This window comes from Trichosurus vulpecula, chromosome 2, assembly GCF_011100635.1.
Source record: "Trichosurus vulpecula isolate mTriVul1 chromosome 2, mTriVul1.pri, whole genome shotgun sequence".
In the NCBI taxonomy this organism is placed as follows: domain Eukaryota; kingdom Metazoa; phylum Chordata; class Mammalia; order Diprotodontia; family Phalangeridae; genus Trichosurus; species Trichosurus vulpecula.
In genome coordinates this window covers 429,585,710-429,657,798 of record NC_050574.1, presented here as the reverse complement: position 1 = coordinate 429,657,798, position 72,089 = coordinate 429,585,710, and positions in this window count along the sequence as shown.

Here is a 72,089-nt window from a genome sequence, read left to right as displayed (position 1 = left end):
ATCAATCTCCAGAATTCCCCTTCCCAGAGTTCCCAGCAGAGATTCTAAACATCTCTGCACAGCTGCGAACATTTGGTAAGTTTGTGTTATAAATACTCTGGAAATTTTCATTTCATCTCAACTGACCCACACACAGGTTCACCTGTTTCCTACCCCAGGACCCTGCTAGTATTGATGTTACATATTACCAACAAAAAATTGGCAAACTCAAACCTAAGTTGTGAACCCTACCTACTCCACTGAGGAAATGCCTTCCTCTTGATTCAGAAGTGACTAAAGAAGACAGAAAATGTTGACTGATGATTTCTAAATTCTTCCCAGAGAAAATAAAAGAAAAGAAAATATTAAGGCCTTTATTCTAGCAACTTCAAAGAAGCTTCAAAGAAAGAAGACAGCTGCAGAGGTCAGATTACACAGACCTTACTCTAAAGTTTTAAGTAGCTGATAGTGCATCTTGTGTCCAACTTGTCTAGAGTGAAATAGTGAATTAGGACAACAGTTCTCTAAAAGAATTTCCTGATCCCTTTCAGTTTCTCCTTGACACAAATATGAGTCTCCAATCAATGAAATCTGAGACTACCAATGGAAGGGAGAGAAAGGATGGGATGTTATTTTGATGGCTCACATTTAAATAGTTCTTAAGGTCTGCAAAGTGTTTTAGGTACAACAATCCTTTGTTTTTTTTATTACAAATAATCTTATCCCCATGTTACAGATGAGGAAATGGTAGATTTGTTAATATCACAAAGTTAGCAGGACTTAAACACAGTCCTTCTAATTCCAAGTCTAACATTGTTTCCATTTCACCAGAGCTAGTTAAAATTATGAAGTATATGGTCTTTGGTATTCATTTATCTTTTATGATTATCTGCCTCCCCAACTTGCGCTAGCAAACAATTAATGTCATATGATACTCTGACATCCTAAGATGTCAGATTCATTCTGTTTGTATAATACACTGGAGAAGGAGGAAAAGGAGATTCCAAAAGTAAGGGGAAAAAACACTGCCACTACCACCACCACCAACACCACCACCACCACCACCACCACTACCACCACCACCACCACCACTACCACCACCACCACCAACAACAACAACCGGTTGACGTGATTGCTGAGCAAATGTTAGTAACTTTTGGAGAACTGTTTTGAGACTGAAAAATGATGGATATCCTTATTTTCCAAAGAGTCAAGATAGAGGAGTCAGCCAACTACAGTTCTTTGACTTGACTTTGACATCAATTCTTTTTAAATTAGATTTTTATAGCTGTTGATTTTAAATCAGTTAGATTTATCCTTGTATCATCCTTCCCTCTCCCAGAGTGCCATCCATTAAAAGAAAAATTTGTGAAAGAAATGCAGAGGAATAAGAGTAAAGAATTCAATAAAACAAGTAAACATCAAAATATCTAACACTATATTATATGTTCCCTAGTTAGGTGTCAAGGCTTATCCAAAGGAATGGAGAATGAAATCTTATATCTCTTCTTTGATAAGATAGAAGCAGCTAGCACACCTGGATTCATGTTTTTCTTCTAACACATACTGGCATCAACTGTGAGCAAATTATTTAATGTCTTGTGGTTCTACAGAACTCTCTACAACTTTAAATTGCAGAGAAGGTGCCAACCTGAAATAGTAATGAGAGGTTTCCTTATCTGGGAATATGTAAATCACATTGCAAGTCCTCTTCCTGTCTATACATACATATACATATACATATACATATACATATACATATACATATACATATACATATACACATACACATACATATACATATACATATTCACATATGTATATATATACACAATATATATGTGAATGCATAGAATATGGACAGGGAGTGTTTGAGCTAGCCCCTAATTCATAAGGTGTGTTCCTCTATCAACAGCTACTCCAAATTGAGGGTATTTTATGGGTCTAAAGTCCCAAAAATGTAACTCACAAGCTTCCACAGATGTATTAACTTTCAATGGTTAGCCAGAAGACACAGTTAGCTTGACAGCAATAGCATTTACTGAAAAGTCATAATAATAAAGAAACAAAATATCTCCAGATTAAACCTAGTATTTCCTCTCATAAATACTCCCACTATCATTTGGGAGAATGGCTAACGTTTATTTCATAAAGTTGAAAGGCACACACATAAGGAAAATGTATGGTCAGGACTCATCCTGCAGGGGGACTGGGCACATATGGAGAAGGAACCCCCTTGTAAGGAGGGGTAACTTGCACTTCCAATGGTTCAAGACCCTTGTTGTCTTCTTGTCCTTGCTCATGAAAAATCTTGGCTGGGCAAGTTGCTCTTCTGGGCTTACTGGATCGGTTTTGTTTGGTGCATTATTTAGCTAGGCTCTCTCCATTGACTACACCAGGCTAACATTCAAATTTTTATACATAACGTTCACAATTTAGTCTCATTTTATATCCTACTCATGTTGCCATAATTTTGTTTCCTTTTAAAGTATTATTTCTATGTCTGAAGATCAACTGTGCCCCATTGTTTCCACCAGCCCCCACAAAGGATGACTAATCCAATATATATAATTGCTGTGCCTCTTAAAACATCCCTAGGGAGAATGTATGAGCTTTGCCAGTGACTGCCCACACTGATCATGAGGCCCAGAACAGGGAAACCATGGTGCCATGGTTTGTTTTATTGACTCCCTGTGCCTTAGAAGTATTTTTACTGTGTTTTTTTTCCATTGCATTACTATAGGCCAATGAGAGTCTGTGGCTAATAGTAACCAAAGAGCAAATGAACCACAAATTTCTGAGCAAAAAAAAAGTTTGTAGTTCTTATGAAAGGTTAGAAAGTACTTGCTTAGCTATGGTTAGATGATCTTGGTATAAATTAAAGTCAAAAAAATAAAGACGTGGAAGAAAAACAAAGCTTTAGATTTTGCTTTAGCCAGGTCTTACTGGGTAAACTTATTTGCAGGAAAGTGGAATAAAAAAGAACTAAGCTTAGTGTTTTGTAAACATTTTAGCTGCATCTTAATTCTACTTAATCTGAAACATAAAGGAAAATAGAGCATAGGGGACTTCTGACTACCCCCTCCCCTAGTCTGTCCTCCCTTCTATCATCCCCCCCCCCATTTCCTTTCCCCCTACTTTCCTGTAGGGTAAGATACCCAAGTGAGTGTGTATGTTACTCCCTCCTTAAGCCAAATCCAATGATAGTAAGGTTCACTCATTCCCTTTCACCTCCCCCCTCTTCTCTTCCATTATAACAGCTTTTTCTTGCCTCTTTTATGTGAGATAATGTATCCACTTCTATCTCTCTCTTTCTCCTTCTCCCAATATATTCCTCTCTCAACCCTTAACTTCATTTTTTTAGATATCATCACTTCATATTCAGCCCTTTGGGCATAGTTCAAATTGTTCTCCAGAATGGTTGGATCAGTTGACAACTCCATCAACAATGCATTAATGTTCCAATTTTCCCACATTTTCTCCAGCATTTATCATTTTCCTGTTTTGTCACGTTAGCCAATATTATAGGTGTGATGTGGTATCTCAGACTCATTTTGATTTGAATTTCTCTAGTCAATAGTGATTTAGAGTATTTTTTCTTATGAATATAGACATCTTTAATTTCTTTCTCTGAAAACTGCCTGTTCATATCATTTGGCCATTTATCAATTGGGGAATGATTTGTATTCTTATGAATTTGACTCAGTTCCCTGTATATTTTAGAAATGAGGCCTTTATCAGAGACACTAATTGTAAAAATTCTTTCCAAATTTTCTGCTTCCCTCCTAATCTTTGTTGCGTTGGCTTTGTTTGTACAAAACTTTTTAATTTGATGTATTCAAAATTATTCATTTTGCATTTAATAATGCTCTCTATCTCTTGTTTGGTTATAAATTCTTCCCTTCTCCATATATCTGACAGGTAAACTAGTCCTTGCTCCTCCAAATTGCTTAGAGTATCAGCCTTTATATCTAAATTATGAACCCATTTGACTTTATTTTGGTATACAGTGTAAGATATTGTTCTATGTCCAGTTTCTGCCATACTGTTTTCCAGTTTTCTAAGCAGATTTTGTGAAATAGTCAGATCTTGTCCCAGAAGCTGGAGTCTTTGGGTTTATCAAACAGTAGATGAATATAGTCATTGACTACTGTGTCTTGGTTACCGAGCCTATTCCACTGATTCACAAATGTATTCCTTAGCCACTACTAAGTACTTTTGATGACTGCTGCTTTATAATACGGTTTAAGATCTGGTATGGCTACTTTCTCATCCATTTTTTTACATTAGTTCCCTTGATATTCTGGACCTTTTGTTCTTCCAGATGAATTTTGTTATTACTTTTTTTCTAGCTCTATAAGATAATTTTTAGATAGTTTGATTGGTATGGCACTACAAATTAATATAATTTAGGTATAATTGTCATTTTCATTATGTTTTTCCATTTATTTAACTCTGACTTTATTTGTGTGAAAAGTGTTTTGTAATTGTATTCATATAGGTCCTGGGTTTGTCTTGGTATGTAAGCTCCCCAAAATTTTGTAGTGTCTACAGTAACTTTAAGTGCAATTTCTCTTTCTATCTCTTGCTGTTGGGCTTTGTTAGTAATATATAAGAATACCAAGGATTTATGTGGGTTTATTTAGATCCTGCAACCTTGCTAGTTATTTATTATTTCAAGTAGTTTTTACTTGATTCTCTAGAATTCTCTAAGTATATCATCATATCATCTGCAAAGGGTGATATCTTAGTTTCTTCTCTGAATATTCTAATTCCTTAATTTTTTTTCTTCTCTTATTACAAAAGCTAACATTTCCAGTACAATATTGAATAATAGGGGTGATAGTGGACATCGTCGTTTCACCCCGATCTTATTGGGAATGCACCTAGCTTATCCCCATTACATATAATGCTTGCTGATGGTTTCAGGTCGATGTTACTTATCATTTTAAGGAAGACTCACTTTATTCCTGTGCTTTATAGTGTTTTTAATAGGAATGGGTGTTGTATTTTTTCAAAAGCTTTTTCTGTATCTATTAAGATAATCATAGGGTTTCTGCTAGTATTGTTATTGATATGACCAATTATGCTGATAGTTTTTCTAATGTTGAACCAGGCTTATTCCTGGAATAAATCCTACCCGGTCCTAGCGTATTATTCTCATGATAAGCTGCTGCAATTGCTAATATTTTATCTAAAAATTTTACATCAATATTAATTAGGGAAATTGGGCAATAATTTTCTTTCTCTGTTTTGAATTTTCCTGGTTTAGGTATTATTACCATATTTGTGTCATAAAAAGAATTTGGTAAGACTCCTTCTTCCCTTGTTTTTCCAAATAGATTATAAAGTATGGGAAATAATTGTTCTTTAAATATATGATAGAATTCATATGTAAACCTATCTGGCCATGGAGATTTTTTCCTAGGGAGTTCATTGATGACTTGTTCAATTTCTTTATCTCAGATGGGGTTATTTAGGTATTTTACTTCCACTTCTGTTAATCTGGGCAGTCTATGTTTTCGTAAATATTCATACATTTCCCTAAGATTGTCAATTTTATGGGCTTCCAATTGTACAAAATAATTCCTAATAATTGTTTTAATTTCCTCTTCATTGGAGATGACATTCTCTTTTTCATTTTTGATAATGATAATTTGGTTTTCTTATTTATTTTTTTAATCAAATTGTAATGATATTACTTCGTTGTCTTTGTGCTTTTTGGTAGGATATAGTTGCCTTCCTTATCTTTTTAAATCAGATCTATATTTGCTTTTGCCTTGTCTGAGATAAACATTGCTACCTCACTTTTTTTTCACTTCAACTGAAGCATAATATGTTCTATTCCAGCCCTTTGCTTTTCCCTTGTATTTATCCCCCTGTTTAAAATGTGTTTCTTGCAAACAACATATTTTAGGATTATGGCTTTTAATCCATTCTGTTATTCACCTCCATTTTGGGGGGAGTTCATCCCTTTCACATTCACAGTTATGATTGTTATCTGTGTCTTTCTCTGCATCCTATTCCCCCATCCCCATTTGTGCTTTTATTTCTCCCTCCTCCCTTTTCCTCCTAGGAAAAAAAAATGCTTTTGACCATTGCCTCCCTCAATTTTTCCTTCCTATCAGCCTCCCTCCCTTATGTTACCCTTTTCCCTTACTACTTCTTCCCTCCCTTCTAACCACCTCCCCCCTTTTCTTTCCCATTTCCCCTCCTATTGCCTGTAGGGCAAGTTAGATTCTTATACTTAATAGTCCAAATCTAAGGAGAGTAAGGATCAAAGACTGTTCTTCTCCCTCCCTTCTTTCTCTCTACTATATTATGCTTTTGTGTCTCTTCATGTGATGTAATTTATGCTTTTTTCCTCTTTCTTACCTCTTCTCCCATTATAATCCCCTTTCACCCTTTAATTTGATTTTTTTTATCACAATATCAGTTAATTTAAACACACACCCTCTGACTATACATATCCCTTTTAATTATCATAATAAATATCCCATTCTCAGGATTAACAAGTATCACGCTTCCATATAGGGATGTAAACAATTTGCACTTATTGAATAATAAAGCTTTCTTTTTGTTTCATGTTTACCTTTTCATGCCTCTCTTGAGTTTTGTATTTGAAGATCTAATTTTTCACTGAGGTCTGGCTTTTTCATCTGGAACATCTGGAAGTCCCCTACTTCATTGAATCTCCATCTCCCTACCTGAAAGATTGTGCTCAGCTTCTTTGCCTTTTGGAAGATCATATTCATTTAATGTGGAAGCTGCAAGTCCTGTGTGATCCTGACTCTAGTTCCATGATATTTAAATTATTGTTTCTTTCTGGCTGCTTTCTGGAATTTGGCTACAATATTCCTTGGTGTTATCTATTTGGGATCTCTTTCAGGTGGATTATTTCAATGACTATTTTACCCTCTAGTTCTAGGACCTCAGGGCAGTTTTCCTTGATGATTTCTTGAAAGATACTGTCCAGGCTTTTTTTTTCATCATGGCTTTCCAGTAGACCAATAATTCTTAAATTATCTCTCCTGGATATATTTTCCAGGTCATTTGTTTTTCCAGTGAGATATTTTACATTTTCTCCTATTTTTTCATTCTTTAGCTTTTGTTTGATTGATTCTTGATGCCTCATAGATTCATTAGCTTCTACTTGCCCAATTCTAATTTTTAACAAATTATTTTCTTCAGTTATCTTGTGTATTTACTTTTTAAGGATTTGTACTCATCAATGAAGTTTTTCTTTTCCATTTTGTCCATTGTATTTTTGAAAGAATTAAAAGATTTTTCTTTTACTGCTCTAATTTTGCTTTTAAAATCCTCCTTGAGCTCTTCCAAGAATATTTTTTGGGCTGGAGACCAGTTCATATTCCCTTTTGAGGTTTCAGATGTGGGTATGGTATCAGTGCTGTCCTGATCTGGATTTGTATTTTGATCTTCCCTGTCCCCATAGTAAGACTCTATGTTCTTTGCTTTTCTAGTTTGCTTCTTCATTGTGATCGCCTTTTTCCTGGTTTTTAAAGTGGATCTCTGCTTCTGGGGCACAAAGGGCTCTGTCCCAAGTTTCTTGTGCTGGAAACTTTGCATGCTGTGGCCTCTCATTTTGTCAGCTAGAAGCTATTTAATGCTTCAGCTCACCTGGGGCTGAGCTGTAGCTGCCTTATGTGTGCCAAAGATCAATGCCTGGTAAAGTCTTTCTTTATTTCCCTGGGGTTACACTGAAGCTCACAGTGTGAGGTGGGGGGGAGGGGTGTTCTGGCTGCTGGAAGTCTCTTCTTCCCTTAGAGCTGAACTACAGCATGAACTATAGCATATAGCTTCAGTCATTATCTGCACTGATGTTTGCCAATTCCCTTGGCTGTTCAAAGGCATGCTCAGGGTCTTGGTGTTGGCACTTACCTGCTCCACCACCCTGGGGCTCAGGAACTCCTGCTGCTCTGTTGAGGTGGGGCTTGCTGGGCTGTCTCCCATCTTGCATTGGTCCCCTTCAGCCACCAGAAGAGGGGCCCATCTTAGCTTCCCAAGCTAAAATACTGTTGTACCCCTACTTCTGACTCCACTATTCCAGGATTTTCTGTGTGGCAATATTCTCTGGAGTTTTCAATTTCAACAAGGAGAGGGGATGAGAGCACTTCCAGTTTACACCATCATCATGACTCCTGGAAGTTCAAGTAGGTGTTTCAAACCATTAGTCTATGGGCTGATAGCCCCAGGAGTAGTTGCTGCTGCTCCCACAGGTCCTGTGCTTCTCTCACCCAGCTCCAACAGAGTTCTGATTAAGAGGTTTGGTAATCACCACCACTGGTTGTGATTCAGACAACCAGGCCTGCTCCTGCCCAGTTATGGTAGGGTGTAGCCCCACGTGCTCTGTACTCTCCCAGCCTGGTGCAACAGATACTTCCCATCAACCTTCCTGACTGTCCTGGGCTGGACTTCTGCCATACTCTGTCTCCTAGTGGATTCTACCACTCTCAAATTTGTTCAGATTCACTTTTTTAGGTATCTGAAAGAATTTGTGGAGAGCTCTTGGCTCTGCCTCCTAAAGGCAATTTTTAACATTCTTTTAAAAAATGAGTTCCAAGTTTTCTCCCTTTTCCCAACTTCCTCTTCCTTAACATATAGGTGGTATATGTACAATCATATAAAACATATTTCCATATTAGTCATGTTGGGAAAGAAACAGATCAAAAGAAAAATGCACTAAAAATAAAGAAAATCAAAAATAGTATGCTTTGATCGGCATTCAGATTCCATCAGTTCTTTCTGTGGATATAGATAGCATTTTTCATTACCAGTCCTTCAGACTTGTTTTGGATCATCATATTGCTTAGAATAGCTAAGTCATTCACAGTTGATCATCATAGCATATTGCTGTTACTGTGTGCAATGTTCTACTGGTTCTGTTCACTTTACTTTGTATCAGTTTGTATAAATTTTTCCGGGCTTTTCTGATACCTGACTGCTCATTAGTTCTTATAGTGCAATAATATTCCATTATAATCATACACCACAACTTGTTCAGCCATTCCCCAGTTGGTGTTCATCCTCTCAATTTCTTTTTTTTTTTTTTTGGTTTTTTGGCAGGGCAATTGGGGTTAAGTGACTTGCCCAAGGTCACACAGCTAGGACATGTGTCAAGTGTCTGAGGCTGGATTTGAACTCAGGTCCTCCTGACTCCAGGGCCAATGCTCTACTCACTGCACCACCTAGCTGCCCCTATCCTTTCAATTTCTAATTCTTTGCCACTACAAAATACCTAATATAAATATTTTTGTACAAATAGGTCCTTTCTTCCTGTCCCTCCTTTTGTCTCTTTGGGATACAGACCTATTAGTGGTATTGTTAGATCAAAACATATGCATAGTCGATTGCCCTTTGGGCATAGTTCCAAATTGCTGTCCAGAATGATTGGATCAATTCACAACTCTTCCAATACTACATTAGTATCTCAATTTTCCCACATCCCTTCCAACAGTTATCATTTTTGGAATCTATCTCATATAATTTCCTACTGCTCAATAAAATTTCTTTACATTGATGTATTTTTTTCATGACTTTGCTACGACAAAAAATGTTGCCATATTGTCTTTCTCTTTGTCTTTGCTTTCATTGTGCAATGGTTAGATCACTTCTTAGCTTTGCCAACAGTGAATTCATTGTTTGCCTTCCAACAGCACATACAACAATTGTAATTTTCTATTTTTAATAAAATTTTGCTATGATTTTTGAACTGCCTAAAGTTCTGATGTCCAAAATACATAGGAAGTAGATGCAAAAAAGATAACCATTACCTACCAGATAAAAGGTTAAAAAATATGAATAGGCCTTGAAGAAATTAGGCTTAGCTCAAAATCTTGAACTACATACCACAATAAACTAAAAAAAAAAGACACATGTGGGATAAGCAGTGAGCAGTGAGGGGGGAACAAACGTGCTCTCAGGGAACTCATAGTTTAATGATAGATAGTATGCAAACAACCATGTACAAATAGATGTATTAAAAGGTTAAATTTAGGAGTCTCAGAGGGAAGACACTAAGATTAGTGAAGACAAGGAATGGCTTCTTGCTAAAGTTCTTACTCCATATGTTATTTTGTCAAGAATTCTTCCCCTAACCATAGTTGTAAAATATATTTCCTTCCATTTTCCTCTAATTTGTTTATGTATTGATAATTTGTATCCAGGTTATGTGTCTATTTTTATCTTCTTTTGGTATCTAATGTAAGATTTTGAGCTAAGCCTACTTTCTCCAAGGCTGCTTTCCAAGTTCTTCAGCAGTTTTTGCTGAATAATATGTCCTTACTCTTTTAGTTTGTGCCCTTGGGTTTATTGAACATTATGCTAATGTGTTCTGTTGTTTCTGCAACTTGTGTACCTAATCTGTTTTATTGATCAATTTTGCTACCTTTAAACCAGTACTAATCTGGATTGATGATTACTGCTGTGTAATATTATTTGATATCTGGTACTGTCAGATCCCCTTCGTTCTTGCCTGTAAAAAATTCTCTTAATATTTTTGACCTTTCATTCCTCCAGATGAATTTTGTTATTTTGTCTATTCCTGTAAAGTAATCCCTTTTTGGCTTGACTGATATTGCAATGAGTCTAAAATTAATTCCACCACTATTATATTATTTTTATTATTTTGACATGCTCCTCCACCAGCAATTGATATCTCTCTAATTACTTTTCATCTTTTATTTCTGTAAGTAGTATTTTTGTAGTAGTAGCTGTATAACTCCTCTGTATATCTTGGTTATTAGATTCTTAGTTATTCTTTAGGAATTTTAAATGTAATTTCTTCTTCTATCCCTCTCTGCTAAATATTGTTAGTAACGCATAGAAAGACTGATGGTTTTGTACATATATTTTATATTCTGCTACTTTAACAGAATTTAGTTTTCCAATTAATTTTCACCTAATTTTTAGGGTGCTATAACTGTCATGTTATCTGGGGGTGGGAATCTAATCATTTCATTCAATTTCTTTTTTTTTTTTGTTTTATTGCTATATTTAACATTCCTGGAACCATATCATGCAATAATAGTGAAAATAGATACATTCGTTTGCAAGTGATCTTCTAAGAATTAACCAGTGTTTATTATCAATGATACTTGTTCTTAGGATTAGATAGACACTGTTTATTATGTAAATTTTTCCTGTGCTTTATGATATTTTAACATAAAATGATATATATATATATTTATTGTACATAGTATTTTTCTGCATTTACCAATATAATCTTATGATGTTTTATTTTTGTTATTATATTTCTGTTCAATTAGAAAAGAGTATTAGAATACAGTATGTAATGTAATATATATCTATTAGGTACTATTACAGTTATAGTTTCCTAATATTGAAATAATTCTGTATTCCATATATAGATGAAGATTGATGATGTGTACAAGCTTTTAAAACTATACTGTAACCTATTTGCTAATATTTTACTTGATGTTTTTGCATCAATATTCCTTAGATGTACTGGCCTATAGTTTTCTTTCTCTAAGTATCATGATCATATTTTTCTCAAAAGGATTTTAATAGGATGCCATTTTTATCTAGGTTTTTTGTTTTTGCCAATAAATTACATAAAATTAAAATTATCTGTTCTTTGACTACTTGATAGAATTAGTTGGCAAAGCCATTTGGTCCTAACTTTCTCTCTCTCTCTCTCTCTCTCTCTCTCTCTCTCTCTCTCTCTCTCTCTCTCTCCCTCTCTCTCTCCTAATTTTGTCTTCCTTCCATCCTTCTTTCATTTATCTGTTTTGGAGGAGTGTTTACTTATGGCTTGTTCAACATTTTTTTCTAAAATTCAATTAACTATTATTTTTCTTGTTTTGATAACCTGTGTATTTTTTTATATTTAACTATCATATTTGTTATTGTTTTATACTAATACCCTGAAGGAGCACACTCTTGGGATTTTCTCTATTTTCACTTGTTCCATTTGTCCGATTTTCCTCTCTATGTTCTCATTAAAGTGTCATTTCTACCTCTTCTTAAAGCATATAAAAGACTGTACTATTAGAGTTGAAGTATGGTGGTTTCCTTGTCCTTATTGGAGCATATAATTTGTTTTGATTTTTTGAAATCTTTCCCATTTTAAAATTTATAAATATTACATTTTCCTCTTTGAAAGCTCTTGGGATGACTTTGCTTAGTTGTATATCTTACCAAATAATTGATAAAAATATTGATTGCATGGTATCCAAAACAGATTATTAGGATACTGCATGAGAGAGCTCTTTCCAAATTTGCATTGAACTGTAGCTAATTTCTCTTTTGCCTAGTCCACAGTTTTTGGTTCCTCCTTGAGGTACCTCTTCCACCATTCCAAGAAATGTTTTTTTCTACATAACACTCAGAATGTAGGTAGACATTTGTTTATATCTTCCACCTCTCCTTAGGAATCTGTACTTTCTACAGGCTTAGATATTACATAGCATTGATGGGAACACAAAAATCATATTCTCTCTAAGTAACTATAAAACCTTGGCCTTTATGACTTTAATTTAAAGAGTCACCATCCTTTGTCTTCTTTTTGAAGGTCTTTTTTGCTAACCATTAGGACTATGTGTGGTGGGAAACTGTTCTTTTTTAATATAAAATGATGTAAATATGATGAAATCCATCTATCTCATTTAACCTTTTACTGAACTACAGGTGTCTTTCCCTTCCTTTCCAGGACATAATAAATCTCTCTCACAAATAAATGTCAAAGTTTAATTTCTTTAGCACTGAAAAGCAGATAACACCAGATTGGTAATGTGACAGGAAAGGAAAATGATAAATGTTCAGATGTGGGGAAATTGGAACACTAATGCATTGTTGGTAGAGTTGTGACCTGATCGAACCATTCTGGAGAACAATTTGGAACCATGCCCAAAGAGCATCCAAACTACGCATACATTTTGATCAGCAATACCACTACTAGGTCTGTAACCCCCCAAAATTATAAAAAGTGGAAAAGGACCCATTTGTCTAAAAATAAATATTTATAACAGCTATTTTTTGGTGGCAAAGAATTGGAAATTGAAGGGATGCCCATCAATTGGGGAATGGCTGAATAAATTGTGGTATATGAATGTATTGGAATACTATTGTGGTATAAGAAATAATGGGCAAGCAGATTTCAGAAAAGTCCTGAAAAGAGTTCCACGTACTGATACCGAATGAAGCAAACAATTGGGAGAACATTGTACACAGTAACTGCAACATTGTGTGATGATCAACTATGATAGAATTAGCTCTTCTTGGCAACCCAAGAGAATTCCAAAAGACTCAAAATGGAAAATACTATCCATATCCAGAGAAAGAACTATGGAGTCTGAATGCGGATATATACTATTTTCACTTTTTTTTCATTTCTTTCTCATGATTTACCATTTTGTTCTATTTCTTCTTTCACAACATGACTAATGTGGAAATACATTTAACATTATTGTACATGTATAACCAATAACAAGCAGCTATCTTGGGGAGAAAGGGAAGGCAGGGAGGGAAAAAATGGAATTCAAAATCTTTTAAAAGTGAATGTGGAAAACTATCTTTACATGCACTTAGAAAATATAAAATCCTATTAAATGGGAGAGAAAGCTGATAAGACATAAGCACACACAACACAAAGAAATGATATTCAATGATTTAATTAAATCTACTTACCTCTTTTACTTTTCTGCTGCTCTGCAAATGCATTCCCCTACATCCTAGAAAGCTAAGCTCCTCATTTTTGAACCCCAAACACTTACTTAACCAAATGTATTGCAAGTAATAGTTCCTAAATTCATGCTGAATTATTTATTTACAATAAGAAAAAATAGATTTTAGTGTACCTTTGCTGATTAATAGGTCAGACCCAATACTTTTAAGTATCCAGCTATTTGTGAAAAATGTTCCAATTGTTATTTACATAAATGATAGAAGACTAAGATTATTGGAGAGATGAAATGGACTTCATTTGAAGGATACAAGTACATCCTTCAGGTCATGAGGTAGACAGTATTAAATACAGCTTTTGTCTGGCTGGGGCTCTTTCTAAAGAGGAACAATTTGCATAACTGAGTTACCTTTGCATCTTCTTCACAGTTGAAAAGTATCCTTCTTCTAACCTGCCAACTGCATGACTATGTATTTAAAAGAACATTATTATTGGCTTTCCTTGTAAGGATGTTTACTAAATTTTAAAAAAGTTTAATCACAGTAGTAGCAATACCCATAATGACAATAATTATATAGCAGATTAAGGTTTGCAAATCACTTGTTTTGCAAATCATTTTTTAAAATTGTTCTCAGAAAATCGCGGTGAAGTGGTTGCTATTATTATCCCAATGTAATGATGAGGAACCTGAGGCAGTCAGAATTTCAATGTCTCACATTCTCCCAGGCACTGATAAGTGCCTGAGCTTGGATTTGATCTAAGATCTCTCTGACTCCAGGTCCACTGTGTCACCTATCTTCCTTAGTTATTAATATTAATCAGAACACTTGATTCACAAGTATACCATATAATTTTCCATTATGTGGTGTACTTGTGAATTGAGTGTTCTGGTTAATAAAACCCTGGAAAATAGGAAGTTATAGTTATGAAATCATTTTCAAGAAATTATGAGGAACTAAAATAATTCTATATCCTTATTGAACATAATGTAATCTTTTGAATAATATAGAAGTCACTTTTGGATCATATAGTGCCTCAGGGCCATAAGTATAAACATAATGTATCATCTTAAAGAATCTAGGCAGAATTAAGAGTTATGATAATGTTTCAGGTGATGGAATATCAGGTTAAAATTGTTTTACTGTATTAAGACTTTTAGTCTCAAGATTGCTCTTTTAGGTACATTTGATGCAATATACTTATCTCTAGAAATACAGAAATATATATCCCAAGAGGTATTAATTTATTCAAAGTCACACAAATTTAAGATTCAGGAGCAGAGTTCTGAATGGTTTCTAAGCCATTCATTGACTGAATTTTTTCTCCTTTCTGCTTCTGAATTAATCACTCAATGGAAACTGCTCTTTCCAATGTCCTCAACCTCACTACTCACATCCTTCTTGACTTCTGTGTAGCATTTGGTCCTATTGACCTCTTTGCATTTCCATACCATTCCATAATTTCCATAATTTTTCTTACTTAAAAAAGAATTCCTTGCTCTCCTTTACTAGATTATTATCCATATCCTACCCTCTACGTCACACTTTCAAGCTGTGGGTAATACCCCAAGATTCTGTCCCAGGACCTTTCTCAACTGACATCCTCTTTCATATGATGACAATATGGGTAAAGAGATGACCTATGGAAGAGGTATTGGAGGAAATAATAATGGATTCCATGGGATCAGTGATCATTTACACACACACACACACACACACACACACACACACACACACACACACAACTACTCATATCCATATATTCAGTCTTAGGTTCTTTCACCCTACTGAACATTTCCCACTGAATGGATATTATGAATTTGACAGATTCAAATCAGAATTTATTATCTTTTCCTCCCAGACTCATGTCTTTTCCTATTCCCCTATTTCTGTTGATAGCAATACCATCCTTCAGGTCATCCAGGTTTACAAACTTGGAATAATCCTTCATTTGCCACTCTCCTCAATTAACTGCTAAATGTAGTTGATTCTATCTCTATAACATGTCTTGCATATGTGCCCTTTCCTCCATTCACATGACTATTTGTCTAGTCCAGTCTCTCATCTTTCATTCGTACTATTTCAATAGCCTTCTAGTGTGTTTCTCTGCCTCAAATATCTCCCTTTTCTAACTTATACTCCACATCTTTATATATTGAATTTCTGAAGCCTGATTGAATTCTGATTATGCAACACCCCCTACCTAAGAAACTCAAGTAACCCCCTAATACATCAAAGTACTAATCCAAACTCCTGTATTTGACATTTAAAGCTCTTCACAACCTGTCTTATCATATATTTCTAGCCTTATTTTACATCACTTTCATTCACAATCTCTTTGTTTCAGCCAGTCCCTTGCCCCCAGTGCATCACATTTCCATCTGGGACTATTTGCTAAAACTGTCCTCCATTCACAGAATTCACTTCTTCATCACCTGAGCCTCTCAGAATACCCAGATACTTTTAGCTCAAGTGCTATTGACTACATAATGACTGTTCTGATTTTGCTCAACTATTAGTATTTCCTCAACTGGCATTTCCTCTTTAATTTACTTTGTGTGTGTTTTATTTGACTTTATGTGTAAGTTTTGCTTCCCTTTGTAATATGTAAATATTTGGAGAAAAAGAACTGTTTTATCTTTCTTTGGTATCCTCAGAATCCAACACAATCCCTGGCACTCTATAGATACTTTTAATAAGGGCTGATGGATTTAATTGATTGATTGATAACATCATGCCAACTCTTCATATATGCTGTGGATGAGTGACAAATGTATACCCACACTGTGTGTTTTAATTCAATTCTCCCCTTGGCCTTGAATATCCTTTCTTTACCTTAAATGGTGCCTTATTGTTAGTCCATCCATGCACCTACCTCATGGTAGGAGGTGTTATTGACATTCAGATTTCTACTCCAGAAGACAGGTTAAGTGAGGTTATTATTCATTGTTTTTATTACTCATTGTTTAAAGGTACTGCAAGCATAATGCTCATTCGGGTCTAATATTTCCTTAGAGAGAAGAAAGTTTTTCTTGTCTGATTTATTGTATACTCATGCTTGCATGAGTTTAGTTTTCTAACATCTATTTTTTTGACTTGCTTTTGAGTTAATAGCTTTCTTTGAAAGCCTTGCCATTGTAGATTCATAAATTTGCTTGTCAAAAGGGGAAGAGGTTTTTTTTCTTTTGTCTGACTTTTGCAAATATTTCTGCTCCACCTCACCATTAAATATCTGCTCTAAGAATATAGTAGCTCCTGTCCAGTTTGTTCTCTTGATATTAATTAGTAGCCAAGCTGAGCAGATAGTTGATTCTGAGATAACCTCTACTTTTTCATTTGATTTATTTTTAAAAAATTCCTGAACTTTAAGAAAAAACAATAAAATGGTCATTTCCAAATACATAGCAAACTGGATAAAGAGATAAGACCATCAAGTATGATAATTCATTGCTTGCTTTTCTTAAAAAATATATAGTGAATGTAAAATGTAGCTTTCAAAGCTGTCCTCCTTGTCTGCGATTATTTTAGGCCTTTGTTCTTCACTTGTATATATGTAAGAAAGTTCTTTAATGGTCCTTTTTTCTTCTTTTTTTGAGGGGAGTGTGTGTGAGCTCCCTTATCCCTACCCTGCTTCTCCTTCCCTCCCCAAGTGGGAAAAGAAAAGAAAAAAAACTTCATTTAAAATTTGTAAGTCAAATAGTTCTCATATAGGCTATGTTTGAAAATTACTTCAATTCCCTATGAAGAACTGAATAATATATGCTTTATGATCTGTCCTCTGGAATTATGGTTGGTTATGGAATTATTTAGAGTTCTTAAGTCTTTTAAATTCATTTTCTTAAAATTGTTATTGTTATAACTTGAATTCTTCTCATATCACATCAGTTTATGCAAGTTTTTCCCATTTTTCTCTAAAGCCATTCCTTCCATTATTTCTTATGGCAAAATAGTGTTCCTTTAAATTAATATATCCTGTTATAAATATTTTTGTATCCATGGGTCCTTTTTCCTCCATCTTGGATCTCTCTGGGACCTTATAGGTCTTATAGTGGCATTGTTGGATCAAAATTCATACACATATTTCAAAATAGCTTTTCAGTATACCTGAACCAATTGATCTCTCCCCCATTTTCTCTTTGCTAATCTAATGGGTATGAGGTGAAACCTTTGATTTGTTTTGCTTAAAATTTCTATAATTATTAATGACTCAGAGATTATTTTCATATGGTTGTGGATAAGTTAGAATTCTTCTTTTGAAAACCACTCTTTTGTACTGTATGATCATTTGAGATAACCACTGCTTCTAAATGTCACTCATCATCTATCATCCTTCAGTTAGTTATGTGAATCAGTCCATCACAGAGTTTTTCCTACTTCTGAAATCTTCCAGACAATAGCCACTTTCATCTGAGGTTTCTGAGAGTTTAAGACCAATCATGAGTCTGGAAAGGACTGCAAGTGCTTAGATGGTATGCTTTGAGCAATCAGTATCAAGGAAAGATTGCTTGTGAGCTCAGGCACACATCTGTCTAATAACTACTCTTAAATCATTGAGAACATTTGAATAGTAAGGAGTCTTACTAATAGGAACTGCCATCATTACATAAACAGGAAGAAGCAAGACTCCTATCCCATTGCTGCTGATATCATCCTAAGAAAATGGAAATGGATAATTGTGTCAATGTGGAGAAATCTGTTACAGGAAGAGGAGAAACAAATTTCCAAAGAGTGTTCCTCATTATGTCTAATTACAAGAACCTCAACTTTGGTATTTCTTCATTTAGGTTTGCTATATTATTTTGTTTCCTCATATTTTCATCATCAGTTCTTAGATTGGTATTTTGTGCTCCAACCAGTCTTCTCCAACAAAAGTGAACTATTTAAAGGACTCGTATTATAGAATTTTACTTTGGTCACAAAAAAATCAGAACATAAAGCCAGAAGAAGTCATCAAAGTCAAAGATCCTACATCAAAAGTCTCCAAGAAAAATATGAATTAGTCTCAGGACATGGGAGAGCTCAAAAAGGATTTGGAAAATCAAATAAAACAAGTAGAGGAAAAATTGAGAAGAGAAATGAGAGTGATGCAAAAAAATCATGAAAAACAAGTCAGTGACTTGCTAAAGGAGACCCCCAAAATACTGAAGAAAACAACACCTTAAAAATAGACTAACCCAAATGGCAAAAGAGGTCCAAAAAGTCAATGAGGAGAAGAATGTCTTAAAAGGCAGAATTAGCCAAATGGAAAAGGTGGCCCAAAATATCACCGAAGAAAATAATGTCTTAAAAATTAGAATGGAGCAAGTGGAAGCTACTGACTTTATGAGAAATCAAGAAATAAAACAAAACCAAAAGAATGAAAAAAATGGATGGCAATGTGAAATATCTCATTGGAAAAACCACCAACCTGGAGAATAGATCCAGGAGAGATAATTTAAGAATTATTAGATTACCTGAATACCATGGTGAATAAAAAGAGCCTAGACATCATCTCTCGAGGAAAACTGCCATGATATTCTAGAATCAGAGGGTAAAATAGAAGTTGAAAGAATCCACTTGAAAAAGATCCCCCCCAAAAAACTCATAGGAATATTGTTGGCAAAGTCCAGAGTTCCCAGGTCAAGGAGGAAATATTGCAAACAGCCAGAAAGAAACAATTCTAGTACTGTGGAAACAAAATCAGGATAACACAAGATCTAGCAGCTTCTACACTAAGGGATAAAAGGGCTTAGAATATGATATTCTGGAGGTCAAGGTAGCTGCGATTAAAACCAAAAATCATCTACCCTGTAAAACTGAGTATAATATTTCAGGGCAAAAAAAATGGATTTTCAGCGAAGTAGAGGACTTTCAGACATTCTTGATGAAAAGAACAGAGCTGAATAGATAATCCAACCTTCAAATACAAGAAGCATGAAAAGGTAAACAGGAAAGAGAAATCATAAGGGACTTACTAAAGTTGAACTGTTTACATTCTTACCTGGAAAGATGATATTTGTAACTCATGAGCCCTTTCTCGGTATTAGGGTAGTTGAAGGGAATATTCATATACATACATACACAGACACATGCACACACACACACACACACACACATATATATATGTATATATATATATATATATATATATATATATAGAGAGAGAGAGAGAGAGAGAGAGAGAGAGAGACAGAGAGACAGAGACAGAGAGACAGAGAGAGAGAGAGACAGAGAGAGAGAGAGAGTGAGAGAGAGAGAGAGAGAGAGAGAGAGAAAGAGAGAGAGAGAGACAGAGACAGAGAGAGAGAGCGCACAGGGTGAGTTCAATATGAAGGGATAATACCTAAAAATAAATTTAAATGGTGAGGGAGGAATATATTGGAAGGAGAAAGGAAGAGATAGAATGGGGTAAATTATCTCATAAAAGTGGCAAGAAAAAGCTGTGATAATGGAAGGGAAGAGTGGGTAGGTGCAAGGAAATGAATGAACTTTATTCTTATCATATTTGGCTTAAGGAAGGAATAATATAGACACTCAACTGGGTATCTCACCCTACAGGAAAGTAGAGAGGAAAGGAAATAAGAGGGGATATGATAGAAGGGAGGGCAGATTGGGGGAGGGAGTAGTCAAAAGTAAACGTTTTTGAAAAGGGACAGAGTCAAAGGAGAAAACTGAGTAAATGGGGATGGAATAGGATGGAGGGAAATATAGCTAGTCTTTAACAACGTGACTACTATAGAAGTGTTTTGCATAATGATACATGTATAACCTATATTGAATTGCTTGCTTTCTCAAAGAAGATGACTGGGGAGGGAAGAAAGGGGAGAATTTGGAACTCAAAGTTCTAAAAACAAATGTTTAAAAAGTGTTTTTACACGCAACTTGGAAATAAGATACACAAGCATTGAGGTATAGATATCTATCTGGTCCTACAAGAAAATAAGGGGAAAGGGGATGGCAGGGGGAATGGGGTGATAGAAGACAGGGCAGACTGGGGAAGGGGAAAATCAGAATATACAACACCTTGGGGTGGGGTGCATAGAGATGGGGAGAAAATCTGTAACTCAAAATCTTGTGAAAGCAAATTTTGAAATCTAAAATAAATTTTAAAAAATATCAAAAGTGAACTATTTGATCTGTCATTTCTACAATCTGTGCAATGTTGCCACTATCACTTTAGTAGGAACTTGAATAGAGTAGCCTGAATTAGTGCCCATCCTCTGTCTAATACCTGGCTTCTGTCTTAGGCTCCAGGTGATTCTCTCCAGATTCTTGGCTCAAAATAGAAATTTTCCTATTCTTTGCATAATCTTAATTTGGGGTTGGCACCATACTTTGGTGATGCATTAAGAGTCCCATTGCAAAGTTTATGTCATTTTCATCTTAAGACTCCTTACATACTCCTCCTAAAGTTGGTGCCTAGTTGCTGGGCTAGCCCTGACTCCTTTCGTAGTATTTGCTGTTAACCAGGCCTTAATTATGTACTCTATATTTAATTGGCACCATTTCTTCTCTCTGATTCTCTTTTAACAGGTCAGGGTTGAGATATATCTTAAGATTATTATAACTTTCAATGACTTGTAAACCCTTATTCAGAAAGCAGTGATTAACTGATTTTAATTTTTGTTTTTTTTCAATACTGCCTTCCTTGGAATGATGCCTCTCTCTATATGTGCTGGGAGGAGCCAAACAACTGAATGAGTTGGTAGAATTAGTTTCATTTTTACACAAGGTTATGTGTATAAGTTATATACACATAATCTGCACATATATTACATATATAATATCTAATACATAGAAATAGTTTTGTATGGTTTATAACCATTCCAACTTATAGTGCTCACAATGAGAAATGAGAGGAAATAAATAAATCACTGTGAATATAATTGTAACTCATGCATCACCAGCATCTGTCACAGAGGTTTATAGAGCAGAGAAAATCTAGGAAGAGTCTGACAAGAGCTTTACAACTAAGTTAACTTCTTTGCATTTTAGTGCAAAGATGGGGAGAGGGAAGAATAATGAAAACTCTTTGGGCAAATATTTCAGGATCAAAACATAAGTGTAGACACTTGTAGGCTAAAGAGAAACATCACAACTACATATTATGAATACTTTGAGAACTGGACAGTGCTGAATGTGGCAAGTATAGAATGAAAAACTTAAAAGAAATGAAATTTGCTGTCTTGATAATGACATTTCAGACCCATCAAAATTAGCTCTGTGTATGTAGTCAGATCATCAGCTGTCTAGAAAAAGGTAAGTTTTCAGATAGTATTATTTCACAAGACAGTGAAAAGTAGTTGAGAAGAAAAGGAGATTGAAATTAAATTGGCATGAAACCCAATTAAACTAGATTGTTCTAACAGCATTTTTGAGGAAACTGAAAGAGGGAAAATGAATAAACAGTAAAAGTCTCAGATAAAGTCTCTCCCTCCTACAAGAAGCCTTTCTCAGTCCTCTTTAATCCCTTTCCTCTGAAACTGTGCACATCCTACATAGTTGTTAACATGCATTCACTCCCATTAGATTGTGAGCTCCTCATGAGTAGGAATTGTCTTTTGTCTTTCTTTGTTTCTCTAGTACTTAGTATAATGTCTGGCACATAGAAGGCTATTATTAAATGCTGATTGACTTGATATGAGTTTATTTTTATGGTGATCCATATTCATTTGCAATGATAGTAAAGTCACCCTATTTGGACTCTACATGGCCTCATAAAATTTGCAGAGAAGTGGCGATGGCATGTAACAAGATGAAGTTGAAAAGACATTAAATGTATGCAGAAGAAATAGTTCTTGAATATGATGCAAATTTTAAAAACACTCAAATATTAACTTTCCATATATAACAAAGACAGGAAGGATAGAAAAGGATAGAAAGGTAGCAGGTGATCCTTATTTTTCCTTTAAAAAAAGACTACTAAGAATGACATTTATAATTACTAAGTTGTGCATCTTCCTACTTATCTCTGTAAACTCTACATACCTAAGTTATATGTTTATGTGAAGGTGCTTGTTTGATAATAAAGATAATAGATGATATTGATGTTTTTCAGTTGTGTCATACTCCTTGTGACCTCATGGACCGTGATACGCCAGGCCCTTCTATCCTCTACTATTTCACAAAATCTGTCCAAGTTCATGTTCATTGTTTCCATGATACTATATAGCCATTTCATCCTTTTTTTTTCATTTTGCCTTCAGTGTTTCCCAGTACCAAGCTCTTTTCTAGTGAGTTCTATCTTCTTATTCACACTTATTACAGCTTCAGCTTCAGTATTTGACCTTCCAGTGAATGGCCTGAATTAATTGACTGATTTGACTTCTTGCTATCCAAGGGACTTTTCCAGCACCACAATATGAAAGTTCTGATTCTATGGCACACAGCTTTCTTTATAATCCAACTCTTACAGACATACATTGCTACTGGAAAAACTGTGGATTTGAGTATACGGAGCTGCGAAAGAAAGCTGATGTCTCTGCTGTTTAGTATGCTGTCCAGATCTGCCATAGCTTTCATTCCAAAGAGCAAGTTTCTTTTAATTTCATGGCTGCAGTAGCCATCTGCAGTGATATAAATATGATGTATAATTATAAAAAATATATAATATAAAATCTGACACAGCTTTCATTTCTTCTGCCTCTATTTGCCAGGAAGTCATGGGACCAGTTGCTACAATCTGAGTTTTTTTGTTGTTAAGCTTCAAGGCAGCTTTTGCATTCTTCTCTTCCACCCTCATTAGGAGGTTTCTTCATTTGCTTCTGCCTTTAGTTCATTTTCTGGTATCAGATGGCCAAAAATTTATTTTCTCTTTATTGTATCTCTTACATATGTTCCTTTCTCTGTTCTAATAGTTCTGTGACTCTGGAACAAATGGTTATCTCTTTATACCTAAACTACTTCAAGACCTTTTGGTTGGTCTCTGTGCCACAAGTCTCTCTTCACTCCAGTCTACCCTCCACTCATCCATTCAAAGTGATCTTCCTAAAGCACAGGTCTAACCATGCCTTCTTGTCCCCAAGTCAATAAACTCTAGTGACTCACTATCACCTGCAGGATAAAATATAAAATCCTATATTTGGTGTTCAAACCCCTTCATAGTCAGTAACCTTCCCAGTTTTCTTACCTCTTAAACTCCACCCCTCCTTCTATGTTCTTTTGATCTAGTGACATATGCCATTTCACAATTCTACACATGTTCACTGGGTGTCTACCTCCTGGCATCTTAAAGTCTCAACTAAAATCTCACGCTCTAGAGGAAGTATTTCCCAATCCCTATACATTTTCTCACCTCCCCTTTGTTGATTATTTCCTATTTTTTCTTGTTTATAGCTTGTTTGTATGTAGTTGCTTATTTGTTATCTCTCCTACTAGGCCGTGAACTCCTTGAGGCTAGGAACTGACTTTTTTCTTTCTTTTCAGTGCCTGACATATTTTAGGCACTCAATAAATGTTTACTGAATGACTTTCACAGGCATTACACCATGTTTTTGTTTACAGATTTGAGAGCATAAGACACTGTTGTCTATTGATTCAAATTTATTCAACTCAATTGAACAGAATTTGTCTATGAAGGACTTCCTTCAAAAAAGGTCTCTCTCATTCATAAAGTATTATGCATGCCTTTATGATAGATGCAACTACAGATAAAAATTTTATTGATTGAGAGAATAGTATCATTAAGCCAGGTGTAAAACATGGATATATATGCCCTCATAAAGTTTTCATATATGTCATGTAAATTTTCTAGCTTAAAAACCAAACAAATGGACTTTGTATAGTATTTTTTTCCTAATAACATGTAAAGATAATTTTTAGCATTCTCTTTAAAAAAAATGAGTTATGAACTTTCTCCTTCCCTCCTTTAGCACCCCCTCTCTAAGAAAGTAAAAAAAAAAGATATAGGATATATACATATATATATAAACACATATACGTATGCATACATATATGTGTGTTTGATATATGCACATTCATGTAAAATTTGAGTTCCAAATTTTCTCTTTCCCTCCCATCCCACTTCCTAAAATGGTAAGCAATTCGACATTCTAGCCTCCCTTTTATGATGTTTTTTCTTCCCTTAGAATGTAAGCTTCTCGAATCCTATCTAGTTTGCTTTTCATACATATTCCTAGCACTTGACAAATTGTTAGGTACACAATAAGCACATAATAAATGTTCTGTCTATCTATCTATCTGTCTGTCTGTCTATCTATCTATCCATGTGCTATATCTAACTTAGATTTCACTGAAACTTAGTAGTGTTCTAAGGACTAATGTAATGAGTGATATAGTATATTCTGCAAATAAGAGGATTTGGAGTATGTTGCTCTCAGTCAGAAACCTTTTGTTAAAAATTCATTTGTATGAACTCTGAGATACCACCTTACATCTATCAGATTGACTAGTGTGACATAAAAGGAAAATGACAATTGTTGGAGAGAATGTTGGAAAATTAGGACACTAATGCACTATTGGTGGAGTTATGAACTGGTCCTAGAAAACAATTTGTAACTATGCCCCATGGACAGTCAAACTGTGCATACCTGTTGATCCAATGATACCATTACTAGGTCTGTAACCCAAACAAATAAAAAAAAAGTGGGGGAAAGAAGTTGTTTCTTAAAAAAAATTATAACAGCTCTTTTTTGTTGTCAAAGAATTGGAAAATTAGGAGATACCCATCAACTGAAGAACGGCTAAATAAATTGTGCTGTATAGATGTGAAGCAATACTATTGTCCTTTAATAAATGATGAGCAGGAAGACTTCAAGAAAACCTGGAAAGACTTACATGAACTGTTATAAAGTGAAGTGAGCAGAGCCAGGAGAATAACTGTACAAAGTAACAGGAATATTGTATAATGACAAGGTATGAACAACTTAGCTCTTCTCAGCAATATAATGATCCAAGACAATCCCAAAGGATTTATCATGAAAAATGTCATCCACCGCCAGAGAAAGAACTGATGGAGTTTCAATACAGATTGAAGCATACTATTTTTCACTTTATTTTTCCTTTGGTCAATTTCTTCTTTTAAAAAATGACTAAAAGGGAAATCTTTTACATGAGCAACCATGTCATCTGTGGTAAGTGGTAGAAAACTACAGTTTTATTGTTTTGTTTTTTGCAGGGGGGAAGGCAGGGCAATTGGGATTAAACGACTTGCCCAAAGTTACACAGCTAGTAAGTGTGTCAAGTGCCTGAGGCCGGTTTTGAACTCAAGGCATGCCTGACTCCAGGGCCAGTGCTCTATTCACTGTACCACTTAGCTGCCCCAAAGCTATAACTTTATACAAATTAATTGAAAACTCAACGGTCTCATAGCTAGTATGTTTTACATTCAAGACTTGAACAAAAATATTCCTACTTCAGTGAAATTCTCTGTCCACTAAAGATGATGATACACTGTCACCCAATGCAAAGAAATCAGTTGAATTTAATTTGGTGGATTGAGATATTTACATTGCTCCCAGTCTTTGTAAACTAGTGCTATTTGTATACAGAACAGAAATGCATTGAAAACTACAATTAGAAATTTGGATATAGGATCAAGAATGATGGAAATTACATTACTCTCCTACCTCTGAATTCTTAGTGTTCTATTGAAGCATTAATGTTCCATATTTTATGATTGATTGTTGTCCTTTGTTCTGGAAAAGGACCACAATGGGACCTCTGTGTTGGAGTCAAGGTACAATGTGTCCAACCATGCCTGATCAGACCAATATGAGCTCAGAAGGCTCTACTACAAGTCAGGCATAGTCCGCACAAACAATTGGAGTGTAATGTCTCTAAATTAGCACATCTTATTTTCTTTTGAGCTATTGCAATTCTGCTTCATTCATAGAGAACAGAGCCTTCTTTGATGTGGGTGTGCCATGTGGAGTAGTTCTTTGCCAATGTCTCCCATTTCACCTAATTGAATTCAAAGTTCTTCAGAGAGAGGATGAGAATGTCCTTTTGTTACTTCTTCTGACCTCCATGTGAGTGCTTGCCTTTTGTGAATTCTTCATAAAATAGTCTTAGGCAAATGTACGTTTGGTATTTAAACAATGTGGCCAGCCCATTGGAGTTGTGCTTTCTCCAGTAGAGTTTGAACGGTTGGCAGTTTACCTCAAGAAAGCTTTAGTACCTCATCTTGCCAGGTGACAATTCAAATGGAAGAGATTCAGTTTCCTGGCATGTCACTGGTATACTGTCCTGATTTTACAGACATACAACAATGAGGTCAACACAATAGCTCTGTAGACCTTTGATTAGGTGGGCAGTCTAATACCTCTTCTCTCCCACACATTTCCTTCTGAGCCTCCAAACACTGAACTAGATCTGGTAATGCAAGTGTCAATGTCATTATCTAGTGTACATCCCTGCCAAAGTAAGTGAACTTATTCATAGCATTCACAGTTTTTTAATTTGCTGTAACTACTGGCTCCACGTGTGGATGGTGTCAGACTGGCTGACAGAACTGTGTTTTCTTGGTGTTAACTGTTAGGCCAAAATTCCCATATACACCAGAGAGATGACCCATACTTCATTTCATCTCAGCCTCAGAGACTGCATTGAGTGCACAATCATCTACAAACAAAAAATTGTGCTCCCTCCGCTTTAGTCTTGGATTTTAGTCTTTTCAAGTTAAATAATTTACTGATGCCATTTTGGCCTCATTGAAGGCATCTGACAATGCTGCTGAAAACATCATACTGAAAAGCATGTGAACAAGCACACAGCCCTGTATCACTTCACTCGTGACTGTGAAAACTGAAGAGCATTGTCCATTATTCAGAACCTGTGCAAGCAGGCTGTCATGGAACTGGCATATAACACTGATAAATTTCTCCAGGCAACCAAATATTGCCATAATTTTCCACAAGCCCTCACAATTGTCAATAGTAAAGGCTTTGGTCAGATTAATGAATGCTGTGTACAGATCTCTGTTCTCCTCCTGGCATTTTTCCTGGAGTTATCAGGCAGCAAACACCTTATCAGCTTTTCCTCGACCATTTTGGAAGCCATACTGGCTCTCAGGTGGATGATATTCTTCCAAGTGAAGGATAAGCTTATAAAGCAGGACTCTGGCAAGAATTTTGACAGCGATGACTAAGAAAGAGACCCACCCCTACCCATGATTGTCACAATACAATCTATTTCTTTTACCTTTATGGAGATAGATAGTGAAGGCATCCTTGAATTCCTAGGGGATAAGATCCTTTTGTCATATAACCTGGAAAATTTCAGTCAGTTTATATAGGAGCAATGGACCCCCTGCTTTTTAAATCTCAGCTGGAATAGATTCAGCACCAGGTGCTTTGCCACACAAGGTGAGCCTAAGGGCATTCAAAAGCTTTCCTTCAGGTGAAAGTTCAGCTAGAGAGGGATTGACTTTAACCTAATGTATTTGGTCAGTGGCTTTCTCCATTATGTATCTCTTTTAAATCTCTGAAATTTTAGTATTCTACTGAATCATTATACATTTGAGATTTCTGATATTTTATAATATACCTAAAACAGTCATCAATGTGCCTTCTGTTCTCACTCAATCATCCTCATTTCCTATCCTTCAGAACCTTGAACTTTGTCCCATGTCTACTTTATCTGACAGGTGAGTTTTACACTTTTCTTCCCGGGGACCTGGCCTCCATGCCACTCCCTTGTCTCATCACTTTAAGTTATCAAATATTCCCCACCCCCTCCTACATTCAATAACTATGTATAACTCCACTTAACATGATATTTTTAAATAGATCTTTTTCTTATACTTTATTATTAACAGTACCCAAATTTCTCCCAGAATACTTGTTATTTACCCCTCCAAGAAAGCCATCTCATTTAACAAGGAATATTTTAAAGAAAAAAAGGTGAAAAAAGAAGAGGAAATAATCAATGTACTCTATGAATGCAAAGAAAAATTCTGAAAATAAAGTCAATGTTTCACTCCTAGGAATCCCAACCCCATTCAAATGTGTAGATGGGGTGGGTTTGTCTTCTCATTGATTTTCTTTTGGGTCATATTTTTAATTTGTATTTTGGTAATAGTAATTTTTCATTGCTTTCTGATGGGGGTTCTTTGCATGTACATTGCTGAAGCCATCATGCATGCTGTTTTGTTGGCTCTGATTGCTTCATTTAATTGGATGCTTCTCTATATTGATAATATTCATTGTTTCTTACAGTTCAGTGATGTTCCATTACATTCATTTACCAGTTGTTTACTCATTTCCCAGTTGGCAGTTATCTGTTTTGTTTCCAGTAATTCAATTCCACAAAAGTGCTATTTAGATATTTCTATGTATATACTACCTTCTTATCAACAATTTCTCTGGGGTATATTTCTAGTTGTACAATCTCTGATCCCAAGGAATGAGCATTTTAGTAGCTATGTACATAATCCCAAATTTATTTTTAAAATTTTTGTATTGATTCATACTTAAATCAATGATACCCTAGCGTATCAATTACCCCACAAATTCTCTACTGTAATTTGAATGTCTTTTTTTTATAACTTGTTTTTCTGAACATGAGATAATATGATAGAATTGATTTGATTTGCATTTCTCTTATTACTAGTGAATTGGAGCATTCTTTCCTAAGGTTGTTAAATGTTTGAAATTATTATTACTCTGACTTCTGGAGAATAGTTTATTCATATATGTGGAAAACTTATCTATAGGGAAATGACTTTTTCTATATGTTTGTGTATCTTCATACATATATACATACACAAGCACATATGTCCATATCCACATGCATACCTACATATATACACATACACACAAACATACACATGCACACATACAAATCCATATGTATTAGTTTTGTTTGTGTAGAAGCTTTATAGTTTTATGGAATCAAAATTGCTTACTTTATTTTTTGCAATTAATTACTGACAATGAAAGCTATCCAATAACTTAAGTTATTAGTTTGAGATGAGAGATAATAAGTTCCTCATTAAAGAGGTCTTCAAGGAATGACTGAATGACCACTAGCTGGTTGTGTTTGGTGGGGATTCCTTTTGGGGCAAAATGTTGAACATGATGGCAACTAAAGTCCCGTACAGCTCTGTGATTCCGTGGAACCCAGTTCTTCTGACTACAAGACCAGAATTCTTTGAACTTTTTGAATTTTGAATTATTTCACTCTTTTTACTGTGGCTAGAGTGGTTTTCTCCCTTTCTTTTCATAGGTCTAAATAGAGTATAGACTAGATGTGCTGTCTCACTCTGACATACCATGTTCTTGCTCTATCTAAATATGTCTGTTTTACTTTTTAAAGCTCCAGTCCTCCATTACATATGCTCGGTATCTTACTGGATATTTTCTCTTCTACTTTGCAATGCTTACAAGTTGCTTTCCTCACAATTTAAACTCTAGACATATGGATTTTGATGATCTATAAAACTGTGCAAATCTCAGCTGTGCTGCAAAAAAATCCATACAGAAAAAAAAAAAACACCAGACATACAAATGTCACCTGGATCTACTTACTTATCATAGTTGGGAAAACAGCATATATATTTGTTTTTACAACAGTATGAGTCTTTCTTGATTGCTAGGCATTTTAGAAATGTGTCACCTAAGCATTCAGGGAAATAGAAAATGAAATAAGGGATGTGTGTTATATGTAAATATGTCCGTATACACACATTTATTAAGTACTTGCTTTGTGCAGAGGATTATGCTATGAACTAGCTACAAAGATCAAAACAAAGCCATCCCTGTTCTTAAGGTGTTATATTCTACTGGGGAGACAGAACAGAAACACAGATGAACATTATATAAGATTATCTAAAGAAGGGAAGTATTGGTGACTGGAGAGAACAAGGCACAATTCACCCACAAAGGTGGCACCTGAGTCTATCCTTGAAGGAAGATCAGGATTCTATAAAGGAATAAAGAAGAGAATTGCATTCTACATACTGGGGAATGATTTAAACAGAGAGGTGAAAGATAGTATATGACATTGAGGGAGCAGAATTATATCCTAGGACCTTTCTGCCAAGAATGTTTACAATGTGGGTGTCATACTGAACTTTTTCCCTCCCACTCTCCATTCCTAATCACTGCCAAGCCTTCTCAGTTCTACTTACACAATGTGTTTTATATTTGTTCCCTCCCTAGTTCATTGTCATCAATGTTCCCTGCTAATCAGCTACCACCTATTGACTAGTAACTAACCCCTAAATCCCTGAGAAAAGCAGCAATCTCCTTTCCTCCAGCATCATGCTTCTTGCCCTAGTAGCCATCATTGAAAATGATTATCCTTTGGAACAGGAGATCAATAATCTCCATCACAACCAACAGTTGTTCTCTGACTGACACCAATGAATCAGACAACAAAGCCTACGTGAAGTAGAAAGGAACTCTGAGAAAGAGAAAGGGTTGTGCCAGATAGGTCAAATCACAGTAACCTTCACCTCAGGACTTGAAGAAGGTAGTCTGGGAACCTGGTCCCAAGACCCTAAGGGATATCTGTGCCCCGAAGACTATGGGTTTTGTTTCTAGCTTGATCCTTGTAGCTATACTTGGGGGAGCAACTTTTGTAGAGAAGGGACCTGCCATTCAGGAAACTACTAACACCAACTACTAAGCAACTGCCACTGACTGAAAAGTAAACCAAAACCCTGGGAATAGTAGTAAACTTTAGATTACCAACCTTCTTTCCCATCTGAACCCTCCACCCCCAGTCATTGTCCAACAAGCCGATGGATATGTCATCTAATAACTTCTTCTACAATTACTGTAGCATTCATTCACCTCAGCAGCAACAGCTACTGAAGACCTAAAAAAGAAAGTTTTGTATTGTCTTCCCTATTAGAATGTGAACTCTTTGAGACCAAAATTTGTTTTTCTTTTCTATGTGTATCACCAGGATGTAGCAAGAGAGCACAAGGTAAAAGTCCAAAGCATGAACAGAAAGACTTGGGTCATAGGAAGCTTTTGGTAATGCCCTTCCTCTCCTCTTCCCCTATGTACTCTATATTGTTCTTATATTATCCCATAAATGACAAGGATCCCATGAGTAAAAGGATCATATGGGACTGTATTCAGGCCACATATACCAACCAATGAAGAACTGAGGAAAACAGAGGTTAAGTGACTTGCCCAGGGCCATATAGGTAGTTAGTAAGTGTCTAAGATATAATTTGAACCTAGATTTTCCAATAATCAACCCATTATATTAGGCTACCTCTCTACCCTGGTTAATTCATCATATTAATAAGAGCCAACTGAGTATACTGGTTAACTGTCAATGGGAAACATATCCCACTTTTGGGGTCTCATGAGTGATAGTATTAGGAGGTCAAAACCATCACTCCTAGAATTTTGCTTTACTGGGATCCCAGGCAAGTGAAAGTGTTAGTTGGAAGAGTAGTGGGGAGAAGGGAGTATCAGTAGCAGCAAGAAAGTTAATAAGCATTTATTAAGTTCATACTATGTGCAGAAATCACTTTGCAAGACATTGAGAGAAGTAAGATTTTTTTTGAATACTACAGTTTCTGCCCTCAAGTAGCCTACATTCTACTTGGGACTTTTCACAAACAAGTATAATAAAAAATTAGAGTGTAATGGGAGCAAAGACTCTAAACAAAGGAAAACAGATTAGAAGATTCCACCACTTTTAGGTGGAAGGCTTAAAGGAAGAGTTGACACCTGACTTGAAGAAACAGAAGATTCTTAGGGTACAATAGAAGAGGTAGTACATTTCAGACGTGGGGGAGGGCCTGGACAAATGATTAAATGTAATAAAAAATATATCAGGTTAGGGAATAGTTAGTAGTCAAGTTTCATTGCAGTGAAGACTATTTGAAAGGGAATAATCCTGAATAGGGCCGAAAAAGCAAGCTAAAAGCAAGTTATGGATGGACAAATTTCAGACTAAGAAGTCTTCATTCTGTCGTTTAGGCAATAGGGAACCACTGAATATTTTTGAGCAAATGAGATTTCTGGTGAGATCTGTGCCTAAGACATATTCTACTGACAGCTATGTAAAGCAGAAATTGAAGAGGGGGGAAAGCAAAAGGTAGAGAAACTACTAAGTCAACAGGCATTTATAAAGCACTTACTCTGTGCTAAGTACTGTGGTAAGCAGTTAAACTAGTTAGAAAGCTATTAAATTAGTCCCAGTGAATGGAGATAAAATTCATCTCTCTGTTTTCTAGGACAAAGTTTAGTAGCTGAATTTAATTTTGGAACTGATTTGAAAGAGTCTAGGTTCACCACTAAAACTGGAAACATCCAGATAAGAGGTAGAGGCCACAGCTTCTAACTGTGACTAGAAGAGGTCACAGTACGGTCTCTTGGTAAGTTCCACATCTAAAGTCTTCAGGGGCATTGGAGCTATGTAATAGGCTGTTTTTAATTGCAGGCAGATGGTTCTAAATGAACTCTTAAGACTAACCATCAACAAATAAAAATTCATAAGAAGTCTGTGGCATTGAATTTAACCTAGCACATTTTTAATGTAATGAGTGAACTATGTTACCTGCTTTCTGGTTCACGGGACAAATTTCTTATGCATCTGCCCTTTGAATGTGTGATAATTAACATCTCAGATGACCTTGTCACTTTCCTATTTAATTAAATGATATTTTCTAGGAAGGCTATTTGTGCAGTATAACTCAAGATATTTCTTCTTCCAAAAACTGCTTGAATAAAAATTCTGGTGAAAGAAGATTGGATAGCATTATGAACTATTTATAGAATATAAAGAGATTTTATAACCTCCTCAAAGATTAAAATGCTATGGCTTCTGCTAAAACCTCTTTGCTTTCCCTTTGCCACCATTCATAAACAGAAATGCATAATGATTTTCATCAAACATAAATGGCAGGGAGAGATTTTTTATTTCCCACTTGAAAATGAAACACAAAGAGTGAGACAGTACTTGTGTTTGAGTCAGGGTCCATCCTTCCTTGAAATAATCACTGGCATTTTAGATCTACCATGGGTAATTGCTGCCCTCCCTCTCACCTCCTCCAAGATGTTGACTTTGGACTTGAACAGTCTGTCCCAGGGAGCCTGTTCTTGCTTACGGCATAAACATTTCATCTGCACAAGATAAAAGGTGTCATAGTTGACTTCCTATTTAAAAGCACATGACTGGTCCTTAATGTTTATACTCAAATAACCTCCAGAGTCATAACAGCTTATTTACAAAATGATGAAATAATTGCCATTAATCAATTAATCTTGCTTTTAATCAACTCTGAAATTAATGATAGAATCATTCAGTAGAGTTTATATCCCAGAGAAGAAACAGTTCAGCAATTAACTTCACATTTCACAGGACAAGGGATGATGTTCATTTTCCTTCTTAGAAATTAATCATCATCATAACTGAAGTATTACCAATTCTGTTTTAATTGAAAAACTCTGGATTACATTGAGCAGGTAAAAGGCATTAGGTCTATTCCTGGCTCTGAAATTTACTTCATGAATGACCTTGGGCAATTTACTTACATTTTCTGTACCTCACTTTACCAGTGGCAAAGGGAGTTACCAAGTGGTCAGGAATGGAACTAAAGGAATGTCTTCTGTGCAAAACCTTCCGATTTGTGGATTATTGAGTCTATTTTTTGCAGTGACAAAATAAAACTTTCTGCTTAATAGTAGAGAATTTTTTTAAGGCTATACACAACTATTTCAACCATGAACATGTTTGTTATGGCAATTAAGGTGGGATTTTTTTTACTCTTTTCTCTTTTGGAACATTGTTGCAATCAGGTGCCTTTGATCAGTCTGGCCTTTTGTTTCTTTGATTAAATTGGGAGTCTTTGATGACCTGCTTAAGAAACAAGAAAGCCTAGTTCACATAGTTTGAGTTGCATGGTTGTGACACCCTTTGACCCTGAACAGGGTCTATAAACTCAGAGGTTAGCATTTTACTTGTGGCTCTCCCTCACTGGAAGAGTGTCACGTGATTTGACCAGACTAGGCTCTGGACAGCCATTGTTAAGAGCTCCCCATCTTGAAAACCCAGTTGTTCATGCTTCCCTGGTAACCGTACTGAGATGTTGAAAAGAAAGCAAGAAGCCTGTCTACTGGTTTGTTGTTATTTGACCTCTTGATATTTTCTGTTTGTAATTTCTGTTTGTATTTGCTGTGAAGTTCAGGGTGCTGGCTTTTTCCCCTGAACTAAGTGGATGATATATGAATGTTTGATTAACGGGAGATTGTTAACCCCTTGTATTAGGAGGGCAGGGTTTATAATCTCAAAGAGGATTATATATATGTCTGAAAGGTTCAGAACCGCCAGATATAAGAAACTCTCAAAGTAGGAGGCAGAAGAATCAAAGCATATATTTAGGCTCCACAGTAACCAACCCATGAACCAGCATCCCCATTTTGACATATTGATTAAAAGCTTCCAGGCCCAATAAGTACACCTTACAAGAGTAACCAGGAGGCTACAGAGAAGCATGATGGTGTAAAGCAAAATCATGCTTCCCCCTCTATGGTAAAAAGATTACCCACTGGCCTCAAGTCCTTGTTCAGCTTCCTCCCATAGGTCAGCTCTGCTACCGGCAGCTCCTGCTTCAGCTTTGGCTGTGTCTGTAGCTGTAGCTGTGGCTGTAGCAGCCTCTGGCTCCAACGGAAGCTGTTTTTAACCATCCGGCTTCTGCGGGGGTGTAAGGTACGCGGGGAAAGCACAGGTTCTTTCAATCTGCTTAAGCAAGGTGAAGGGGTTGACCGGGAAAGCACAGGTTCTTTCAATCAGCTTAAGCAAGGGAAGCAAGGTGAAGGCGCTGACAAGCTTACTCCAATTCAACATACAAACAGTTAGTTCAGGGGAAAAAAGCCAAACTATTCAAGGGCACTTGTTGACTAAGTGCTAAGAAGCTCATTTTTGATTACTAACACACTCCACCCATTGTTCTAATCAGTCATGTGTCCTAGAACATACATTGTGATTCAATTACAAAGGAAACTAAAACATATCATTCGTAATAAAGCAAAACATATCATTTGGTGACATTCCAAAATATTGGTTTACGATTCAAATGTGATCCACCCCTAGGTCCCAGCAAGATAATCTCTTCAATCAATCATCCCCAAAATAATTATTAATAATTCAAATGTCCACCCCTAGATCCTTGTATCCATTACATAGGATCAATAATATCATAACAATAAAACAACATAGCAAGGATAACACAAAACAAGTACACAGAACACTATCATCATTCCCACCCCTTCGAACGATTGGGGCTCAAATCTTGGGCTAAGGGGTGAAGGTCTCATTTTCCATAGCTTCTTCTTGCTGACATTGGATGTAGAGGTGTCCCTGCCCCAAAAAATCTCATTCCAGAGGTCAGTTCTTTAACAAGCTGGCAAGAATCCCAAGAATGCTATGTGCTTAGGCAGTCACCGGAAAGTGTAGGGTGCTTAAGCCTAAAGGAAACAGAACTAGCAACAAGGTTAGCCAAAACAAAGAACCAAAAGAGTAGGCAAGTATGGGCTATTATCCTTCAAATAAAATCATCTCCAGTTTGGTTGAGATTTCAGTTATGCAAAGATCCAATATCAGAGCCAAACTCAGGTGGGAAATGTTTCTTTTCAAAAGGAACATAAAGAGGAAGCCAAGAGGATCCCACCCTAGATAGACACTAAGATTGTCCTCTCAGCCTTTTCCCAGATGTACAAGGAAAAACAATGGGAAAACTAAAGTAAGAGGACCCCATCCTAGGTAGAAACTAGGATTGTCCTCCCGGCCTTTCCCCAGATGTACAAGTTTTCATCCGTTAATCACACAAGGTCACCTTCCCTCTGAGTGGCTTGTGGGTTTGCAGGAGCAGTTCTTATTTCCCTATTTCTTCTGTTATCAAGTCCTTTATCTTGGTACATTCTGTACAATTCATTGGTTGGAATGCCATCTATCATTTCAAAACCTACCCCTGCTCTCAATAGAGCAGTAAACATTTCTTTTCTTGTTACTCTATTTTGGTGCCAAGTTTGATGGTTATTCACCGTTCTCTCTCGAGGAGATCTATCCCTTCCCCAGTCTCCTAAGACACGTAACTGTAAAATCTTATTTATCACTGTTGTAAGATGGCTCCTTACTCCTCCAAGTAACAAATTCAAAATTAGTTGTTTATAAGCAGGGGGAGCTGTCCTAATTATTAAATTCCTATGAGGCAGTCCCATTGGATCATTGTAATATTTGTCTGCAGTTCCTATCATGATAGCAGTCTTCATTACCTCCTCCTTTAGTCTCATGATACAATCTCTAAGTGAATACCAGGGTCTGTACTCAGTGGGCCACATAGAATCAGTAGCATATCTCTTATTGCATCCCACAGCGGCTAATGCCAACAGAGTAGTCCTGCTATCACCATCTCCTTGCTGATGATGTTCCCTAAAACCTTGTTGAACTAGAGGATCACTGCTGATACCTATGAATCTCATACAGTCTGTCCTATCTACTGATATTCCACTGGCCCCTTGATCACTGAGTCTTACCATCCAAGATATTAATGGTTCTCCTATTCTTTGGCTGAATCTACTCAAAATATCTGTGACCTCTTGCGGTGAGAAATCTTCCTGAATTTCCCTTGTAACTGAATCTTCACCTCGGGTTTCTGTCTTCCTCCTTTGTATGGGTCGAGCCCTTGTCCGATCATTTAACCATCTCCCATTCTCTGTGTGAGGGACGTCCTGAACCCTAGTAGTGTTTTGTGCCTCAGCCCCTAATGTTGTCTCATTTTCCCCCCACTCACTTCCCCTGCCACCATGGCAAGGACAAAGCAGGCAGTCAGGCTCTTTCTGGGCTGGGTTGGAATGCACTCTTGGCTTATTTGGTCTCCTGTTGCTCCTAGCCACATTAATAGAAAAGTTCTCATTTGAGTCAATTTGTTCTCCTGCTATCTGAGATTCCCCTTCTTGCCATGGGGTAGGAGTGCCCCCATCTCTTTCACTTAATCTCAATTTTTCGTATACTAGCCCGTAGGCTGATAACAGTATCCAGCTTTGCCTACATAGTGATGCCTCTGACTGAATCCCAACTTCTTGTAAATACCTTTCCAAATCCCTAGGATCTCTTCTCTGTAGCCTTGGTTGCCAGTTTTCACAGGGTCCAGCTTTTTTGGCCAATTCTTTTGCTAGAGAGGAATAAAATGGATCTTCCCACCCTGGGATATTCATCTCTTCCTCTAAAGTTCTTCTGCTTCTAAATAGAGACCTTATACCTAGCAATCCCATCCTCGTCACTAAATGTAGTAGGAGGGCAGAGTTGATAATCTCAAAGAGGATTATATATATATCTGAAAGGTTCAGAACCGCCGGATATAAGAAACTCTCAAAGCAGGAGGCAGAAGAATCAAAGCATATATTTAAGCTCCACAGTAACCAACCCATGAACCAGCATCCCCATTTTGACATATTGATCAAAAGCTTCCAGGCCCAATAAGTACACCTTACAAGAGTAACCAGGAGGCTACAGAGAAGCATGATGGTGTAAAGCAAAATCATGCTTCCCCCTCTATGGTAAAAAGATTACCCACTGGCCTCAAGTCCTTGTTCAGCTTCTTCCCATAGGTCAGCTCTGCTACCGGCAGCTCCTGCTTCAGCTTTGGCTGTGTCTGTAGCTGTAGCTGTGGCTGTAGCAGCCTCTGGCTCCAACGGAAGTTGTTTTTAACCATCCGGCTTCTGCGGGGGTGTAAGGTACTCGGGGAAAGCACAGGTTCTTTCAATCTGCTTAAGCAAGGTGAAGGGGTTGACCAGGAAAGCACAGGTTCTTTCGATCAGCTTAAGCAAGGGAAGCAAGGTGAAGGGGCCGACAAGCTTACTCCAGTCCAACATACAAACAGCATTCAGTTCAGGGGAAAAAGCCAAACTATTCAAGGGCACTTGTTGACTAAATGCTAAGGAGCCCATTTTTGGTTACCAACACACCCCTTAAAGTTGCTTTCCTTAGAAAAGCAGATCAAAGAAACTGTGCTGGCAGCCCTTCTGTGTGCTGGTGTTATTGGTCTTATATAGTCCCAACAGCTGCTAGCAACATTGTTACAATGTTTCCCAAAATTGCCAAATTCATTTAGAAGCCAATTAAATGGCAAAAATAATCATTGACGTTTAGTATCCTTATTAGACACTATGCCTTTGGGAAAATTGTTTGATGCTTTAATAGCCAAAGGTGGATTATTTAGCATAGTGGACAAATCAATGGACCCGGAATCAAGAATGCCTGACTTCAAATCCAGTATCACGTATTTGTTAGTTATTTGACCCTAAGCAAGTCACTTAATCCCATCTGCCCTAGTTTTCTTATCTTTAAAATGGAGAAAATAAGCATATCTATATCTTAGAGTTGTGATGAATATAAAATAAGATGATATGGCTAAAGTACTTCACAAACTTTAAAGTACTGACTAAATTCTAGCCATCATCATTTTCACAATTTTTATCTCTACCTAGTTTATGTTAGAGCTAGCCCATGTCAGCTGTAAAGTTTACACTAAGCCTTACTTTTTACATTTGAGAATTGTACAGAATCAATCCCTTCAACTAAATGTACCAGAAATCACTAAAATCTGCTCCAAGGAAAGCCAAATTCACATTGGTGCCATTTTATTATTTGAGTAATTCTTTCCAATGTCACGTTTTCATTGCAATTTCTATTTGGAATAGGTAGCTTCAGGGAGATTCTGAAAGAAAGTATTTCTTCTAGTGACTCCCATTTTCTATATGTTTTTAAGCTTATTTGACACATTTTAATCTGTCTTTATTTTTCTAAAATAAAAAAAAAACAATAAAATCTCCTTTCCTTAAGTTTCCCTCAGGTTTCTAATTTCAACTTCAATATGCCAGACATATAAAAGGAATATAAATTGGTATTAGATTTCTTTAAACCTGGACATTTCAAAAATGAATAAATTTCCATTAACCACTCAAATTTCAACAAAAAGGCTTATGCTAAAGTAAAGATGACAGTGGTCATCTTGAGGCTGGAATATTGTCTTAGACCTAATATTCAAATGGTGCTATAATCTAAACTTACCATTTCCCTTTTATTTGAGCTCAAGCTTACTAAGAGAAAAACATATAAAAGAATGCTTTAGGGAAAATCAATAGTCAGTTACAAGGTTTTCAGGAAATGGTTTACTCTGCTTAGTAGTAAAAATAGCTAAGGATTATGTAACACTTTAAAGTTTACTTTAAGTTTTAAAGGTAACTCATTTGATTTTCAAAAAAAAAAAAAAAACCTATAAATTAGGCACTTTTGTTTTCCCCATTTTACAGATGAGAAAATTGAGGCTGGCAGAGTTAAGTAATTTGGTAAGAGGCACACAGCTAAATGTCTGAGACAGAAGTTGAACTCAGATCTTTGTTGGCCCAGTACTCTCTCCACTACCTCACTTAACTGCTACTCCATTCTCAGGTACATTTTAGATGAAAAGTGACTCTAGGGCCTGCAAAGTGCTTTACATTAGAGGTGTCAAGCAACACTCCTGAATGCAACCAGTAAAATTGTGAAACATTTGATATAACAAATAAAAATACAATAGAACATAGGTAATGTTACTAAGTGATTTTCAAAGTCAATATGTGACCCGAAGGGAATCTCACATATAGTTTAGGCCCTGTTTCTGTTTAAGTTTGACAGCACTACTTTGCATCCAGGATCCGTCTGAGCCTCGCCACACCTCCACTTCCTTTACAGAGGAGAAAACTAAGGCCCAGAAAGTTTATACAGCATTTTCCAAGTTGAAACATATTTTAATGTGTACTAAATTCAGGTCCTCTGACTTCAAATCCATTGCTTTTTGAATTATACCATACTTTTGAGTGCCTATTATATGTTAGTCTGTGAGGCAATTCCTTTCAGTGGCAACCTGGGCACAATTAATAGGACTACTAACCAGTCCTTGTTAAGTGCCTCTGGCATATTTATGACTGTGGGAGAAGAGGAAACTAAGGAGAGGAAAAGTAAAATTGAAAGGGGCAGGGAAGGCAAGTGAGAGTAGGAGGGTTGAGGCAATCTTAGAGATGTGACTGTGGTTGCCTCAGACAGAACCACTAACCAAAGCTTTAGGTGAAACACAGAACAGGTCCTGCTTCCTCCCCAGCCTCATATTCTCTGCCCTTCTATGGTTGGTGCCTTAAATTCAACTTTAGAGCTTCAAACCTTATTTAAAGTTTTGATCCATATTAAAGTATGAAAAGTATCCACTTGAAGGTATAAAGCTACAAACTGCAATCAGTTATATTTTCATGTGGATGAAACATCTGAGAAGAGGTTATAATGCTATATATAAGGTCTTTGTGAACAAGCATGCTGTTTTATAGATGATTTTATCCCCAGTAGAGCTTAACATAGTAAATGACTAATAAATGTTTTGCTTTGCTTTTTGCCATGACTATTATCTAAGACACAAGCTAAGTTGTTGCTACTCTCCTACTCATTTTTACCAGAACCCTATATTTGAACCATCCCATTAAGTTTGGTTTTTCTTGAAACTGGAATGCCATATTTGCACATTTATAAACACTCTCTTAGACTTCCCTTTTAGTGGCATATACTTAACCTTGATGAATAATAGAAAGGCTATCAGGATAAAGCATGAGGGTGCTCGGCATAGTAGGTGGAGGAAGTTGTAGGGGCAGGGAAACTTTGTTGAGGAAAGAACAAGGAAAGGAAGGGAAGACTGTAAATTTCAAGGTCAAACTTTTCAATTTCTTTTAGGGATGGCCTTGATTTTTTTTTTTGGCTAGACCCATTTTCTGCTTCATGATTTATTACAGTTACAACTGGTATTTTCAGGGGTTGAGACTGTAAGAGGAGAAGAATAAAAAATATGTGTAACAAATTTAACCAAGGTAGCATTTTAGGTGTTATAAATAATCAAGACCCCAGAACATATTTCTGTCAATCAACTAGCAGTATCCCCACTGATATATCTCTGCTACTCTTGCATTCTCCTTAAAGAAATACATGCCAGTCATTCTCTGGCTCAGCCCTTACATACATGATCTCTCTTCTTACTTTCCTATTTCATCATGTTATTTCATTCATTCATCTTCAGTCAAGGTCATATTTTAAACACAGACCAAAGAGATTAGTAAATATATAGCAAACACAGAAACATTAATTGCATATGATGTATACTATACATTGCATTTGGTCCATTGTTTCTAGTCCTCCCCAAGGTAGTAACACCTTTTAGATTTGGGTTCACTTGCTTGTTTTTCAGTCTTCCATCCATAGAATGAAAAAAAGAGGTAATGCTAAGGTGGAGATTCAGCATCTTATTATAGACGTTCTGTCTCCATGTGAAATGAGAATAATCCACAAGTATTTATTTCATTACACAACTAGAAAGAACTGTAAATTTAGGCAGTCCTCGTGGCCATGGATAAATGAGAACATAGGATCAATCTTTCAGCCCAGGAAAAAGGGCTATTCAAGCATCCTAGAGGCTAATACCCTCAGAGTGCCTCTTAAGTTTTACAAACCTAACTTCTAGAGAGGGCAGGAGACAACCAAGTCTTTGGGCCAGCCTCGGTTGGCACTGGGCCTCTCAAATCCCTCTCATTTTCCTTCAAAAATCACCTACATATTATATCGACTATAAAACTAATCTATCAATCCAAGTCCCTACTGAATCATTGTGACAAATTACCTTAATCATCTGTATCTTACTCCAGCTAAGGAGCATAGCCACATCCCCTCTACATTTAGTCATAGTTCCATACCTCTTCCCACCCTTATTCATCCTGTGAGATCTTATTCAAAGTGTCATTTTTATAAGAAGGCTGCAAATTGAGAGAAAACAAAACTGTGCTCTTTTCAATTGAAATATACTGTGGGTACAGGGTAAGGGTGAAACCTGAGGATATGTTCAATGTATCACTTTCATGTAGCTTTATTCTGAAGCTCTCAGGGCTATTTGTTTGCTCCACTGAAGATGGCAAAATTGTTAATCCTTATGTATTTTCTAAGAGAGAATATGTCAGAATATATAGGCCATTGGAGATAGTTTGCCTCTGAGGAATCTGAGCTTGCACAGGGTTCTCCAGAGTATTATGAGTTCAGAATCAAAACTCATGAACAAAGAATGCAATAGCACATTCCCTTTGTACTCTCAAACACGGAGCAAGTTTGGCACAGAAAAGGAAACCTGAAGCTCAGGAGACTTAGCAGTACTGTGGAAAGTCAAGTTACTTTTCTGTAGGTTTGTTTTGTCCATCCTTTTATAATTTCTGCCAACCAATCATAACTCTGATAGTAAGGGGAAGAAGATATGGTGAAAATAAAATCAACAGAACTGACTTTTGGCTCTAAAAAATAGGTAAGAAAGTAGGTCAAGCCTGCAAATATGAATTGTACTATATATTATTTAAGGGATATTAAAGAGACCTACCTATTCAAAAAATTTTCTCAGAACTGTCAAAATACTGGGATTTCCTCTCTTAAGCCTTTCCTGATCTCTCCCCCTCCAAATTATTAGCATTCATTTTATTCTCTTGATTTTTTTCTATATACATATTTGTGCACATGCAATGTTTTATATCATAATGTATGCTCTTTTAGGACAGGGGCTGTTTCCTGTTTGTCTTTCAAAAACAAAACAAAACATCCAAAATCTTAACACCTAATAAATGTCTTGCACATAGTAAGCATTTAATCAGTTCTTTTTAGTCATCTTGAATTTACTTTGTCTATGTGGAAATTTATGGTCTGAAGTTATTATCTTCTTAAATACTTCCAGGAGGGACATGATCACCTCTTGTCCTGGTAGAACCTCCTATTGTAAGAGTACTAGTTTATAACTGTAATATATATATATATATATATATATATATATATATATATATATATATATATATATATGTATATATGTATATATATACATGTACATATACATGTATGTATGTATATATATATATATGTATGTGTGTATGTTTGTGTATTTTTTCCTTCCAAACAGATATCATTTGACAGGTGAAATCCATTACAATTACAAAATGTTTCCTCACAACAACCATTTAACTTCCTAGTTACAACCACGACATCAATATTAATAATAATTACATGGTCCCATATATGGAAAGTGTATCTGTTAACCTAAAATCAGTATAGCAGGAGGATGGTCACAGGGAAATTAATTGCTTGGCAATAGCAACTCATGAACATTAAAAAGACAGAAAGCTTATGATCTGTAATTGTAGAAAGAGTGTGCAACTTTAATAAGTTGACATAACAGCAAAGAATTTAAGAGTTGCTAAGAATATTTTTTCAGAACCAATACTCAAGTAATTGCCAATAATTACTGTAGTAATTATTATTACAAAGTACTTTCACATCTTGTCTCTGACACTTACTCCCTATATGACCTTGGAGAAATCATGTAACCTTCACAGGTCTCAGTTTCCTCACCTGTAAAATGGGGTTGTCTATAAGGTCTCTGATATTTCTTCTAGTCCATGAGCTAAGATTCTGAGATACTATATGGCCCTCCTAACAATTACTTAACTTACTAGAGATGGTAATTGTAGTTTATTGATAATGATTATGATAGTAGCATCAGTTTCTATCTGAAGAGGCCCTTAGTGTGCAGTCTAATCTAACCCTCTAATTTTACAAATCAGAAGACTGAGGTCTTCACCCATGAAGATTAAGAGGCAGATGGAAAAGTGGCAAAGCAAGGATTGAAACCCAGGTCATTTGACCCCAAAGACAGTATTTTTTTCCACTCTACAACATGGCTTTATGTTCTTCCCATTGACTGCATACCTTATAAGACATTGTAATTATTATAATTATTATTATTATTATTAATGCTAATGGAGCTGGAGGTCTGAAGTACAGTACCCAAGGATTCAGTGTGGAGTAACATTTTTATCAATGACTTGAATAAAGGCATAGATAACACATTCATGGAACTTGCAAATGACAGTAAGCTGGAAGGGATAGCTAACACCCTCAATGACAAGGTCAGAATCTAAAAATATCTTGAGAGTCTATGGCATTGAAGGAAAATCTAATAGCATGAAATTCAGTAAAGAATAATGTAAAGTCTCACATATTTCTTAGAGAAAATCAACTTATAAATACAAAGTAGGGGAGGCATGTCCAGAGAGCATTTGTCTGGAAAAGATCAGAGAGTCTTAGCAGACTATACATTTAATGTAAATCAGAAATTTGATAGTTTAATAGTTGTAACACTAATATAATATTTGGCCGCCTTCTGAGAGGCAGAGGATCCAGGAAAAAAGGAGATGCCTCTGTTGGACCTCATGTAGAGGATCTAATTCACTTCAAGGCACCACAATTTAAAGAGAACATTGATAAGTAGGAATGTATCCAAAGTATATCAATCACAATCATGAAAGGTCTTAAGTTCATGTCATATGAGGACAGGTTGATGGAATTGGGCATGTTAGCCTGGAAAAGACTCAGGGGGAATAGGATAGCTGTCTTCAGACTTCAACATTTCTGGTTGTCATGTGATGAAGATAATTAACTTGTCCTGTTTGGCCCTAGAGGGCAGAAACACAAGCAATGGGCTAAAGTTGCAAAAAGGTAAATTCAGGCTTGATATTAAGAAAAAAAAATCCTGATAATTTGGGATGTCCAAAGGTAAATATAGCTGCCTTGAAAAGTGAGGTATTCTATATCCTTGGAGGACTTTATGCAGAGGCTAGATAACTACTTGTCAGGTGTATTATAGAAGAGATTCCTTGGGGGGTTTGGGCCCCTTCTAATTCTGAAATTACATGATTCTGTGATATCATAATCATCATTAAAATGGACTTTTCTTCACAGAAAACCTCTAGCTTATCAGTAATACTTTAGTGTGAATTCCTTTAACACAAAACTTCCCTAAGACAGCTAGCTGGCTACCTGGAAGCAAGGGATGGAGACAATGGATGTTTTTGTTTAAAGAAAAATATATTAAACTGGAGCTTTGGGTGCTGTCCAGAAAGGTAAGTCTAGATAAGGTGCTACAGTTGTAAAAGAAGCATTATGGTGTTGGACGACTTAGTGGAGGCAGGGGAAGTGGCACAAAGTCAGAAGGCAAAGGTAGTTATAAGGAAGATGATAATGTAAACAATGCATTCTTCACTATTTTCCTTAACCCCGCCTGGCTCTGTTGCTATAACATGGCATTCCAAGAATTTTGGCCATCACTCCAATGACTGCATAGCAAAGTTCATCAAAAGGCAACAACAACAAAATACTAAGCCTAAGGAGACATTAATGTTACATCTATGGGCTTGTAACAATTGAGAAGCAGTATGGCATAATGAATAGGATAATTGACTTAGAGTCAGGAAGATGGGTTCAAATCCCGTCTCAGATTCTTATTTGTAATGTAACCTTGGGATAGTCTTTTAATGTTTCTATGCCCCAGTTTCCTCATCTAGAAAATGAGGAGGTTAGACTCAGTGACCTCCAGGGTCCTTTCCATCTCTAAGTTTATGATCTTACTTACTACCCATATGACCTTTGGGCAAGGGACTTGAATTTTTAGAGCGCCAGTTTCCTTCTCTCAAATATAAGGGACATGAAGTAGCGGACTAGATCTTTACAGTCTCTTTCAATGCTAAATCAGAATATATGCATGTATGTATATATGTACATGTACAATGTATTTGCCTATATGCACATTCATGCATATATTTATATCATGTCATATATACATACATGTATACATACATACAAACATATATGTATATATACGGCAGAGAGAGATGTGACAGAGAAAGGTATAGCTATAAATAAAGGTATGTGCATGTTACATATGTATGTAAGAAGATACACATAAATATATATTATCAGTATAACATAAGTTGTCATTTATCCTTCATTTTTGGAGAAGACCAATGATGTAATGAGTGATGTCTTGACTTGTGCATGAATTGGATTTAAGAGAGGCAGAGTTATCATCATCCTCACTCTCTCTTCTTCAGTTATAGAAGTCCAGCAGCAGGACAAAAGTAAAGTTGGTGATGGCCTGGGAAGCAGTGGATGACCTTGGAGTCTTTGATGCCTGATGAAGCTCTAAGCACTCCACAGTGCCTGTTTCAGCTGCCTTCATGGCCTTTGGAACAAATTGTTCTCATCCATTCATTCTGCCCTGGAAAGTCTTCACATGCTTGGGGTAGACATCCTCCACACTCACTGACAGGTTTAAAGTCTGCCAGTTACACTCAACCTGGTTTAGTCTGTCTGCTGAGATGATTTACCAGGGCTTGGGGTATTCAGGAGGACTAGTACCTCTGGTGTGAGGGCTTGCCAGATTTTTTTCAGGGCTGCTCATCCACCCTTGGTGTCCATCTGATTCCCCCAATTCTTACCTGTGGCTCCAGGAAGCTGTAATGTAATGTAAATATATATTATAGTATGGATATAAGAATTATAAGTATATGTATAAGTATGTATTCTAATTATAAGTACAATACAAATAAGTGCACACAAGAATATGCATATAGGTGTGTATATACATATGTATGTGTTTATGCATATATGTATGCATTTTAACTGGACCTGTGTGATAGGAACAGCGATTTCTTGTTGTTGCTTCCCTGATCCTGATATATCCTCTTCCCCAAAAGTATCTTGATTGGCCCCAGTTTCCCTGGTCTGAGGCACAAAAGAAGTCTCAGCCAAGTGTAGTCACTGCCTCTCTGACTGGTAGGTCTGAGACCACAGGAGTCATTCTAGCCTGATTGTGGCCAGACACATTTCCAGAGAGATGGGTGGGCATCCAGAGTAGCTAAGTGCCCCTGTATCCTCATTGCATATCCTTGCTATCTTATGCAAAGGGAATCTCCTCCTTTGTTAAATAGTCTGTGACTCCTAAGTGCCTCACCCCCCACAGCTGAACTTGATCTAATAGAGTACTGACTTTAGAGCCATGTCTACAGAAGCTTGTGATTTCGTTAGTGTGGGGAAATCCTGGCAAAGAACCTCTCTGGCACAGATCTGGCATTCCACTTGTAGTCTTAAAAATGTGTTTAGGCAATTACAAAGGACTCATGATGAAAAATGCTCTCCAAGTCCAGAGAAAGAACTGATGGAGTCTGAATGCAGATCAAAACATACTGTTTTTCATTTTCTATAGTGTGTGTGTGTGTGTGTGTGTGTGCTTTGGGTCTGTTTTCTTTTACAACATGACTAATACAGTAATATGTCTTACATGATTGAACATATATAACCTTGCTCAAATAGCTTATTGTCTAAGTGGGGGTGGTAGTGAGGGAGGGAGAGAGAAAATTTAGAACTCAACTTTTTTTAAATGAATGTTTATAATCGCTACATGTACCTGGGGAAATACTTTTTTTAAAATGCATCTATGGAATTGAGAAGTTAAATGAAATTTCTCAAGGTCATCCAGCCAGTATATGTCAGAAGCAGAACCTGAACTCACATCTTCCTGGCTCTAAGTCTGCATCTCTATCCACTACACCATGCTGCCTCTATTGCTATGAATCTATATAATCAATAAATCAATCACCCACTAATTTAGTAAGCACTTGGTATGTGTCTAGGAGTAGCTAGGTGGTATACTGGATAAAACTCTGGGCCTGGAGCCAGGAAAATCTGAGCTCAGACACTCAGTAGCTGTATGCCCTGGGCAAGTCACTTAAACCTTATTTGCCTCAGTTCCTCATCTGTAAAATGGGGAGACATTGGAGAAGGAAATTCCAAACCACTGCAGTATCTTTGCAAAGAAATCCTCATGGACTTTGTTCATGGGGTCAGGTAGAATTGGGCATGACTGAACAGAAACAACAACATATCATGTACCAAGGGTATAAAGAAATGTAACACCACTCCTTTCCCTCAGAGAGCTTATATTGTAATGATGAAGATACTATGTAAACAAGCCAGTATATACAAGATATATCTGGAGTAGATGGTAAATAAACCTGCCTATAATAGAAGAGAGGACTGAAAAAGATATCACCTGTAGCAGCTGATATTTAAACTAGATCTCAAAGAAAAACAAGAACTTTAAGAGGTGTAGGTGAAGAGAGAGAGAGAATCCTATGCCTAGAGGTCATGAAGTACAATGAGACAGAAGCTAGAAATGGAGGGGCAGGGTAGAGAAACAGTATTTAGCCAAAAAAATGACTGAATAGAAGAGTTCACAAGGTGGTTTAAAATACAAGAAGATTTGAAATTTAAAAAGAAAGCAGATTGTGAAGAGTTTTAAATGCTTCCAATCTTCCCCCACAAAGAAAAAATTATACTTAATCTTAGAGAAAATAAAGAGCCACTGGTATTTATTAGAGTTAACAAGACCCACACATTAAGAAAAATCATTATGGACACTGTTAGAGGATAAATTAGAATAGGGGGAGACTTGAGGCAGAGGGGTCAATTAGAACAATGTTGCAATAGTCCAGGTGAGAGGAGATGAGGATCTGAATGCAGATAGGAACCGTATGATTATAGAGAAAGGGGACATATATGAGATGTGTCATCAAGGAATAAAAACAAGTTTTGACAATGAATTGAATATGTGAGGTAAGTGCAAGTATGGAGTCCAGAATAACACCAAGGTTGTGGACCTGGGTGTCTTGGAAAAGAGTGGTGCCCTATATGGGAAAGGGAGGTTTGGAAGAAGGAAGGTTTTTGGGGAAAAAATGAGTTCTGTTTTGCACATGTTGAATTTGAGATATATACCAGATATTTTATTCAAAATGTAAAATAGGTAGTTGGTTGAACTAGAGATAAATATATAGGCTATGGGAGCTTAACTCTCAGACTATACACAATGTACTCTCACTTCTCTCAGCCTATATGGGGGCTTGGTGAGCATGCTTCTGAAAATGTATGATGAAATGGAATAGATGGCATTTACCCTTTATTTAGAGTGCACACAAGTGTTCTGTAACTGTTTCATAGCTATTTGCTGGTGAAGAAAAGCTCCATTGACTGCTGAGGCAGGATTGAAGGTACATATAAAAATCACAAATAAACCAAACTGCAATCTCATTTTTTCCCCCTGTGGTGATTGAGGTAAGAGATAATGTGACCTTCCAAATGGAGAAAGAGGCCTTAGGATCTTATGTCCCCACAGGATCTGGAATACATTATATTGATATTTCTTCTGATCCTGTTGTGATTATTCTTTCCTTATCTAAGTTCATGAAATATGGGAATTGGATTAACCAATCTATAATCTTTTGATTTTCAAAAGATCAAAAGAACCACTAGAGGTTCAATGACCAAGCCAAGAAAGGAGGCAGGTTGTGTCCTTGAAGAACAACCTGCTTTGCCAGGTCTCACAGTGCATTGACCCAAAAGCCAAAGCATTATTTCTTTCAAAAGAGATAGTGATTCAGCCATCAGCTATGCTAAAATACTACAAAGAGGTGAAGAAGGCTGCATATTGAGAAAATTGGATTAGATTTGACAATTGTGAAACTATTGGAAATTATTGGTATTTGTAATTTTGGAAAGAGTAGTTTCAGCTAAGTCATGGAATTGGAAGCCAAATGGCAAAGATTTATGAAATGAAAGGAGAAGTAGGGGCAACCATTATAGACAGTTTTATGTAGTTTAGCTGACAAAGAGAGGGGAGATATTAGACAATAACTTAAAGGGATTGCAATCTCAGTGTAATTTTTTTCAGGATATGACATTTTTGTGAAGTTTGAACCAGAAGGGAATAAACCAATCAGATAGGAAGTAGATGAATTATTATATATATATATATATATATATATATATATATATATATATATATATATATATATACAGAGAGAGAGAGAGAGAGAGAGAGAGAGAGAGAGAGAAAAGATGATTGTGGGGACAGATAAGAGGAAATGGAATTCAGTATATTTCTTGAGTAGTTGGCGTGGTAAAAGGAAAACTGTGTGTATACGTTCATACACGTACATATATATATGTATACATGTGTGTATATATATGCACATATATGTATGCACATATATGCATGTATGTGTATATATACACATATAGGTATGTATGTATATGTATTACCTTCTTTGATTCCACTGTGGCATATAGAAATATTTTGGGGTCACAAGTAGGTAATTTTAATTGATTAACTTACTACGTTGATCCGCTAAACCTTCCCCATTATGTCAGATGGGAAAGCCAAAGTTGTCCCATTATTTCTTATGAATCAAACATGTCAAAAAGAACTATCTTTTGTATTTTTTAAAAGAAAAAAAAGTGGAATCCTATGAATGCAAAGAAAAAAGAAATAAATCTCTAGTATTTGATATGATTTCACTACTTACAATGCAATTTTTCTTATGAGAACAATATTTCTTCAGAGGATGAAGATGGCAGTTATTCCAAAACAATAAAGCATCTAAATTGTGGTGGCAGAGAATGAATTTCTGTTCCAAAGAACCTCCTTGTGTCCTGAGGGTGGGTAACCATGCAGTTTTCATTTTCAGTGAGGAAAAAGAGGGATAATTTCCAGTAGTACATTGAACATTTACATTGGCTGGAGGCCTGTGAATGAATTATAGCATGACTGTCTATGCATAAAACACCTTTTAGGGAAATACTGACGAGAAGTGTAATCACACTTCTTTTCCCTCATATAATTACCAGATGGGAGAATCAAATTTTAGCAAGAACATGACAACTCTAAGATTTAATTTTTATTAAATATAGGATCAATCATGAGGCATTTTCATAGAGGAAAATGCAAAAATCTGTCAAGAAATTCCATTAATCAGGATTGATTTTGATTTTTTTCCCTCCCAGAATTTCAAAATGAGGGCCTAAATATCTTCCTTATGACTGAAAGCATGTTTATATTCATCAGCTGATAATTTTAAATAAGGTGAGCTGTTGAAGTAGCTTCCATTTTCTTCTTTAGATTGCTAGAAGGATGGAAGCCAAAGATTTCCTGACAAGATTGTAAAAGTGAAACCATTCTCATACAATCATTTACCTCAATTAAATGGAGAAGTTTCTAAACACAGAGGCTCTGTGTCAAGGTTTTGGCAGAGGGCCTACTCATCCCTACTTTCAACCACATGGTTGAAACTATTAGTTTCAAATCTGTTGCATTGTTAAGTACTTTGAGATAGACCTATTGAGTATGAAAAATGATAATTCTGACAACTACATGTCAGGAGTTTTACTACCATGTAGGGGCAGTCTCCAGCTATATGAAAAACATCACTTCATATCAAGGGCAACATCACTAAGCCAGACTTAATGTAAGGGTAGACAGATAGCTAGTATATAGTCACTCATCAGATGTACAGTCCTTGGCTAGATGAACTCAGTGCTGTACGTCAAGAGTAACTCATAGGGCTAAGGAATTGCAGTGGATAAATAAGGCAAAATGCTTTCAACCATATTGGAAAACAATTTTTACATAATTTACTAGAAATGGAAACAGACTAGGGCAAAAGAAGGGTGCTGTGGACAAAAGTGTCAAAATAGTACATTTAGACAAAATCCATGATGTTCTTTGACTATACCCTTGTTGCTAAGATGTTATCTTTGGATTAAAAAATATTGTTTAACTAGATTCTATACATACTTTGTATCCCCACAAAATTGAACTAATTTGTGTAACAAAGAAAAACAATGAAGAAAAACCTCCCAACATCTAGCAATATAGATCACCTTCCACCCTAGTAATCCCCTGTCCCTCTAGTTAAAAAAAAGAATCAACTTTTGAAAAAAAAAGGTTTCATCATATGCTCTCCAGGACTGTTATTGATTTTTCAATTATCTGGTTCACCATATTGCTGTTCTAGTAAACTTCTTCCCTTATACCAAGAAATTTCAATATTTGTATCCATACCCTCTCAAACTTTATATAGAAGGTCATATTATAGATCATACTATTACTCACAAAGACTCAACATTTTCTAATAAAAAAACTGTTACATTTCTTACAAAAAACTCTCATCATTTTGTCTCCTTCCATAGACCACATTTCCCACCCCACCTCTCAGTTGAGAGTGTTAGCTACTTTATTTGGAAGGCTGAGAGGGCTCAGTATAAACTTCATCTTCTATTCTCTTCATCTCAATCGTCTCCCACTTTCAACTCCTTTTTTTCCTCAGCCTGACAATAAAGAGGCTTTTTTCTTTTCTGTATCAAACATATCAACATGTATACTTGAGCCCATCCACTATTGTTTTTTCATGAAGAGTATAATCTCAATCACTGCCTCCAGGACTCATCTTCAACCTCTCTGTACTGCCTTCATACATATCTAAATATCCTCCATCCTAAATGAATAAAATGTCTCACTAGACCCTATAACTCCCTCAATATATTGTCCTATATTTTTCCTTCATTTTTCAGCTAAACTTTTAGAAAAATAAGCTGGCTACACTTACTGCCTACCTTACTGCTCCTCTCACTCACTTGTCAACCCTTTGCCATCTGCCTTCTAAATTTATCACTCAAGTAAAAGTTTTATCTCCAAAATTTCCAGTCAGCTGTTTATTACTAAATCACACACACACACACACACACACACACACACACACACACACATATATATATATATATATATACATACATACATATATATTATATATGATAGTCTAACACTATTCGAGTAGGATGATAAAGAAAAAAAATATTCCTGATAAACGCCTGAAGGAAAACTTATTCTGAACATACGAGAACTATTATTTTATAAAATATAGAATTTCCTTGTCAAAGAAATAAAAATATGAAAGAAATTGTAACGACAATGCTTCTTGCAGCTACTGTAGAAGTATAAGGCTAATAACACCATCACCCAGGAGGGCTGCTAGCACAGGGTCTTTGATCTGCTCTTCTAAGGAAAGAAACTTTTAGGGATTTACAATCTCACTTTAATTAAACACACATATGTCATTCACTTAGTTGAGGGGGAAAAGTCAACACCCTGAACTTCAGAGAAAACACAAATAGAAATTACAAGCAGAAATTATATAAACAGAACAAATAACACAAATCAGCAGACAGGGCTTCTAACTGTCTGTCCATAGAAATACACACATATTTGTCAGAGAGAGAAACACCAACATCTAGGTTTTCAAAGCTCAGGGGCTCCCTAATGTCCACCCAGAGTCTCATCTGGCCATATCACAAAAATACTCTTCCAGTGAGTGAACCCCAAAGCAAAATGCTAACCTCCAAGTATATATACACTTCATCAGGGTCAGCCCACAAAGGGCATCATGATCATGTGACTCAAACTCATGTGACTTAGACTTTCTTGTGATTTAAGCAGGTCATCAGACTCTTGATTTAATCAAAGACTCTTGATTCAAACAAATGCAAGATTCAAAGGCACTTGATTGCCTTAGTGATGAGAAGCACTCCAAAAGAAAAAAAAAAACAGCAAAAAGTCCCACTTTGCTTGCCATTACAGAAGTCAAGAAGGTAAAAAAAAATAAACTACTGAGGAACTACAGTCAAGATAACACAAGACGTAATATCTACTACTATGAAGAACAAGAAATATTGGGTTATGATACACCAAAAAGCAAGGGAAAAACCTTAAGAGCAAGAAAACTAAAAAACAAAACAAAACTGGATGCAGTACTTCACGGGAAAAATGAATCTAATAAAATAGAGAACTTTCAATCATTCATGTTGATAAACCTATGTCCAAAAACATTGCAATGTAAAGATAAGAAGCCTAGAAATGTAATTGTGTTTGAGCAATTTTAAGAGCCCAAAAGCCAGTCAAGAGCTTCCATTAAAATGGGAGAAAATAAATTATTGTCCTTTCCAAATGTCATTCCTCAAAGCCAACAGCAAAGAAAGAAAAACTCTGGGTACAGTTAGGGTTTTGTGCTATTTTGTTTGGTTTAAATGAATAAATAAAATAAATGGAGGAACAAAAATCAATATTTTGTTGTTGTTCAGTCATGTCCAACTCACTATGACCCTATTTGGAGTTTTCTTGGCAAAGATACTGGAGTAATTTACCTTTTTCCTTCTCTAATTCATTTTATAGATGAGAAACTGAGGCCCACAGAGTTGAGTAATGTGCCTAGGGTCACACACTAGTAAGTGTCAGGCTAGCTTTAAACTCATGAAGATAAGTCCTCCTGATTCTGAGTCCAGTCCTCTATCTACTGTACTGCCTAGTTGCCCATAAAAAGAGGACAAATTAGGAAGAAGGAGGAATTGACTACTTCCGGAACTTTTTGTTAGATAAGAACAATATGTAAACATGAAAATGGGGTAGGAGCAGCAGGCATTTGATGAACTTTACTCATTTGAACTTGCAGATGGTAATTTGATGCCCACAAAGAGAGTTTTGTGTAGAAATAAACAAAACTGAAGGGTATATATGCATCACAATGCAGCTTGCCAGAATATAGATGAGAATGTGCATGGGGAGAAATGCATACTTGAAACCATAAGTGGGTTATGAAGGGCATTCAATAAAAATAATAGGACTCTAAGGCAGGAGTTCTAGAGCTTAAATGGTTAACTTATCCAAGGCATGTCCTTTTCTCTGGATGACAAGGTGGCTAGGTAAAGACAGCAAGTGCAAAGTAGTGAAATCAAACTTCTATTGATCCCAATGTCTTTCTTTTAGTTTCTTTGTTTTTCTTTGTAAAAGTGTGAGTCAAGGCTGAAGAGAAGAAATATTTTAATAGGACATGATGGAAAGGTAAAAAACAAGCAAAAAGAAACACTTAACGATCATAACTATAGATGGGATTTGAATGAACCATGAATAAATTGAAGAAGGGTGGCAGAGTGGATAAGAAAGGATCATAGAACAATATACTATTTATAAGCAAAAGGAAAGATTTTCCTTCCAAAGACCCTCCATCTCTATAGTATTTCCATTGCATGTTCTTCATTATTGGAATTTCTCTTCCCATCTGTGCCTTACATGGATTCCTTCAAGTTCCTGATAAAATCTCATCATTTATGAGGAGCTTTTACTCTAGTACTTTCCCCATATTAATTATCTTTACTGTATTACACATACATACATGCATACACAAATACATACACACACACACACACACACACACACACACACACACATATATATATATACACACACACAAAATTGTTTGTACATGGTTGTTTTCCTATCATCTTCCCTATTATATTGTGAGCTCCTTGAGAGCATAGAATATCATATTTTGCCTTTTTTGGGATCTCTAGGGATTAGCATAGTACCAGACACATTATAGGTGCTTAATAAATGCTTATTGATTAATTGAGCAATAATTTATGCCTAGGGTTAATTTTTTAAAAGGATAGTAATCATCATCTCAAGTAAAGAAAAAACAAAAATAGACATGGATGAAAGAACTAAAAGTAGAAATAAACAGCAAAATAGTGAGTGTTGAGGACCTTAATGTAACCTTTTTCAGACACAAAATCATACAACAAAAATATCAACCAGAAAGAAATTCAAAGTATGAATTGAACTTTACGAATGTTAGCTATAATAGACCCTTGGCAAGGGATACAAAGCAATCATAAATAGTATGCATTTTTCTTTAAAAAAGAATATGTATCCATGCAGAAAACCAAATACAGAACAGTTGAGATATTAAAATATATCCTTTACCAACCGCAACACAATGAAAATGAAAATTAGTAAGTTTAATTTGAAGAAAGAATTCAGACTTAAATGGAGACCAAATGATACAAGTCTAAAGAATATCTAGGTCAAAGAACAAATTATATAAGCAATAACAACAGTACCTACTGTTCTAGCCATAGAATATTTTATCAAAGAAAGTGAGAATAATGAGTGTCATATAACACCTTCTCTTATTCAGACAAAGAAATTTTGGAGATAAAATTAATACCTGTAAAATTTTCTGATCTGAAGAGAAAAGTAAGCAATTCATTAATCTGGCATGGATCTTTTAAGCCAAACTAGAACAAAAAATAAAAACCAAAAGCAAACAACAACAAAAGCCCAAAAAACTCAAACCCATGAAAGTTTTTTTCTAATTAAAATTAAAATTGTGATTTTTTTTAAAAGCTGAGTTGTAATTTTGAAAAGACTAATAAGATGTGCAAACCATTATTAGCTCATTTGGTTTTAAAAGAGAAAAAAATCAAACTACTTATTTAAAATATAAGAAGAGTCACAACTGATGATAAGTAAATTAAGGAAATTGTTAGAAACTATATTCATCAGTTATATGCATGAGTGAATGTCAGTGAATGAAAAATTGAATGAATATACATTAAATGAACACTTCTTATATGCCAAGCATTGTTGGAAGTGCTGTGGATACAAAAAAAAAAGGAAGGTAAAGCAGTCCTTACCTATAGCAGTAAGGCAAGATTCTTGACATCAAGGATGATCATGAACATGCCTGTATTACAAAGGGATTACAAATTATAAAAAATTCTCTAAATAGAAGGCTGAGGAAGTATAACATTTATTAACACACAAGACAATCCAATCCCAGGACCAGTAATTCCACTTCCATACTGTAGCAATTGTATTTCAAAACCAGTAAGCCCACCTCAATGTAGCAACAAGGAAATTATAACAAAGTATTATAGCAAGGAGCCAAGTCATCTTGCAACCTCCCTGCCCCCTGCTAGGGCTTTCCTGCAAACAATCACTCAGGAATCCTAACTCTCAGCTCAGCACTCTTTCCTTCAGCTCTGCCAACTCTGAGTTTCTCGATCTCCACAACTAACTCTCGTTCTGTACTATCCACTCTGCAGTCTGTCTTGATGCTGGCTCACCCTCAATGTTTTCTGCCTCAATGTCCTCTCCACGTCTGCTTCTGAATCCCACCACTCTCAGTTCTGCTGCTCCCAGTTCTGCTGCTTTCAGTTCTGGGCTTTCTTTTTACACAGTCTTGGCCAGCATCTGATTGACTAGAACTCAGTGCACATACCATTGGCTCTGGTCTTAGCAACTTCCTTTAGGGCTTTGAGGGCTTCAAGTCCATATCAGCTTAACTAGCAAAAGGGAGTGGCCCTCACACTCTAAACCCTAAACCCTAACCCTAACCTTCACACCTAGTTAGTGAAAAGGTGTGGGCCTGCCTCTAATCAGGCCTCTCTTCGTTGGTCCCACTTGAGGCCTATTCAATGGGTGGGAAAGATCTTTCACTTACTGATTGTCCTTATACCACTTTGGAGAAACCACTTTTCAAATAGGGGGAAAATAAAATATATAGAAGGATGCAGTTGAATTGGAGATGGGAAATCCCATTGGTGTAGGGTAGATATCAAGAGCTTTTGCTCCTTTGTATACAAGATCACAGTAGATCATAATGTTTATAGTTCAGAGGGCACAAGGCAAGGCAGATGGCAAAACAATGATCTTATTACTTTTACCACCAGAAAGTTTTGTTTTGTTGTTGTTGTTATTCAGCACTTTCTGTCTATTCATGACCTCATTTGGGGTTTTCTTGACAAATATACTGGAGTAGTTTGCTCTTTCCTTCTTAAGGTCATTTTACAGATGAGGTAACTGAGGCAAAAGGGACAAGTGACTTGCCCAGGGTCACACAGCCAGTGTATGAGGTTGGATTTGAACTCAAGTCTTCTTGACACTGTACCACCTAGCTACCCAATTTAAAATTATTTACAATTCCATTGTTGAAGAAGAAGGCAAGTTGTTCCTTCAGGGAGGGCTTCATTTCAAACTAATTATGGAAAAATTGCTACATGGATCTTCCAAAGGTTTTAAATCTTATTGTAACTGAAATTCACATATTTAAATGAACAAAAATTGAAAACATTTCATTCAATTGAAGGAGATTGTTTGGAGAAAACATATTAACATATCAAACAGAAATATAGAAATAAATTTGTTAAAGTTCACTTTTGCCAGACAGACAACCTAGGGGTCCAAAAATTTGAGATTCAATGTTTAAGGCAAAGACCATGACTCCAGGGGGAATCATGATGAAACAGAGTATCCACCTCCTGATAGAGGTGATTGACTCAAACTGCATATAGGTGTGGATTTATGTGTATACATACATACATACACATATACATATGTGCATACTTATGTACATAAAGGTATATACATAGGTATATACACATTGCATATACATACATACACATAGATATATACATATATATATATATATACATAAACACACATTTATATGACATAGGCAACACAAGAATTTGTTTTGGCTTGACTATACATATTTATAACAGGGGATATTTTTTTCCTTGCTTTCTCAATGATGTCTGAGAGGAGTGGGAGGGGGAGAAGGAAGATATTTATTGAAAAAAATACTATTGAATTAAGTATACATGGAAAGGAGCAAACATGGTTTGTGTATACACACACAGTGTAGATATTATAGCACAGTATATAGAAAAGGCAATATTGCTTTCTCTGCACAGAAAGTAACTTTCTTTACTAAAGTACTGTATTGAGAATTAGACTCTGTAACTTAAGAATGATGGATAGACTTTGGAAAGCATTCAAACAGACATGTACAGATGATTAAAGGGTTGAAAACCAGAACTAGTATTTTTTTTTTTGGCCTACCTTATAGAACACTAATGGGAAACAATACAATTATTCAAGCATATGAAGGATAATTACATAGAGGATGGTGACTAGTTGTTCTTTGACCCAAAAAATAAGAAATTTATTTTAATTGCGTGATGAAAGACTCAAATTATATATAAATAAGAATTTATTAATGAGGGCTATTCAACTAAACCAGAGGTTTTATTGTATTTATTTATATGCATAATAGACTCATTTTGCAGTCTGCTGAACCCTATAAATCCCTATGTTTTCAAATAATTGAAGGAAATACTAAATATCAGTTGGAGATTGGTGGAAAGAAAGATGTAATTTTTCCCAATTTAAGTTCATTTACCTCCCCCAAAATATATGTACAAACTATTTAAAGTCCCACAAGTCCCTGGGATATAGTAATGGTGTAAAATTGAGAAACTGCCAGCGACATTGACAAATTAAAATCAAATAATTACAAAAATGTAAACTATATGGATCAACACAATGAGATATAAAAAATTTTAAAAACTCAACCTAAAAAAATAGAAATTGAACTAGTCTTTAATGAACTTTTTAAAAAGAGGCCCATATAGATTTAGAAGCAAATTCTACCAAATATTCAAAGAACACAATTCTTTGCTCAAACAGAAAAAGAAGAAATCATACAGATATATAGAGCTAAATCAAAGAAAATTGTAAACATTTCTCATAAATTCTCATGAAAAATATTGAATAAAATACAGGAAAAAGCCTAAATAGAGATATATTAAAGCAATTATTCACTATGATCATTTTGGATTCATATTAGGAAAACCATATTCACAACAAAATAAATAATGAAATAATTATACTAATATGAATACATCAATAGATGTCAAAATGATTTTTATGAAGTTCAGTTCTCTTTTGGGTTTAAAAAATATAGAAAAATTAGACATAAATGGAACTTTCCTTTAAAAAAAAGTTTTCCCCTGCTTCTGTTCATCAAAAATCAGAAACTATATGTTTTGTAGAAAATATTAGAGGCTTTTCAAATGAGATAAATGGCAAAGAAATCTGCCCTTTGCTATTACTAGTATTTATACAATTCTCAGAATACTTGCTATAGTAAGATAAGAAATAGAAGTTGAGAAAATGAACATAAACAAAGAAGATCCTTAATAATTCCTTTTCTGCAAAGGAGGTGATGGTTTATTTGGAGAACCCCAGAGCATCAAGTAAAAATTTATAGAAAACAATACTTTATCAATACAGCAGGGTATGGGTGTTCATATCTGTCTATCTGTCTGTCTAGCTATCTGCCCACAAATATCATCAACTTTTTTATATATCACTATCACATCCTGCAGGAAGATACAGAAAATATAATTCTATTTAGAGAATGATCCACCATTAATATTGATGGCCAAAGAACAAATAGTGATGAAATAACTCAATACTTTAAAATCTTGGGTTAAGACACATCTCTGCTATATTTCTCAGGAGATGGATGCAGAAAAATCTTAAGTTTTCTGTTCCAAATATCAAATGTGTCAATATTTTCTCCAAAGAGATAAAGTAGGTCATGTCTATGGCCTTGCAGGATTTATTTATTGTTTAAAAGGTGTTGGACATGGATAAATAAATGTATTTATTTTCTTTCCTTGCCAAAGGAATAATAGAGTTAGAAGGAGCCTTGACAAGTCAGATAATCCATTCCTTTGCTTCCATACTAGATCAATAAATATCATATTTTAAAAGAAAGACAGTGAAGGATTTTCCACAGTTCATATTATTTAAAGCATTACATGAAGAGGCAGGATGGTTCAGTGGTTTAGACAAGGAATAAAATCACTCAGTTTCTAATCCCAGTCTTACTACTAATCAATTGTGAGGCTACTTCATATCTCTGATTAAATGTTGTTCTCTTTTGAATATTAAACTAAATTATGTCTACATTCCCTTTTCACTCTATCATATCACCAGGCAGTTCTACTACCTCTCTCTTAACAATGTGATACATATTATCTCGCTCAACCTGTAGTATTAATGTGATCAAAGATCTTCCCCCTTCCCCCCCAATTCAATAGGCCTTGAGGCGGGCCTAGGTGGGAAAGCTTGATTATATCTTTGTTTGTAAGTAGGCCTAAAGGCCCTACTTACTAGGTGGTAAACTGAAGTGGGCATGAACGCTCAGGACCCTAAGGGGAGTTGCTAAGACCAGAGCCAATGGTACGTGCCCTGACTTCTAGTCAATCATGAATTCAGCCAAACAGAGACCTGAGTTCTAGCCAATCAGATGCCAGCTAGGACTAAATAAAAGGAGAGAGCAGAACTGAAGAGGAACAGAATTGAAGGGAAGCAGAATTGAAGAGTAGAAGAGAACTGAGGCAGCAGGACTGAGAGCCGCAGGACTGAGAGGAAGACATTGAGGCAGCAGAAATAAAGAGGGCACTGAAAAGCAAGCATTGAGAGAACCAGTGTCAGCAGAGCTGCAAAAGAGAGTGCTGAGTGGAGAGTTAATATTCATGAGTGATTCTTTACAGGAAGGCCCTGTGGTGGGGGGTGGGGGGAAGGTTATAGCATGACTTGGTTCCTTGCTATAATGCTGTGTTATAATTTCCTTGCTACTACTTTGAGGTGGGCTTACTGGTTTTGGAATATAGTTGCTGCTATATAGAATTGGGGTATTGGTTCTTGGATATGATCCTTTAGAATCTAAATAAATGTTATACTTCCTCTGTCTTCTCCATAGAGAGTTTTTCATACTTTGTTATTTTGAATCATTCAGGCATGTTCATGGTCATCCTCAAGGTCATAAATCTTTCCTTACTGATATAAAATCGTATTATATTTATGAACTATAGGTCCTTGAGGTCAGATACAGTCTGACTTTTATTTTTCTCTCTCAGTGCTTAACAACTCTCTTTTCAATACTTCAAAGAGGAGCACAGGGAAGAGTCAGAATTCAAATCCAGATCTTTTGACCCTCAAGTCCAGTGCTCTTTCATCAAGGCTATTTCCTCCCATGCAAGAATTTACAAGACTGACTGATGCTAGCTTTGATATGATCCTGTTGTCCAATTCCAAGATACAAAACTTGGATTACAGAAATAGGAACTAAGTAGAGAAAGCCTCCTTCTAGGGAGCACTGTTTTATTATTAACTAGTTGCAAACACACTATTGCTGCTTAAAAGCTGTTTCACTTTGAATTAATTTTGGAATTTGAGGGAGACTACAGCAGTTTATGGTAAACATTCATATTTTACCCATGTGTTCTCAATACTACATTTTTTCTCCAATTCTTCTTGAGGGATGAGAACCTATTTTGTTCCTCCTTCTATGTCCCATCATTATTTGTACCAAATGGAGACATTCTATTTTAATGTTCATTGTGAGAGTACTGTACCTACTGTGTATACAGAGATAACAAGGCTAGGCTGTGAGAGTTATGCTAAGTTTAGAAGAGACGTTGCCCCTTGCTTAGTAAATTTGCATCAGGCAACTCTACTCCCTACCCCCACCTCATTTTTTTTCAGGATCAGTGGCTTACTTTCGCTTTAGTTCCTTGAAACAAATTACGAACTCTATTTTCTGCTCTTCAGGGCCATTTAATGTGGGACACCCTTTTGCCTGCAATCAACATGTGTATAATGATGTTTTGACATTTTAAAATGTTTGTCTCCTGAGTTTACAAGTGCAACACTAGCAAGATTGTATATTTTAAAATGTCATCTATTTATGTTTTTGACACTCCTGAAACATGACCAAGCTTACAAAAAGATGACACAGTGAAGAAACTCTCTGAAATCTCTAGACTGCATAATCTCCTAAGCAGTGTCGTTAAGGTGAACTTTAAAAACAATGCTCTAAAAGATTCAGTACTTTAGCCTTCCCTCAAGCTACAAAATGATTTTGACACATCCTCGATGTCTATATGTGTGCAGGAGGGAGGGACAGTCATCACAAGTTGGGAGAATGCAGGACTGAAATTGTCATGAAGTGTCCTCTTCTGTCCACTCACATGACTGTCACTCCCATGCAGACCCTCATCACCTCACACCTACACTATTGAAATTGACTTCTTGTTGGTCTTCTTGCTTCAAACTCTTCCCCACTTCAATCCATCCTTCATTTAGCTGCCAAAGTGATCTTGCTAAAACACAGCCCAGATGGTATCATTCCCTGTCCGGTCTCTCAACACCTTAATAAAATCTAGTGACTCCCTTTTACTTCTAGGATTACTTGCTTTTAGTCTATCACAACTTATTCCCTTCCTGCCTCTCCAAGACTCTTACATTTTACTTTCCTCCAAAAAATGCATAATCTACCAATAGAGGCTTTTGCTGCTCTTCCTTGAATACAACACATATTTTTTCCAATTCTGTCTTATCACTCGTGGGGCTCATATCTGGAATATTTTTTCTCCCCTCTCCCTCTTGGTTCCCTTCAAGATTAGAGTCAAATTCCAATTTCTACAAGACATTTTTTTCAGTCTTCCACAATGCTAATATCTTCCTTCTTGCCTTCTACTTACAGGATATATTCAATTTGCAATATAGTTGATACATTTACAATCAATACATTTACATTGAATATATTTACAATTGAATTTACAATATATTCCATTTTTAAGATACTTTTATTTGTATCTTATAAATGGACTATATATATGCATATATATATATATGGTTATGATGGATATAGAAATATAACACATATGGAATATAAATTACATTATATATTATATGATATATAATACATATCTTGTGTGTGTGTGTGTGTATATATCTTGCATATCTATGTATCCATGTTAAGTCAGGTAGGTGTCCAGGCAATAGAGTGCGGAGTTTGGAATCAAGAAGGCTCATCTTCCTGAGTTTGAATCTGGCCTCAGACTCTTACTAGCTGTGTGACCCTGAGCAAATCACTTAACTCTGTTTATCTCAGTTCCTCATCTGCAAAAAGAGCTGGAGAAGGAAATGACAAACTCCTTCAGTATCTCTGCCAAGTAACAGCTCCCCCATACAAATACATACACACATATGCATGTATGTATGTGTGTATATGTAGGTATATATTTATATATATATATACACACAAACAGACAGACAGACAGAGAGACTGTTTTACTAAAGGGCAGTCCTCTGTTTGAACTTACAGATAGCCTCAGCCTGAATTCAGAGAACCATGTAATTGCCATTGAAATGATATCCCTGACTCTGGGGAAGTAGAATCAAATAATAAACCCATGTGATTCACATAATGTTAGGCTCCTCCCATCAAAGGTTAACTGAGTGTGAAGATTTTGAGGCTGTGGCAGAAGCAATTTAGACACATGGAAATGCAACATCCTCGCAAAGGCATTTGTTCTCTTGAGTGTGATCCAACAACGCCTTGACAATTGCTTATTGATCATTTCACATGGATTTTTTTAATCATAGTAAATAGTTTTTTCAACTTGAAAATGATGATGATCTTTGACTAACCCAACCTATTTCACTCCAGCCAGAAAGCCAAAAGTGTAATCACAAGGGGTTAATAAAGTTCTAAACTAATTATGAAGATCTTTTTACATCCTAATGTGTTAGAAGGTATAAATATCTTATTCTAAGTGAAGCAGAAAGGGATGCATGATTAGCTTAACAAACATGTGAATCTTGCTTCTTGGAGTTTTAAACAGCTATATCCTGTAGAGTTCTTATCCTGGAATGAGACGTTGAGGGAAAACCAAGCCTTTCAGAGGAAATAATCTCTTGGGAACCAGGAAGAGATGACTGTCTTTGAGTGACTGTCACTTTTATCTGAGTCTATGTGGAACATATAACTTTCTTCCCTGCTAAATGCAGCTTCTCCTACTGTTTGAGTAACACCTCTTCATGGAGATAAGGTTATTAGGAGACGTATATGGGACAGTAGGAGAGAGAAACACAACATTTTCTTCCTTCCATCAAAGAGCAATTTGCTGTCAGTTGCCTGGATCTCATCTAGGAACTGTCAAACTAATAGAATTAGAGCTGGAAAGGATCTCAGATGCCACGTAATTCAATCCTCTTCTTTTTAACAGCTAGAATTCACAGTGGAGAGAGTATTGGAGTGGGAGTCAGGAAGACCTGAGTTCAAATCCAAATCCATCCTCAGATACTAACTGTGTGATCCTGGGTAGGTCACTTCACATCTGTTTGTCTCAGTTCCCCCATCTGTACAATGGTAATAATATTAGCACCTACCTCCCAAGGTTGCCACAAGGATAAAATGATATGTATAAAGACCTTTGCAAACTGTCTAGTTCATGGATGGGGAACCTGTTCCCTGGAGGCCACATGTGGCCTTCTAGGTTCTTGGGCACAGCTTTTTAACTGAGTCCATGTTTTACAGAACAAACCTTTTATTAAGGGGATTCATTCTGTGAAGTTTGGATTCAGTGAAAGGGTCGCACTTGAGGACCTAGAGAGCCACATGTGGCCTAGAAGCTGTAGGTTCCACACTTCCATTATAGTGCTATGTAAATGCTTCAATTATTTTTAATTATATTGAAACTGAAGCACAGAATGGGTGACTTGCCAAAGGTCACAGGGTTAATAAGATGGAGAACTGAAAGTTGAACCCAGGTTTTCTGACTGTAAATCTAGCATTCATTCACCTGGCTCACATTTCCCAGAGTTTAGTTTTGTAAACTCCCCTAGGACTAGATTGTATGTTTGCTCAGTTATCCTGATTCACTCAGAGAAAGTTGTATGTACTTAAGAAAGAGATCAGAGAGCAGGCATATCATTAGTACATGACTAACACTTTGTGATTACATTTTGGACTTTGTATGCTTTTGGAGGAGAGGGGCTTGTCAAAAATCAACTCCCCTAAATAAGGAATATAAGTAGCATATGGAAATATGGTGTAAGTGGTTTACAAAAATTATTAAAAATGTAAGTACAGGAGATTATAAAGAAATGAAATTCCACCACCAGTTTAATGATTTAAGAGTCCTCACACAAAATCACTCTTTATCTCTGCTACTAGTTATACCATCTAATTTAATAGATATAACAAGATATGTGTACTAAGTTAGGTTTCTAGGATAGGGAAGTAGACAAAGCCAGGACAAATAAATGTTTGAAGACTGAACTTGACAGTCAGGAAGAATATTGAAGCATAATATCATGAGAATTAGAGAGAACTTATTTGAAATCAACTAGTTTCAAATCTCACCACTGGAACATCATTTATGCCATCTAAAGCAAGGCAGCACCCACTTGGGCTTCAGTTTCCTCTTCCATAAGATAAGGGGAATGAGCAATGATGTCACAGGACTTGAGTCTGAGGTCTAGATAGGCTGTTGCCTGACACATTACAACCTCTCTGGATCTCCATTTCCTCATCTGCAGAATGGGGTTGGCCTAGATGTTCTATAAATATCCCTTTCAGTTCTATATCTATTAGCCTAAAATCCTGTGACTTAACCATCATGGTCCCTTACAATTCTATTTAAAACCTATGACACTATGATAATGTAATGCTCTTTTTAAATGGGGAAATTAATATGCTGAGATGTGAAGGTAAAGAAGGATTCAAGGTCAGATATCTAGGAAGTAGAAAAGTTAGAATTTAGGCTTGGGTCCTATCAAGGTAAATTCTATATTGTTTGTGCTGCTTTATCTCTGCTTGAAAAATGAACTTTTAGATAGTTCTATAATTTAATTGACTGTATTTTGGGATGGTCATTTTTTTGAGGGGGGAAGGCAGGGCAATTGGGGTCAAGTGGCTTGCCCAAGGTCACACAGCAAGTAAACGTGTCAAGTGTCTGAGGGCTGGATTTGAACTCAGGTCTTCCTGACTCCAGGGCCAGTGCTCTACTCACTGTGCTACCTAGCTGCCCTGGGGTGGTCATGTAAAGGAGGTGGAGGGATATGTCCAAAAATTGCTCAAAATAAAACAACTTATAAAATTGAAGTACACTGTATCAAAATGCAGCATAGAAAATGGAGCATATACCCAAGCCCATACATAACAGAATACTAAGGTAAGTGAGGGCAGCCAGGTGGCACAGCGGATAGAATGCCAAGCCTGAAATAGAAAAGATATCTTCCTCAGTTCACATCTGGCCTCAGATAATTACTAGCTGGGTGACCCTGGACAAGTCACTTACCCCTGTTTGCCTCAATTCCTCATCTGTAAAATGAGCGGGAGAAGGAAATGTCCAACAACTCCACTATTTTTGCCAAGAAAACCCCAAATGGAGTGACAAATGGGGTTGTTGTTGTTGTTTGTCCTTCATTCTCTAAGAAGACCATGATATGAGGGAGATGATGCCATGATGTGCAAATGAATAAGATTTAAGTGAGGGAGGGCTGTGCAAAGTCATCAGCCTCACTTTCTCCTCTGAAGCCATCTGCTTCCAGTGGCTAGATATAGATCAGGATGACTGAAGAAGGCCCTGGTTGCAGTGCAGGACTTTGGCCTTTCTACTCTATTGACTGAGGCAAAGCCTCTTTCAGTGATTAAGAATAGGTTAGAAATAAATTGGAGAATGGCCTCTTTTACCCTCAGGGTTTCTGGCCAAAACAGAAACAATTGCTATTTATATTCATTCTGAGCCAATTAGGGCCCAAACAATGACCAAGTGGGGCTTGGCCTGGAACCTATTATTGACACAACTTAAAAATGAGGGAGGAATACAAAAAAGAAAGTGATCCCTTCTTTCCCTGCCCTTCCTCTCACTTTACAATTATACAATTCAATCATTGGCTGGACTCCTCCACTTTTTACAAGTTAAGAAATCTTGCACACCCTGTAGTGCGGCCTAGAAGCCTGATCTGTGTCTAAAATAAGACCATCATGATTTCTCAAAGAACTATAGTGGCAAAGTCCTTGAGACCAAAACTCTTTTTTCATGTAATGCTTTTTACCAGTCCTTGCTGCTTTTATATCTATCTATATCTACCTCCTTATCTATATTTTTAACATCTACAACTATTTGTTGTTGTCCAGTCCTTTTTCAGTACTGTCTGACTCTTTGTGATACCATTTGGTGTTTTCTTATCAACGATACTGAAATAATTTGCCCTTTCCTTCTCCAGCACATTTTACAAATGAAGAAATTGAGGCAAACAGGCTTACAGGAGCTTAGGGTTACATAGCTAATAAATGTCTGAGGCTAGATTTGAATTCAGGAAGAAGAGTCTTCCATACTATAGGTCTGGCACCTAGATGTAGTTATATCTATAACTATAGATCTGTATCGTCTTTATCTATATCTATCTGCATCTATAACTGTATCTGCCCATATCTAATTATATATCTCTATATCTACATCTAATGGATATATCTATACCCATGCTTGTATCTAATTATATATCTATTTTACTACTGTATCATCTATTTCTGACCTTATCTATATATTTATCTAAGGACTATTGACTAGACCTTCTTCTAACTGACTACTCCTCCATTCTACCATTTATGATATTTCCTTTGCATGAATACTTAACCCCTTGTGACTCAGACCAACAGCCTTGAGACCATGCAACCCTGGGTTCATACCACTGCCCACCCACCTCAGACACAAAACACAATGAAAAGATTTTAATTCACTTGCTGCTGATCTTTACAGCAATTCAAATGACTTAAAATCTATTATATTATGTCTACTAGCATGTTCTCATAAGGTATGTGAAACATAGGAATTTCTGTTTCAATCTAATGATGAGCAGAAAGGGTCTGGAGGAGAAGTACTTTCCCCCAAATTATATGGTTTTGTTTGTGCCAGTACAGAACAATCTTCTGGGTATATGATTAAAAGTAAATAACCAATACTTATTATTAAACAACTATCATGTCTGTAGTGTGCTATGCTACATGCTCAATAGGTACAGGGACTGGCCTTGTGTATTCCCATGGTAGGAAATTCTTCTTATATTCATGTTGCAACCTTCTATGCAACTTGTAGACTTAGAAAACTCTTTAGAGCAATGAGAGGTTAAATCATTTGCCAAAGATCATATAACTAGTATGAGTCAGAAGGGTGCTTGAACCCAGATCTTCTTGGCTTCATGACCATCTCCAAGAACTACTCCACAGATATATTTACTTAGATATGTAAGATACAAATTAGTGAAATATTTGCAGTAAAATACATAGAAAAATCACCATCTTCAATTTACTTTATCAAAATAAAGATCATTAAATCTATAATTTTCCATCTTTCAAAACAATTATAAAAATTCTAGACATGAGTAGAAAATAGAATCCCCCATTGAGTTGCTTGAAGCCTTTAATCAGTTTGTATACTATTCAGATGACTTGGAGTCATTAGCCATTGTGGATCGGCTGGGAGCAAGAACATTGGCTGACTGTACATTTGTGTTTTGCATGGATGCTCTCCAGGTATCAGTACTTTACATTTTACCTGCTAACAGACCAGCTGCCACTACTACCGCTTTGTCTACTAATCAAACATGGAATCCAACTGACAGGTTTAGTGGGCCATCTGGCCTCCCTTAGCAAAGTGAGGTAATCATATGTGTGGCTCTCTATATTTTTATAGAATTGGATGACTCATTGGAGTACCATAGCAGCAATACAGAAATATCTCTACCAAATAGTTTGCTGTACATGTGGTCTCCTCTATATAAGAAAGAAGTTTGATTTCAGAAGTCTTGGAAGGAGGGAGAACTGTATAATTATCTTCTAGCTTTCCTTCCGTAGCAACATCATTATTTATTTTCTGCTACAATGCTACCACATTTTTTCCTGGTTGTTCATCCTAAGATGCAGTCAATTGATAGGCCTTTTGGTTGAATTTGGATCAATACATTTAAAATAAAGAATACAATAAATTCTACCTTGTGGCGAATCTTGTTTAGAATAGGAAAGGGACCTCTAAAAAGAATTTCAGAAAACAACAGTGAGAAAAGAGGTGGCAGGCTTGAAACCCATGGTTCAACTGATAATTTGTCTTCTTTGGCCAGTGGGAGGAGAGATGCAAAGGGAAAATGCATTTAAACATTATATAACTGTATAGGGTTGGGTTCTTTTACTTTGTAGTGGCAAGCAACTGGAAACTAAAATAGTGTTCATCATTTGGGGAATGATGGAACAAATGATGATATAGAAAAGTTATGGACTATTACTGGACTTTAAGAAGAGGAAAAATGTAATTTCAAAGAAACCTGGGAAAACTTATATGAATTGACAGAGTTGAACAACCTTATGAAGAAAACTTTGAAAGACTTAATAACTGTCACCATTGTAGTGATAAACAATGCTTCCAGAGATGAGATGATGAAGAATGCTACCTACCTTTTAGGTAGCATCTTGATGGACTCAAGGTACAGACTGATATAGATAGATAGATAGATAGATAGATAGATAGATAGATAGATAGATAGGCATAGAGATATATCTGTTTGTCTATCTATCTATCTATCTATCTATCTATCTAGATACATACATACACACATATATTGTGTATTGATATACACACACAGGCACACACACACACATATATATATATATATGCGTATGTATACGTATGTGTGTACATAGATGTTTCTGTGTATGCCCGTGTGTGTGTGTGTATGTGTGTAAGTCACTGCAGACATTTGTTTTATTTTATTACTTGTTATTAGTTTAAATTTTTAGTTTTTAATTTTTTAGATGTGGAGGGAGAATGGGGAGGGTGGGAAAATAAAATGGATTTTTATTAATGGCGAAAAATAAATTAAAACATTAACAAATCTATCCTAGAATTAATAGTGAAGAGGATTTGCTTCTGTTAAGAAAATTAGAAGGCTTTTTTTTTTGGTGACTTCTAACTTTTTGCTTAAAGGTGGTGATGGCCTCCCAGAAAACATCCCTCTTGCCACTTTCAGAAACAGACTTTTTTTTTAAGTAAGTGAATAATTGTGACATAATTTAAATTATGTATTATTGCTGATTAAATATGTTTTCTGTGTGTATGTGTGCTCTCTCTCCTTTTCTATCTCTCTCTCTGTCACATACACACACTTACACACACATACCTACTCTTATAGTCCATGTGTGAGGTAAATAAAATGTGAAGACTTCACAGGGTAGATATGTATAAATATACACACACATATTATATATATATATAGATATGTGTGTGTGTGTGTATATATATATATAGATGTATAGATATAGATATAGATATAGATATGCTAAGAAATTTTTAAAAATCAAGAAATAGGGAAATAGGGAAGTGGAAAAATTCTGAGGCTGGGAGAGTCTGATGGCTCAGCCTCTGGAAAAGTTTACCCTGAAACTTTTTGTTCTTTCTTCTGGTTCTGCTTTAAAGATTTGCTCAGTGAGAATAGGGTCACTGTGAACTGCTTTCCTTTATTGTAAAAGTACTGTAGAAGAATGGAGAGGGTCTCCCTTCCCCTTATCCTATTCTCCTTCTTTAGATTTATAGATGTTACCTCAGTTGTAATCATTAACTAAGGGAATGGGAATTGGAATTTCTGTGCCTCGATTTCCCGATTCATTGTCTAGCTTTCGTGCTCAGATTGTAAGCCCATCTGTCCCAGCCAATGGTGAGAAGGGTCAGAGATGAGCGGGAATTCTCTTCTGATAGGTGTAATTATTGGTGCTTTGCCCCTTGTAAAGCACCTTCCTTGCTAGATCTGTTCTAGCAGAGGATGCCCTATTGTTGAGAACTGAATAAAATTTATTTCTGTTCCCACCCTGAGATGGCTTCTTAATATAAATTTAATTGGTGAGGGTCTTTCATCCCACACAGTCCATAAAATATCTTCTTTTTTCTGACCTAGTTCATCTGAATCCAACAAGCCCTGACTTCTCTAGCCATGACCTCCTCCTCCTGCCTGGGAGTCTCCCCATTCTATTCAATGTCTTCTCTGAAAGACCTGTTGATTGATGCCTCCTTGCCTATGACCTTGAAGATGAACAAAATAATCAGATATGCTGAAACCCATCCATCTCTACGTAAAATCGGTTGACTTTGTCCTAACTTCTGAGATCTAGGACAGTTAATTTCTTTTTTCTCCAGGATGCTGAGGGATTTGGGAAGTCTATCTTCTCTGTGACTGGCTTGAGTTGAGTCTC